At 33.8% G+C, this 72,089-nt stretch overlaps 5 protein-coding genes across 7 annotated transcripts in view; 4 read left to right on the top strand and 1 right to left on the bottom strand.

Moving 5' to 3' along the window:
* Positions 1-767, top strand: part of LOC145589668 (NADP-dependent malic enzyme-like) — an 8,093-nt gene extending 7,326 nt beyond the window's left edge. The window contains exons 19-20 of the mRNA XM_081646332.1: positions 268-396; positions 489-767. Coding sequence (XP_081502458.1) covers positions 268-396; positions 489-577 — 218 coding nt within the window. The 3' untranslated portion in view covers positions 578-767. The remainder of the gene's footprint in view (positions 1-267; positions 397-488) is intronic.
* A 9,354-nt stretch (positions 768-10,121) lies between these two features.
* Positions 10,122-16,338, top strand: LOC145589669 (transcription factor MYBS3-like). Its single transcript, XM_081646333.1, has 3 exons — positions 10,122-10,927; positions 13,590-13,786; positions 15,585-16,338. The coding sequence occupies exons 1-3, from the start codon at positions 10,570-10,572 to the stop codon at positions 16,113-16,115; spliced, it is 1,086 nt and encodes a 361-aa protein (XP_081502459.1). The 5' UTR covers positions 10,122-10,569; the 3' UTR covers positions 16,116-16,338.
* A 16,081-nt stretch (positions 16,339-32,419) lies between these two features.
* Positions 32,420-38,168, top strand: LOC145587941 (histidine-containing phosphotransfer protein 4-like). Of its 3 annotated transcripts, XM_081644584.1 has the most exons (9): positions 32,420-32,532; positions 32,910-32,952; positions 36,192-36,266; positions 36,628-36,689; positions 36,794-36,924; positions 37,052-37,120; positions 37,226-37,297; positions 37,658-37,730; positions 37,877-38,168. In XM_081644584.1, the coding sequence occupies exons 3-9, from the start codon at positions 36,251-36,253 to the stop codon at positions 37,922-37,924; spliced, it is 471 nt and encodes a 156-aa protein (XP_081500710.1). In that variant the 5' UTR covers positions 32,420-32,532; positions 32,910-32,952; positions 36,192-36,250; the 3' UTR covers positions 37,925-38,168. The 3 variants fall into 3 exon arrangements, with proteins under 3 accessions (XP_081500710.1, XP_081500711.1, XP_081500709.1); XM_081644585.1 differs by lacking the exons at positions 32,420-32,532; positions 32,910-32,952 and having other exon boundaries at positions 35,969-36,266; XM_081644583.1 differs by lacking the exons at positions 32,420-32,532; positions 32,910-32,952; positions 36,192-36,266 and having other exon boundaries at positions 36,341-36,689.
* A 4,805-nt stretch (positions 38,169-42,973) lies between these two features.
* LOC145587940 (protein PAF1 homolog) lies at positions 42,974-47,499 on the top strand. Its single transcript, XM_081644582.1, has 13 exons — positions 42,974-43,105; positions 43,371-44,358; positions 44,582-44,650; positions 45,008-45,115; positions 45,222-45,402; positions 45,487-45,563; positions 45,659-45,778; positions 46,006-46,111; positions 46,281-46,367; positions 46,475-46,549; positions 46,643-46,714; positions 46,833-46,976; positions 47,073-47,499. Exons 2-13 carry the CDS (start codon positions 43,394-43,396, stop codon positions 47,220-47,222), a joined length of 2,154 nt encoding a protein of 717 aa, XP_081500708.1. The 5' UTR covers positions 42,974-43,105; positions 43,371-43,393; the 3' UTR covers positions 47,223-47,499.
* A 465-nt stretch (positions 47,500-47,964) lies between these two features.
* Positions 47,965-64,811, bottom strand: LOC145587939 (MMS19 nucleotide excision repair protein homolog). Its single transcript, XM_081644581.1, has 22 exons — positions 64,667-64,811; positions 64,521-64,583; positions 64,352-64,406; positions 61,547-61,644; positions 60,771-60,929; positions 60,533-60,592; positions 59,876-60,064; positions 59,584-59,637; positions 58,419-58,505; positions 57,594-58,323; positions 56,414-56,793; positions 55,967-56,040; positions 55,419-55,524; positions 54,424-55,286; positions 53,962-54,037; positions 53,723-53,834; positions 50,902-50,978; positions 50,487-50,567; positions 50,023-50,102; positions 49,875-49,927; positions 49,346-49,449; positions 47,965-48,308 (listed from the first exon to the last, which is right to left on the bottom strand). The coding sequence occupies exons 1-20, from the start codon at positions 64,736-64,738 to the stop codon at positions 49,912-49,914; spliced, it is 3,432 nt and encodes a 1,143-aa protein (XP_081500707.1). The 5' UTR covers positions 64,739-64,811; the 3' UTR covers positions 47,965-48,308; positions 49,346-49,449; positions 49,875-49,911.
* Between the last annotated feature and the right edge of the window lie 7,278 nt (positions 64,812-72,089).

Genomic DNA, 72,089 nt, shown 5'->3' with positions numbered 1-72,089 from the left:
ATGTTTACAACATGTTCATCGTTGAGGAGTGGACTTCCTAGAATTAGGGAATTTTGGAATATAAGAGATCTAAATTGAAGTTTGGGAGACCAAGGATCATAAGGATTGAGAATTTGAGAGCAATAAAAGAAATCTTTAGGGCCTCATATACATCTGAAATAGTATATATGATTATAATTTTGGACAGAGAGTAGTTACGGAGTATTTTTTAAGCTGAGGTCATTTATTGTTCATGTCCTTGCTTATGATACTTTGTTTGTGATGCAGCGGAAGCTCTTGCAGCCCAGGTAACCGAGGAGCATTTTGCTAAGGGTCTTTTGTACCCTCCATTTAGGGACATCAGAAAAATATCAGCCCATATTGCAGCCAAGGTGGCAACTAAAGCATTTGAGCTGGGTGAGTTTCTCTTTGTGCTGAAAATCTATAATTGTAATGCTTGATTTATGGAGTTGTATAACTTTATATAACCCATCTTTGATAACTTTCAGGTCTCGCAACAAGGCTACCGCAACCAGAGAATTTAGTGAAGTATGCTGAGAGCTGCATGTACAGCCCTGCCTACAGAAGCTATAGGTGATCTTTTCTTGAGCAGTTTATGGAATCCTTTCCCCCTCTTGTTGTTTGTTGAAGTTCATAAATTAGTTTATCGTATGGATTTGTCTGTCACATGTAATGTTTGTATTAGACACTTCAACTTTGAAAAAAAAAGAGGAAAAAAAGAGGAAAAGTATGATAGAGGTGTATGTGTTTACACCTCACTTCTCAAAGACTCTAAAAGTAGATTAGAAGCTAGAATAATTCAGAGAAGTACCGATGATGATGATGATGAAAAGAGCTACAATATATGAAGTCGAACTCTTAACTAGGATATTTGTATGCAGAAAAAGAGGGTGGTTGGGGGGGGGGGGGGGGGGGGGGGGAGGGGGGGAAGGGTGGCGAGTGGGATGCTATCAGAGTAGTACATTCTTTTGTGTAATCAGTTAACTAGTGTTATTCCATGAATTCTTAAGATTAATGTATAACTTTATGGAGTTTAAGTGTGTAGAACCGTACTAGTATCACATTTCTTGATTGATAATGTCGCTGAAACTGGTTCATAAATAGTCTGAATAAACCTCCTAGTTTTTGGTGGGGATAAAAAGGTCGAGGGTAGATATCTCCCTGGTTATTGCCCTTTTCCCTAGCTTCGCTTCATGAGTTCTAATCTATTTTAGCACCTTTGGGTTCAGAATCACCTTTAACAATTTACGAGTACCTACATTTTGCAATCAACACCATCTCGAATCCTTATTAAAGCCACAACTAGGGGCACAATCAAATCTTTTGAAACCCGAGTATCCGAATTACACTTAATATCACTCTGCTAATCAACAAAAACTAGATTATCTCTAGTTTGGAACATAAATACTCAAAATATTTACCAAAATCAGAGATCTAACATTGCATGAAACATTCCCTTACAAACCTAAGTACATTTAGCATTCTGTATTTCTGTTGTATCACAAAATATAATACTAAATTATACGAAGTACTTGTGTATACGATAAAGTCGAGTTGAATCACGCATGATCTTGCGGATTTACGTTACATTCTGTAACTCTAGTTTAAAACCCATTTTATTTCTTTGAAATTATTTTATTAGTTTGTTTTCCTCTTTAATGATTAAAAACAAGTTCATACAGTGAACTAGCTCTCATCTTCGTGTTCAGAAGGCTTCTTATCATCGTTGCGCCCCAATTATCCATTTAATTTATTTTAATTAAGAACATTTTACCTTAATCATCTTACATGGATGGTTCTCCGAAAGTTAGTTTTGTTTAAGCAATTTCTAAGGAAATCGTACTTTTCCTCTTGCCAAATCTACACGCGACTGTATTTATAATAATTATTGAATATATCAGCAACTTCTAATAGTACCTATATAGGCTATAATAGTGACATTAGGATTAAAGTAATGAGATAAAGTTCTTGATTCAAATCCTATCTATAACACTATATTAGGAACATGTTGCCTAGAATAACAATAATGGAATTCTTTTGTGCTCATCCCTTGATCTTGAATGTAAGCCACGTGACTTTATCTATAATAATAGATTAATAATGTAAAACATTCATTTTCAGAATTAATACCAGGAACACTATAAAGTATTCCTCATCTCCCCCGGAATTTATTGACATATTGTCTAAAGTCTTCATAATTAAGGAAGGCATGATTTTACATAATGCTTTTTTTTTTTTTTTTTTAGTGGGTAGAAAATTATATTTGTTTTCATCACCACTTAAATTGATGGTACTCCGAGTTGTAACTTTCTTGTTTTCATGCTTCTCAAACATAAATTTAATCATTAAATATCTTGATATATCAACAAGGGAGATGCATCAAAAAAAAAAAAAAAGCTTATTCTGTTCAACTAAAATTATTTGTAATAAAATTAATTTATTTTTGTCGAACTTAAATTGTAATTAGTGACCCCCACAGTAGTAGTATATACTTGTAACAATTTAAGTTAGATATATCAACAAGTGACAACTATTTCAATATATCCTACATAGTCTATTCGTATACGACAATAATGCATGAACACGTGATTGACTAATGAGTAATTGTCCATATTTGGTCAAGATGATAAAAAAAAATAATAAATAAATAAAATTGAAAAGTAGCCTATTTGTTCTTGTTTGTTGATCATTGCTACATAATTTTTATACTATCCTAAGAGTAATGACAAATGAGTTATAGTATAAATTAATGTGAATGGATGCAAACAAGAAGCAATGAGATTAAAATGACCAAAAATGCGAATCACATGGTTTTTTAGACTTCAATTTAGCTGCCCTCTCCAAAATATAACCGCGTTTGGATTTCACAATTTCTTACTCACAACTTCACAAGTCACATGCATGAGCATGACCATCTGAAATTCAAGGAAATTTGGTTTGATTTTGAAAAGAAAAGGAACGAAGTGTAAAAGAAGTTTATTTTTCCTTAGGAAAACTTAGCTACTCATTATTCTTTATTAGGACCTTTTGATTTTTTAAATAGACCAACATAAAATAGGAGAGATTCATTGTAATTTAAAGTACACATAAGATAAAGTGAACAGGGATGTTAGATAATAAATTTCACTTTTTCAAGTTACTCCTTATTCCCTTATTTTTTTTATTTTTTATTATTCTTTTTTTTTTTTTAATAAAATAACCACCATTTTAGATTTGTTTTAAAAAAATATAAATAAACTATCATCCTATTTAATTACTCATTAAAAAAAATACTCTACGATTTCATAAACTACTCATATTTTTTTTACTGACAAGTTTTATTTTATACATTTTTTTTATCAACAATTTTTATACTTACACCCATTAATATTAATAGAGCCTATTAGATTTCTTATATTGCGAGCACACACATGTTGCTTGTGTTTCTTAGCTTATAGATATAAGATGTGCATTGACAAAATAGTGAAGTATAATGTGAACTTATTTTTAGCTGATACAATATGTTTTATTAAAATGTGATGAATAAAACTCTAACTCTCTAAGAGTATGATTCTTTCTAATTAGGTTAGGACTTAGGAGTACGTAAAAATAGAATTTAACGACATAATTAACACAAAGACAAACCCCAATTTTGAAGGCGGCTAGATAATTTGACTAAAATGCACCAAAAAAAAAAATCTCGTCATATTCTAGTCTCTTTCAAACAAAAGAAAGAAAAGAACTAGAAAAACTCCTTATAATTATTAAGTACTTTAATGTGGTCAGCTTTGCCGTAATTAGCCAATTATAGGCCGTCCAAATAGAGATATCAAATAATAGTCCCAAGTGTGTTGGAGTCCAACTACCTGAAAAAACAAATTTGGTTTTGCTTCATGTTAAATTTTTCTTAGTTTTGTTGTACGTATAAATACATAAAATTCCTTATCTATACAAATTATTGGCATTTATTGTGGTGCAACAAGCTTGTGGATATGACCACTTCCTAGCAATTTTAGCCTTATCGTTTTGATGTTTGTAGCGATTGAGGTCATTTTAAGGAGATTGTGACGATTGTTGCCAATCTATTGCAATGTCACGGCCAAGAGCAATGGGAGGGTTACAAAGGTGCATGTAGACCATGATCTAACACCTTACGACAGCGCAAAATTTGTTTTAAAGCATTAGTATGTGCCATCTTAGCCTCTTAGGTCATGCATAAATAGACAAGTGTTATATAAGTTATATCTGTTTCTTTCTAATTTACTCATTTTGGGCTTGTTTGGTTGCAAGTGATTTCCGGTGGGAATCATAATTCCTAGGAAATGCAACAGTGACTTGCTATTTGGTTAGCTTTAAATGTAAAAAATGGGATATCCTGCGAAATAGAAATTCCCATAACATGGAGGAATTGAGTCACCTGTTATTTCGAATGTTATACTACAAGGGGGGGTGAATTGTAGTAAGTTCCTAGTGCCAATTTTTGCGGAATAAACAGTTAAAGTTGGGAACTTAAAGAGTGCAAAGCGGATTTTACGAGAAAACCTTCCAGGGCCCAACTGGAAGTAAAACCTCGACCCTCCAAGGGATTTTCAACACAAACATTACACTATAATAGGGCAATTCCTAGTTACAACCTATTAGCACAGACCTTTCACACAAGTTCCTCCACGGACACTTGCTACCTGATAGAACCCTATCCTACCCAACCTAAGTCCCACTTAGGTTCACTTAGCACTCCCGGAGTGCCTACACTCGACTTCACAGTATAAGCTCACTCACTGTGCACTCATAGCTACCACAAGAATTTTAGAGACTTTCAAACTCCTACACGAATTTTAGAGAATTCAAACTCATCACACCCCAATACCCAAAATACTCAAACCCTTTTTCCCATTATAAGATTTCATTGAATAACTCTAAATACATATATATTAATAAAGAGATTAAATTAATATGTTGGACACTCGAGATCTGTCTAGAACTCACTGGACGTACTGAAACCAAAACCTGATTAGAACTTTGACCAGGAGGACTGACTTAGCTTCGTGGTGAAGGATAAAACCATTAAGCACGAGCACTATACTACGTCAGCCTCAATTTTGAATGAATACATATGAGCATATTTATAGTACACTCGAATTATTCATTTCATCTTGAAAAAGATAGATTTTATCAAAAGATAGGTTTTATCAAAAGATAAGTTTAAAAGATAATTTCTAAAAAGAAGTTTTCCGAAAATATGTCTTTTTGTTAAGAATAAAGTTTGTCAATAATTATAAAGATATAATTAACATAAAATCAGATTTTATTCAAAACTTATCTTTTTGTTTACAAATACTTTCTAAACAAACTTATCTTTTTCCAAAAGGGATTTATTAGAAAATAAATATCTTAATTTAGTAAAACAAATCCCTAAAAGATATGGACGTATTAGGTAAATATATATCATTAAAACCGACTTTTAAAGACGTGCACACTTAAGTTCCTATTAGGTTTGGAACTCTGATAGTCTCTGAGTTCCTGACAAGTCAATGACTCTAATTTCATTGACTGTCCGGAGTTCACCTTGGTTTTATATAAACTTGTTCTAGACTGACTTTTATGTCCAACATACTTACATGAATCCTAGAGCAATATACTTCTATTTCTTCGTCTTCATGTTGCTTCTCTGAAACTCTTGTTCTGGATTCTTGTAGTCTTGATGTATTCTGGATCTCAGGGCAATGTTCCACTTCTAGAACCGCAGGACAAGTTCCAGCATTACACTAGAACTTGTTGTCACTCTTCTAGCATTACACTAGAATTCGCAGACCAAGTCATTACAACCTGGTGTCTCCAGCATTACACCGAAGCTTGCTCCTATTAGGAGGCTCTTGATGTGTTCCTGTCAGGGAACACTTTGTAGTTCCATCCAGTCTTGTTCGTAGAACTTCTTTCTGGAACTCTTCTTCTGTTTTACTTGTCATCCTTAGTCTTCTAAGGTTCCTCTGTTTCAGTCCTCACTTCAACTCCTAGAGTTTACTTATCCTGCAAACATCAAAACACTAGAAGACTCTTATTAGATAGAAGTTTGCTTAATTATTAACATCATCATCAAAACCTCATCAGGGTCAACATCATTGACTCCATCCCCCCCCCCCCCCCCCCCCGATGAATCAAAATTCCGATACTTATTTGCTCCTAATATCCACCTTAATCATCATCATTTTACCTTAATGTTGATGAATAGACCTCTCAAGTATCACCACATGTAAGTGTCCCACATTGGTTGAAGAAGAGAGAGTTAAACACTTTATAAGGCTAAGGAGCTACTCCTCCTATTGTTATATGGTTTTGGGATGGAACCTCTTTCAAACTTGTAAAGTGAACTCACTCTCTTGGTTTGCAGGTGCGGACCAGACCCGTATTAGAGATAGGCCCACGATATGGGACCTTAAATGGCTAAAGTTCACTAGGCCAAGAGTAGGTCCATGTGAGAGGGAGTGAAGAAGCATTCTAACCCGAAAAATCACATGAGACAAAGTTAAAAAAGGCCCTTATATGTGAGAGGTAGTGTTGAAGAATAGACCTCTCAAGTATCACCACATCTAAGTGTCCCACATTGGTTGAAAAAAAGAGAGAGTTAAATACTTTATAAGGCTAAGGGGCTACTCCTCCTATTACCATATATTTTGAGATGGAACCTCATTTGGACTTGTGAAGTGGACTCTCTCTCTTTATTTGCGGGTGCGGCCCAGACCCGTATTTAGAACCTAATCATCACCATCACCTTCATTATCAACCATCACCATCATCATTGCCATCTACCTTCATCACCACCATCACCATAATGTCTCCATCTTCATCACCTCATCATCATCAATAGCACCCCTCGTTTTCTCCAATACTTCAATAATGAAGTTTACTTCAAATATCATCATAAAAATTAAAACTAAAAAAAAAAAAACCCTAAATTTCCATGGGAATTTATTTCCCATGATGTCAACCAAACAGATATTTCACACTTCCTACGAATTTAGCAAGTGAATTTATTTCCCATGAATCAAAACTTCCTACGGTAATTTAATTCCCACGGTAATCAAACGAGTCCTTTGATTTTTTATTTTGAATGTTTTTTTTAGATGAATTTAGGTTATTGACATTTTTAAAGGTTGGTAGTCTAAAACTATATCTATACTTCTATACTTTTATATATTAAAAAGCGTTTTCAAAATCGTTTATGTGTCACGTCATTCGAGAAAGTACTAATGTAGGTTTGATATGCATTTGCAAATGCATAACAAATACTAAAGTATTATGGGACAGAGGGAGTATCTTCTAACTGATACATTGATTTCTTGTACAAGTATGAAATATTATAATTTTATCGAATATTAAATTCTAATGTAAATTTTTAATCCTAAAAAAACTATCTAAATTTCATGGATCCCCGAAATCGAGAGGGAAGGTCTAACCAATTGAACTGTCCTACCCAAATTTATTTATTAGTGATATGATATGTTAGTGGTAACCCCAAATTTATTTATGTTCTAACTAATACCTTAATTTCACGTCATAAAAATTTGATACATTGATTCATTAATTTTTTTTTCCACTTACCTTTTTTTTTGTTCATAAGGAGATAATGAAATTGCTACCATAATATTCAATAATAATAATAATAATAAAAAGAGTTATATAAGTTCAGCTAAAATAAGTTAAGTTCATTAAAAAAATAAAATAATTTAATTTTTACAAAAAAAAAAAAAAGTAAAAAACAAATACAATATCTAATTGAGAAGGTTTTGCGTAAAACGGACTCACGTGAGACCGGGCTCAGCAACAAAAAGGCGCATGTCAGAGAAACCTGATCAAAGCCCGAGCACCAACATTGTATAAAATCGATAATATTGTCTTATTCCTGATAAAAATTATCTTATTCCTGACTAAAATTGTCTAAATTGTCGATAAAAATTATCTTATTCCCGACTTAAATTATCTTATTCCTGACTAAAATTTTCTAATTCCTGACAAATATTAAACCTATTAATATTAATCTAATACCTGACAATAAACATTTAATACCAAACAATAGCAATCAAATACCAAACAATAAACATCTAATACCTGACATTATTTTCTCCTTCACCATTGACCCTCTTCTTCTTCCATGACTACAATATTTTCTCTCTCCTCAACCCTCGATTTCACATCATCTCTAACAAACTCCTACATTTCATCATCAATTAACAATTCCACAATCAAATTTCCCAAAATCAAATTAATCAAATTCACCCAAAACCACCGCAACAAAGCCGCCTCACCAAAATCCTCCTTATCTCGACCATTATCAATAGAATTCACCCTCCCCAAACTCAACAGAGTAGCAACGCGGATCTGGTCATTCTCCAGATCATCTCGAAACTCCGAATTTGAAGCACTGATCGCCAAAGCAAGTTGCATCTGATCATTCTTTATCGCCGGCAAGTTGAGAGGTGCGGGAGAGGAGGCAGAGAGTGGTGGAGGATCTGGCCGCCATTAATGGGCGGGAGGAGAGAGAAAGGGGAAGAAGGAGAATGAAGATGGTGGACTTACGTGAATCCGTCTCATCCAAAACTTTACCTATCTGATTAGTAAAAATAAGTTTCAATCAGTAAAAACTAGGTTAGAACTTGTGCGATGCACGGTTTATATAAAATCTATTTTTAAAATTTGTATATTTTTTTTTAAAAAAATGGATAAATATATATAAGAATTATGCACCTTGTACAAAAATATTTGTAATTTTATAATTTTAGATTTTCATCAAAATTATGATATAATACCTGTTCAACGTTGCCTTATACGTATTTCAATGTAAGAGTCCATTTATTAGTGTGCTATTTACAACCGTTTTATTTTTTAAAGATAAATTGATAGGTTGTAATTGTAATGTAGAAGCTTTTAATATTTAAATTTTAAAATTGTTAAATATGAGAGCTCCAAAAAAACAGATGACATCATCCTTGCATTTAGGCGGGAAAAAATTTATTATGTGAGTGACATGTGCATAATTATGACGTCATCACTTTTTTTTTTTTTTGGAATAGTTAAATAGATAATTAAAATATAGTAAAGATAAGTTTTAAGTAGTTAAACTTATTGAATTTCTCTAAAATTAATATTTCGTACTACCTCTGTTTTTTTATACTTGCAATACACCTTTTATCACGCTTATCAATGAGGTGATAAAATTAGGTAAACGAATAAATTAAGCTATGAAATTTAAACCGTAGCAACTTATCCCTTTCTTCTTATAGGTGTTAAAATTTTGTAAATTAATTTACCTAGTCTAATATCTTCCTTAACATGCGTGCCAAAAGAGTGTGTTGTAATTAAATAAAAATGGAGGAAGTATATGTTTAGTAAAAATAACTATTTTCAATAAAAATCATTTAAGTTTAACATAAATACTTTCATTTCATTACTCGTATATATAAAGTGAAGAGAACAAGACCTTTGTATTTATTTATTGAAATTTAGAGTATATTAGTCACTTAACTCCTAACAAGAGTAGGATAGTACAGTTGTCTACTCCTTGTCAAGATTATGCTTAGCTTGGTAAATTTATCCATATAATTACTCTGATGAGTGTACAAAAGCTGTACAATTGTATCTAATAATTAAACTTACCTCCAATCTTTGATTTCTTTCCCTCTAATACAAATTATTTATGATCTCTTACCTTATATATAGGATATACTTATTTATTTTTACGCGTTATATTAAATAAATAAAAAACAATAAAAGTTGTAACATTTCCTTTTAAAAAGTCTCCAGCTCTCCGCATTATCCTTACGTTTTTAAAAACTAACTCTGCATTATCTTTGCATTTAACTCACTTACAGCTAATATATTAGAATTATTACACATTTTTCATACTAATCAAAACTAGATCTAAATTTTTTTTTATTTTATTTTTTTTGAAAGAACTAAATTTAAAATATCAATTCAAATTTCTCGTTGATATTAATAATACTCCATCTGTTTCACAATTATATTCCTATAAATAAATATAAATACTCCATAGTCCGTACATGATCGTATGAACACAAAAGAAAAAGGAAAAAGAAAGCAGGCAGGACGTTGGATTCACTCCACACATGACACACACCGCGTTAATTCATTCTCCTCCTTGATCTCTTCTCCTCTCATTTATAATCCTTTTATAACTCCCTTTTTTGGAAACTATTAATCCCTCTTTTTTCTTTCTTTCTTCCTCCTATAAATATATGACAATACCACACAAAAACTTCAATCACCCCCCACAATAAAAAATTAAAAATAAAAAAACACTCACTATCTTTTTACTCTTCTTCTACAATTCATAAAATCAAAATCAAAATTTTCATAATTTCATCTAATCAAAAACCCAATTCAAATTGTATCCAATCCAATCCAATCTCCCCAAATTCACTATTATATATTCATAAATCATATATCAATCTCACCATTTTATTTCATATCATCAACCCAAATTCCAAAAAAAAAAAAAACAATTTTTTTATTTTTTTTATTTTACATGCAAATCCATTTTTTCTAAAAAAGTTGACACACCCATTTTACTCCGCCATGACAAGGCGGTGTTCTCATTGTTCAAACAACGGTCACAACTCTCGAACATGCCCAACTCGCGGCGGCGCCACAGCTAACTCAACCGCCGGCGCCGGTATCTCGTCCGGTTGCGGCGGCGCTAGCGGCGGCGGAGGTGGTGGTGGGGTGAGGTTGTTTGGGGTGAGATTGACAGATGGGTCATTCATGAAGAAGAGTGCAAGTATGGGAAATCTGTCTTTGTATCACTCAAATTCATCAGCTGCTGCTTCACCAAATAATAATAATGCTAATTCTGCTTCTGATGATCATGGGTATCTTTCTGATGATCCTAATCATGCTTCTTGTTCATCTAATCGTCGTTCTGAGAGGAAAAAAGGTGGGCCCTTTTTTTAGATTTTTAAAATTTTGATTATTTGGATCATTTATATATTTTTTAGCCTTTTTGGGTATTTTTTCCTTTTTTTTTAATGTTATTTTCGGTTGCGTAATGAGTAAATATTTGTGGATTTTTATGGGTGTTTTTTATGTGTTTATTTTAAGCATTTAAGTATGATTTTGAGAATTGAGGATAAAGCCAATATATGTGATGTGGGATTTGAGCAAGTGGATATAAGTTGGTATAATTATTGATTTTTTTTATTTTTATTTTTAGTTTTCAATTTTATGATGAAGTTGGTGGATTGGTGATAAATGATGATGGATACAGTTGGTTCTGGTTTTGTACCTGGTATGTTAATAACTTGATAATTCCAATTATACTAATGTAATAAACAAATTGAAAGGATATTGCTATAGTAGCAAATAACCCTGTTAGTGTTGGGGCGTTGTGAGCCTTGTGACTCTTGTGAGTGAATAGAGTACGAGCCCGGAATTATACGATATTACATAATCTCCTTGTCCAGGACCATATGATAGTAGTTGAGGGGCGTGATCGTGTGAGCGGGTTGTGAGTGAAGGATGTACTAGTCTGGGACCATACAATAGTACGTAATCCAGGACCATAGTATAGTAGTTGGGAGGTGGGGGTGAAGCCTGAAGGGGATAGAAGTAAAATGTTACCACCCGTGTATAGAAACCAAATTTTGGGATTGTGGTGTTGGAAAGAAATGATGGATGGTATATTGGCGGAATGGCTATCAGGCCATTTTGGGATTTTGAGGGGTGTATAGATGTTCCACGTATTGGTTTGTTATTGGAATTTTTTGATAGGACGATGTTGGTTGTTGTGCTGTTGAATAGCATGTTTGATTTTCAAGGGGATTAGACATTCATGCTTTTTTGATAATCTTAAACATTTGTGGTCCTGGTATTAGAATTTATGGATAGCCCCTTATCCTAGTAGGAGATTAGTTTAGTAGTATGTGTGTTCAAGGTATACTGCTGCATGCGACAGTACACACTGAGATGATTCGCTGTATCGAGTCATGTTGTGGGGATCCATGTCTCTAGTATTGTTCCATTGATTACTCAGATTCTTGGGAGGAGTTTTGCAGGTTCTTGGACTAATCGAAGCTTTTTGATCGTAATTGATTGTGTGTGAATGTCTCTTATATGTGGTAATTGTTAATGATACTGGTCATAAGGACGTGCTAATGCAATGTAGAAGGACAGTGTGTTTTGAGTCACGTAAAAGTTATAGATTGTCTGAATGCAGTAGTTACAACTCTTACAAGGTGTGCTGATCTTGGGGCTCTGTATATTTGATCAATGTGATGGTGGGTGTGTTTAATTTCATTAATTTGTATCAGTGTATGTTTCAAGAAGTTGCTGACTGCTGGGTTGTTGCAATGAGCATGGATAATGGTGGCATTACCAACTGCGTGATAGTAACTTTACATTTCCTTTTTTTTTTTTTTTATTCTGCAACCACTACACATGAATGGCCTATGACGAAGACTGAGATGTTTACTGGGTGTCAACTTAGGATTCCTGAACTTTTCCATGTGAATGGCCTTGGAGTTGCAGGTGGATTAGAAGGGAGCAGTAGGATTGGTGTGTCCTGACTTGGTGTAATTAGTGAAAATGCAAGAAACACTATTGATGAGCAAGATTAGACGTATTTTAGGGTGAGGGAGTAGCTGCTCTATCTCACCTTGTCCTATTTTCACTGTGGAGGGGAGAGGGAGGTTGGTTTGGGTGGGGATAGATATGAGGGAAGGGTTTTAGGGGCTGGTTGCCTTTGGGTTTGGGCCCATTAGCTGAGATAGGTAGGACAGGCAGTGGCTGGCGTACCATGTGAAAAAGCGGGGCCTGATTTGTCTCATGTTGTTCCAACATCATGAATCAATAATGTTTTGAGAATACTTGTGAGGTAATTGGTAGTTTGGTAAGGTTGACTAGCACTACCCTTTTTTCTCCACAGCTTTAAATGGCCTCACATGCTTTCGTGGACTGGAATTGTTTTCGGAAACCTTGTTGATGTTGTTTTGTTGCTTTTAGGTCTTGATGGTTTTGCTTTTGTCTTCTGAACTCTACCGAATTCCTATGCCCTTTTACTATGGACTTGAGGGATGTGTCCATGTCAGGATGTCAACTATATTGAGTCTACCTAATCTTTGGAAGATTTTTTAATCAGCTGACAAAGCTTTGATCGCCTTTGTTTGTTCCCCCTCCCTCCCCCGGTGATCTTTGCTTTAGTTACCTTGTATGCGGAGACAAACCATAGATATATGTAAGCTTTTCTGCAAAGATTTTGGTTTTCCTGATTTTGAGAATTTCAGTTTTCCTAGATGCTAAATTTGTTTGCCTATAGTCTTATTGAACTAATGGTTTATCCCTGCCCACATCCTAACTCCATCTATATAGACTTTCATTTCTTGTGAGGAACTGAAATCTGCAGATGTGAACAAATTTCATCATTCCTGTAGATATGAATGAGTTTCATCTCATAATATAGTTTGGCCTGACATCTAGCTTGCTATTTTCTTCTTTTCTTTGTATGATACTGAAACTGCAAATGTGAATAATTTTTGTCTTATCATATAATTTGGCCTGATATAAAGATTGCTATTATAACACTGTTGTAATACTGTTTTCAGGTAAACCATGGACAGAGGAGGAGCATCGTTTATTCTTAATTGGTCTGCAGAAGTTGGGTAAAGGAGATTGGAGAGGGATTGCACGCAGCTATGTGGTGTCGAGGACTCCTACCCAGGTGGCAAGTCATGCTCAGAAATACTATATTCGACAGAAGAATGCCAGTCATAGAAAGAGGAGATCTAGCCTTTTTGACATGGTTAGTTTTTTGGAAAAATTGTCAAAGATAATACAAACTTTGAGCAATCCGTCAAAAACAAGTCACACTTTTAAGTATTTTTGAATAATACAAACTTTGAGGGGCATCTGCTTTAAACAAGTTAAAATCGATTAGTTACCTCATGATCAGGTAATACGGGACACGTGACATTGTATTATTTTTTTAAAACTATTAAACAACTTTATAAGATAAATAAAAAAATTAACCGGCTAAATAAGTAGTAGGTAAAATAACTTGTTTAAAGCGGATATCCCTCAAAGTTTGTATTATTTAGTATTAATTATAAGATTGACTTGTTTATAGCAGACCGTTCAAAGTTTGTATTATTTTTGACAATTTTTCCTTGTTTTGTTAACCCTGATTTAATGCTGCACTAATGGTAATGACATGTATATGACGCCATTTTTTATTTACCTTTCCTTTTTTTTTTTTTCTTCCCATACTGTGAAGAGAGAGTTAAGCTTCATGGATAACATAAATTTTACATGAACAAGCGGCTATGTATAGTCTGGTATCTCAGTATTAAGTCATGACATTTTTTGCAGCACAGAACAGATGACAAGGATGTAGAACCTGATTTTTTTTTCTTTTTTAAAGAAAAAAATTACGGACTAATATGTTTAAGATGTCTCTTACATACAAGGAAGTTGCTAAATTTGTAAAAGATAAAATGGTCTCATTGGGATTTGCTTGTCATATCTGGTTATCCATTCACCATTTATTAAATGATAAACATGGGGACATCCGGACATGTAGGATGTGGAGAGATATTTAGGATAGTCAACAGTCAGTCTCTTCTTTGAATGTATATTGTTCATATATGTGTCATTGCCAAATATATGTTCTGAGCCTGCTTACCTTTGACTCTTTAAGAACGGCCATACTCTTTTTTGTTTGTTCTCGTTTCAAAATGTATTTAGTGGTGATTCCAAGGTCCACTTTCTATATTTCCCGGCTTTTTCCATCATTGCCCTTTGTATCTCCTTATAAATCCATCAATACTATCCTGTGGACACAACTCTATATTGTATCTGTGTTCTGTTGGTCTTTGAGTGTTGGACACAGAACATGCAGCCTTCTAGAAGTGTCTTTACTACCTAGAAACCCACATGTATGAATTAATTATGCTTAGGTTTTCAAACAACAGTGGGGAATGGGGCCCTATGCTTCGCTTTCAGCTAGTTCACTAGTTGACAATTTGCTGGCTGACACCATAGATCCACCATAGTATCTGTCTAATTACATACTAAGATTGCACTTATGAGGCAGTAATAGCCTATTGGTCAGATTTATAACATGCTGTGTGGTATCTTGAAGGTATTCCCATGTCTGAAAGAGAACAAATCCCCTACTTGCTAAATCGCTCGCGGTTTTGCCTCTCTATCTAATGACTTATTGCACTAAGGGCTGAGGCCTGTTATACACTAGTCTTTATGTTTAGAAGTCTTTAGAATTTATTTTTCAATACTCAATAGTGCCTTGTGTTTAAGGCATATTAGTTTTTTTGAGTTGGATTTGTTTGGGTAGGGTTCATGAGTAAGAACACCCAGTAGTAGAGTTTGCCAATGATAGTACTATATGTGCATAGTTTTGAAATGTTCTTCCACTAACCTTGTTTTAGGCCTTGATTTCCTGGCCACTTATTATTCTAGAAATAATTAGTTTTTTCCAAATTGCATCTGGATGTACATGCTCATACTCGGAAAATTGTTTTTACAAGAACTTATTGAACAATTTTGGTCAATTCATCCATATTGTTATGTTTCTTATGTTTCAGGTAACTGAAGAGCCTGAGACTGTGCCTGAAGAACAATTACTCCCCCCTCCGCCTGAACCAAGAGAAACTGATAACGCAACCTCACTGCCATCATTAGATCTCTCTCTTAGTACAGAGCCTGAGCCCATGGAAGCCACTTCCACAGAAGAAGTTAAAGCAAATAATGAAACTCAGTCACTCCCGAACAACTTGACACCTTCTGTTCCTGCTTTCTATGTACCCATTCCATATCCACCCTTCTGGACACAACCCGCAATCCACCCCGAAGAGGATAAAAATGGTGAAAACTCACAGCAGCATCAGGTCCTAAAGCCCACCCCAGTTCTTCGGAAAGAACCTGTGAATGTTGATGAACTTGTGGGACTGTCTCAACTCAATCTCAGTGAGACTGAAAAGTCCCATGTAGTTCCTCCCCAGCTCTCTCTTAATCTTCTAAGTGCTCCATCTCGACAATCAGCATTTCATGCAAGTGTTCCTGTTAGCAGCTTAGACCTCACTGAAGGAAAGAACAGCGTGATTCAAGCAGTCTAACGGATTTGAAGAGGAGAATCTTTTATCCATCTGTTGGATGTCTTCTGTTCTGTATGATGTAAACTATCTTTATTGTAGCTGGTAATAGGGTGCTGATAGCAGTTCTTAGCTTTCTGTCTTTGGCTTATGAACCTTTTAGATTAAATTTTATTAGTTGATTTACATTCTTTCTCCCTGTAAGGAAACTAGAATATTTCAATAATTGAGAAAAAAAAAAAGAGAAGGGAAACAAAATGGCTATCTTGTACATCATCTTTGAAGAATCGAGTTTCTCTTGTCGGTTATTTGATATGGCCTCCTTTCTTCCATTGCTGTAATGAATTTTAAGTTATAACCAAATAGTTAGATGTTATCAGGACTAATCACACCATAAAATTGCTGCAGATTGTATCATGCATGTCTTCTCATTTTATTTGTTGAAGTCAACTAACAGTTTTGTGGTAAAGAAGGCATGTTAGTAAAGGATGGATATCATGATGTGCCCTTGAGCAAATGGGCAAATACAAGTTTATCTGCCAAATAAACGAATTTTTGTTTATCTGGTGGCATTTTTGTAAATATATTGAAAAAACGTGGTCATTAATTTAGTACTTTTGGCGAGGTGTCCAAATACTGTTTGGCTGTTTGCAACTTGCTTTTTGGAAATTACAAATGTAATCCTCAACTAGTATATAAAAAGATGCATATACCCCTCTACTGATACTTAAAAAGATAATTATATTCCCAGATAAACAAAATCTGGGGAATTAATTGGGCACAGCTCTGAGCAAATATGATTGCTAAAACTGAAAAAAGGTGTCAAGGAATACATGCACGGGTTCTAACTTAGTTATTTTTATTAAAAACAAACATCAATCAATAACTAAATATTAAAGACAAAGTTCCCTCAAAAGAGAGAGAGAGAAAAAAAAAAAAAAAAAAAGGCAAAACCAAGGATGATATCATCCTCCGGTTATTTTTTTTTTAATTTTTTTTTTCTCTTTTTTTTTCCCACTTTTTTTTTTTTTCTTTTTATTTTTTTTGTCAAATCTTATGAAAACTAATTTATTTCCTACAATACTTAATTTCTAATTTGGCAATTTTGAATGAATTATATTCTATATGCATTCAATGATAATATTTGAACAAATATTTTATATATTTTATATTAGGTAGTATTTTTATAAAAAACAAATATATACTTTACACTACGTACTAAGTAATATGTTAAAAATTTAAAATAACGTACTATCATTCTAAATCATATTATTTTTCTTTGAAAGTTTGTTTGCTACAGCTAGGATAGCTTTTAGCGTATACTAGATTAGTACCCACCGTTGCACAGTGGTTGATTAGTAATTTTTCCATATTTCTTTTTTATCTTTTGTTGTTGATAACTTTCTAAAATAATTTAGCTCACTAAAAGTTTGTTATATAAATTTTTTTAAACAAAATGTACATAGTCCTTTTTTTTTTTTTAAAAAAAATGGTTATTATTTAATGTTGCATCATATTGTAATATTTATGTTATTAAAGATGTACTAAAATGATGGTTAGATTAAATATATTTAATTCTGTATAATTCATTAAGCTTATACGTTTAAAGTGGAAGCTAAATAAATGTGTATTTACTATTTTAAAAAAATAAAAATAAAAAATAAATGTGTATTTAATCCAAAAAAAAAAAAAGCGTATAATTAGCTACCAATATCTATTTCTATTTAATATTGTTTATTATGAATATTCAAAAGTAGTATGGAGTATACAACAATATTGATGTCAAATTCAAGTTTCACACCTACTTGGTCCTAGTTTCTAGCTAAAAAGAGCAAAAAAATAAATGATGACATCATATGTAAAATTTGGAGGGAAAATTTTTAATGAGAGTTTGACACGTAAGCACTTTAAGAAATTGATGATATCAGCCATGTTTTGTTTTAGTAATAGTTAATAGATTTGTTGATTTATCTCTCTTTCCAACCATTTTACGTGTTGTAGAATTTCTCTCCAATTACCAAATGGTAATCCTTTTCATCCTTTTCCCCACACTTAGCTTCACTACCACCACTGCAGATGAAAAATCCGCCATGAATGACTTGTTGAAATCTTTCGTATCATCTCCTCCTTCTGGGTGGGATTCTTCCGCATATTTATGCAAATGGAAGGGTGTAAACTGAGATAATAGCAATAGGGTTACCTCCATTACTAATCTTGCTTCTCAATCTCTGAAAACTACACTTCCTTCTTCTATTAATACTCTCACTCAACTCATGACTCTTTCTCTTTAAAACAATGAAATCATTGGCCCTTTACCTTCTTTAGCTAATGTCTCTTTAATTCAAACCGCTTTTCTTGATAACAAAAATTTCACTTTAATCCCATCAGATGCTTTTTTCTGGGTTGAGTTCACTTCGAACTCTCTTCCTCTCTCCTTTAATGATGACCTTGCGTCATGGCAATATCCCTACGAGCTCACTAATTCTTTAAGTTTGGTCAGTTTTTATGTTAATGATGTAAACGGTGACGGATCTTAGACTAGCTATAAGGTATAGGGGCCAACTTTTGAAATTTAATAGCTTCTAATAAAATTATAGATATCTAACTTTTAACAAAAAACAGTAATTTGACGGAAGTCAAGTTTAAAGCAATGAAATCCATTAACCCCACTTAACTCTTATAAAAGCTTGTAACCTACAATGAAAATATAATGATTAAATAATTAATCAGTATAAAGATACAATATGTGAGTTTGATCTATAAATTTAAATTACACAAACTTATATGGGCTAATAGATGCAAACAACATCTTACGTACAATATTTGTATAAAAATAATATAATTTAAAACTATGTACCATTTTGGATTTGTAGTTGATAAACTGTGAGTTATAAACTAAATTTGTAATGTCATGATTTGATCGTAAAAGTTTAATTAAATGTATCTGTCACTTGAAATGGTTTCAAAAAAAAAAAAAAAAAAAAAAAAAACTGTCACTTGAAATAATATTTTTATCATGTACGTCTAATAACGAACTCGGTAAAGACCCATTAAAATTGTTGAAATTAAATTCTGCAACCCGGAAAACGACCCGAATACATCAGGAATCGGGCCTACCATGCATTTTCACATCCAGGGAAGGATCTTCATTGGGGCTCATAAGGGTCTGACCCCTATAATAGATGGAATCCTAAGAACAGAGTCAAGTTTCTCATAGTTAGCTCCTTATATTCCTATGAAATTTAGTTGTGAAAGCTTGATGTGCAACCAACAATTTTAATGTTAAGAAGAAACTTGAGTACGTAATAGCTCATTAGATAAATGGATTTTTAGTGCAAATTCAAGAGACATCCTTACCTGGGATGATAAGAGCCAAGAAAGATCATCCTTCATATTGCAAAGGGCTGGCTTATTGCATGAGGAGTGTCAAAAGAGAATAGCTCATCTTGATGTAAAACCCCAAAATGTGCTTTTAGATGACGTTCTTAATGCCAAATATCCGACTTTGGTCTTGCAAAGCTTTTTGACAAGGATGAAAGTTTTATGTAATGACTCAAATGAGGGTACGTTGCCTATTAGAAGTCGGTTGGTTTGTATTAATATTGTATATTTGTCATGTTTATCTTTTAGAAGTTTTAGGTAAGTTAGGTCTTATTTGTATTGTACTATATATATTGTCGTAATTATCAATACAAGGCCAAGCCGTTTTCTCCAATCTCTCAAGTTTAACATGGTTCACAGCTTGTCTAATTTCTAGAGTTTTTTTTTTTTTTTTTTTTTTTTTTTTTTTTTTTTTTTTTAATTTTTTTACAAAATAATATAATAAAATAACGTACTATCATTCTGAATCATATTATTTTTCTTTGAAAGTTTGTTTGATACAACTAGGATTGGCACTTAGCTTTTAGTATATATATTTGTTCTTTTCAATAACTATATATACAAAAAAATGTGTTTATTAACTATTACAAAAAATAAGTCAATTAAATTTGTTTAAAACATTATGTCATTCAAAGTATGCCAACAAAATAGGAATGGATTGGGTATATAAGTACATTGCACGGGTAAAAATTAACATAAATTTCATTTTTAAATAAAAACTCATATTCACTAAGTTTCTTGTATATTAAATGCTCAATGATCAATAACTTTTGACATAAAAATATACATAATAAATTCAAGTTAATTTTTTTATTGAAAAGAAATTTTAGTATTTATTTTACTTAAAATATAGATTTTTTTTTTTTTTTGAAAATTATTGTTAAATTAATTTAGGTAAAGTAAAAAAACGTGCACTACACGGGACTTAACCTAGTTTATATATAAAAATAGATTATAAATATAATTATGAAAACAAGATTCAAACAATTAATCGCACATTGCTAATTTTGTGATATAGTGTCCAACATCTATACTTTTCCTATACTTCTCATATTGTGCAGTTTCTTTCTTGCAATTCTCACACATGATCAAATTCTTTTCATTTTAGATACTATTTTAACTTTAGAAACTTTTAGAGAAGATAAGGTGAGATAATCCGATATGAATTTTTCTAACATCAAAATTCCAAAATGGTAATTTTCCAAAAATTAACCCCCATTAACCCTCTTTTATTCCCTTATTAACCATACCCATCACACTTTCAGTAGGAAGTCTTTGGCATTATCAATTGTGGTCTTTTATGACTATGAAAGAATAAGAGTAATTTGGTGGTTGAAAGAAAAAATCAAATAAGGGAAGAAAGGAGATGGAGAGAAAAAGGAAAAGAGAGGGCCCATAAGGCCATAATATCACACGTTTCATGCTAAGAGAGATAGTAATCTACCATCATGTGGTTCAATTCAACCAATTGCTGAATCAATAGGTAGATTAATCTTATTTTTTTGTATCAACCTTGCTACCAATTCAATAGTTCTTTGTTGGTACCATTTATTAGTATTGTACTCCGCTTCTTTTTATTTAGGAAATTTTGTGTAAAACGACCCTCAAGATAGACTATTTTGTAAACAACTATCCGTTTTCAAAAATATTGTTTAGAACTACCTGTAAGATCGCAAAAGTTTGTCTAACACTACCCACTAACGGTTTCTGTCCAATTGAGCCGTTTGTGGGGCACACTTCTACGGATTCCCACCCAAACAATTTCCCTCCTCAACTATCTCTCTCTTCCTATACTTTCCCTCCATTTTCACTCCTCTTCTTTTACCTTCCACCATTCACCATCTTACTAACCTAAGTAAATCTCTAAAAATTCATCCCCTTTTTGGAAAATTAACAAGGCCTATAATCCTTTAATTTCCTTTGTTGTCTCTCTCTTTCCTCTTCATCTTCTTACTGCTTTGGGTAATTATATGTCAGAGGGTGAAACCATCAATGGTTAAAGGAAAAGGCAAAGTAAATGCTGAAATTATTGTGAAATTCGGAGCCTTTAAATTATAAATTGTTGAACATGTGAAAAACCCTAATTTTTTATTGCTCAAATTAGAACCCGAAATTTTTAATTGATGAAATAAGCAAAACCCCTAATTCAATTCAAGCCATAAACCCTAGAAATTAAAATCTCCAAACTGAATTGAAGCCCTAAACCCTAAATTGAATCCCTAATTATCTTAATTGAAGTAAATTAAGAACCCTAAACCAATTAAATATACCAAGAATTGAAACAATAGCATAAAAGATTTCCATATTTAGTGATAAATTGTGTTGAATTTAAATTTTTGGATGAGTTTAGAGGGAAAGTAATGAAGGAGGAGAGAATTGAGTGGGAAACCGTACGAGTAGGCCCCACAAACGGCTCAATTGGACGGAAACCGTTTATGGGTAGTGCTTGACAAACATTTGTCATCTTATGGGTAGTTCTAAACAATATTTTTTTAAAACGGGTAGTTGTTCACAAATCAGCCTATCTTTAGGGTAGTTTTACACAAAATTTCCTTTTATTTATATGAGTCGACACCAAAACATTGTTGGTAGACATTGGGTAGCTTGGAATTGCGATCGTTGGTGGCTAATTTTTGGTGGGGGCAAAAGAAGGGTGAGCGTAAGATACATTGGGTAGCTTGGAATAAACTTTGTGAGCCGAAGGCAAAAGGTGGCTTGGGTTTTAGAGATTTTAAATTGTTCAATGTGATATGTCTATTTTATATAGCGTTTTACCCCCGTCCCTTGGTCGTAATTGGTAGTGTTTTTGGCTCTTTAGACCCACTTTTATTACTAATTGGTGTTTTCGTAGTTTTGGTTGAGTTTTGTAGGGAATTGCACATTTGGAGCATTTTTTCCAAGATTTTATGAAGCGACTACGAGCATTGGAGAAGCATGACCGATATAACGAGGCAATAGGACCGAGTAGTCAAGCCCCAAGGAGGAAACCCGGATTGGGCCGAAAGATTGGAGCCCAATCGAAGTCCAAGGCTTGCCCAAGATGGCCTTTCCCGACCGAGATGGTCTCGACCGAAGGCGCGCCCGGCCGGGCAGGGCGGAAGAATTCAAGATGCCCGATTTCGCGCCAGACCGGGCGCGAGAAAAGACTTGATGAAGAAAAAGGCGTGCCCGACCGGGCGGTGTGGCGCCCGACCGGACGCGTGTTTTTGGAAGATAATTAAGCTCGATTTAAGTTCGTTTAAGTTTAGGATTTTCGAGTTTAATATATATACGTTTTTGTTAAGTAAATTTAGGACCTTCTTCTCTTAGCTTTCTCTCTCTACTTAGTTTTCAGATTAGTTTTCTCTTATTGTTTTTCTCTCTACAACTCTACAACCTTGTTCTTAATACAATTCATTATTTCCGTTAATTGTGGTAACGATTTCTTTTCTATTATTTTCAATAATTTAATTTCTTTATTTCATCATATCTTGTTTAATTGCTTTGATTAGTTTAGATTTAATTATGCGTGAGTAGTTTTGTTTCTAAGGTTTATGGGGATCCATAAATAATATGAAGGGGTAATTTATTATTGTTGAATGTCAATGTTTGATTAATTTCCGATTGATTTAATGCTATGCAATTAGATTTGGCCAGATTTAATTTGTATGACTTAAGCAATATTGATTCGAGATTCGAGAGATGAGAATTGATGTTTAGGCTTAGTTTCAATAGGCAGACTAATTTATAAATGGTTAAGTCGAGATTCGAGAGATGAGATTTAATACCGGTAAATTAACTCTGTGATTTTAATATGTAGCGAAAGCCCTTTATGATCAGATTAATTGATGCATTAATGATTGATTATTATGTTTTACCCTAGAATATTATTTATTGGTGAACATATGCCCTAGGCTTTTATTAATTGATTTCTCCCTATTTTTATCTCCCTTAGTTTAATTCCTTACATCTATAATTTAATTACTTTATAATTTAGATTATTTTAACTAATTAGGAATAGGAAGACTTGTTTCCTAGTAGATCGACCCTTCTTCCCTATCTGCATAGTTAGAGGAACTTAGGAATTATTTTTGACTAGGTGATACGACTTTATCTTGTCACAATGCGACCCTCTTGTGTAAACAAGCGTGGAGGCTATTGCAATATCCAGATAGCTTAGTGGCAAGAATGCTGAAAGCTCGCTATTTTCCTAATGGTACGTTCCTTGATTCGGATTTAGGAAGTGTTCCTAGTTATACGTGGAGGGGGATTTGGGGAGCTAAATGGGTGGTTAAGCGTGGCTTAAGGTGGCGAGTTGGAGATGGTCTTAATATTTCGGTGTGGAATAGTCCTTGGATACCGGGGACTCAATCTCGTATGATTCTATCTCCTAGGGGGAATTGCTTGGAAGATATGCGTGTGTGTGATTTAATACACCTTGCCTCGGCTTCTTGGAATGCTCCGCTCATCAAGTCGATCTTCCTTCCTTTTGAATGTGAGCGTATTCTTAGCATCCCTATTACCTTTCGGCTTCCGGAGGATACGGTGTGCTGGGATCTTCATAAGAGCGGGGAGTACACGGTTAAATCTGCATATTGGGCTATTTTTGGAGATAGTGGGGAGGAGAATGCAGATTCTACATCTTCTCCCTCGAATTTCTGGAATAAAATATGGCATGTCAACACTCTTCCTAGGATCAAATTGTTCTTTTGGAGGGCTTGTTGTGGGGCTCTTCCTACATTAAAGGGCTTGAGTAAGAGGCTGCCTGATAAAAGCCCTGTATGTACTCTGTAATGCTGATGAAGAATCAGAATTACACTGTTTGAGGGATTGTGTCATTGCGAGATTGATATGGGATGAGAGTGGCTTAAAATGTGATGATGGAGGTCCGTTTCTTATTAGCTTTGGGGACATGGCATTGTTTTATTTAGAGAAGATGCCAAGTAAGGATCATGGGATGTTCATGGCTCTTTGCTGGTCAATCTGGACAGCAAGGAATAAATGGCTATTTGAGGGAGTTACTTGTGACCCCAAGGCTTCGTTGGAGTATGTCACTAAGCTAGTGCGTGAGCTGCAACCGGAAGATAAAGGGATGACTATCAGGAGCAGAAATCGTGTTAAATGGAAGCCACCAAGGAGTGATCTTGTCAGGCTTAATGTTGATGCTGGGTCTGCTGAGGGTAGGGGTGCGTCTGTTGGGGCTGTGGTTCGTGACAGTAATGGGATTGCGAAACTTGTTGTTGCGTGGAGACTGGAGGATAGATGGCTACCTGATGTAGCTAAAGCCATGGCCTTGCTACTAGGACTCAAAGCTGCTGCTGAGTTTGGGTTCAGACGTGTGTTGGTGGAGAGTGACTGTCAGAGCTTGATTAAATATTTTATGAAATTAATAAAACATAATTTATGTTGGGTGCACTAGGTGAGAGAAATAAATTAAATATTAAAGCTTTCCAAAAAAGAAATAAAACAAGTATTTAAAAATGGCCGAAAAAGAAAAGTGGAGCAAGTATTTAAAAATGGAGGGAGTATATGACATATTTCATATAGTTATTTTTTTTTGAAACAAATTTTTTAGTTATATTTTATGAAACAAATTTTTTAGTTATTTCAAATCTCAATAATCAATGTACTATAAAATTCATGATGGAGGATTGGATTCGAACCTATGACGTCTCTTATACAAGGCCTAAACCTTTGTCCCTACGCACTTTGGGTCTTTGGTAGGCCATTAGTCCTAGACTCCTACATTTCTATTGGGGTTTTTATTTTTTAAGCTTCATTTAAACTAATGTTGCAGACGTCATAGCTATGTTTTCGCGCCATTTTTGAAGTGATTGTAGTGTTCAACTGTCTGTTCCCTTTGTTAATCATTTGCAATTCTCCGGCATTTGTATCATTTTTAAATGTAAGTGAATTTATGATTTCTTCTTGATTTTTGAATTTATTGATTTGTTACCCGACAATTAGGGTTTTTAATTTGGAATTTCTGCCCCTTTTCAAATTTATTCATATTTGCTGTTCAATACTTCAATTTAATTGTTAAAGGGTTGAATCAAGCCAATTCTTCCTTTATCCTGCTTCAATTGCTTGCTTATATCGTATTTATGTGATAATTATAATCTTGTTTATGGAATATTGTGTAATTAATCAATTCTATTGTTGTATCCATTCAATTTAATTTATGTTCATCATGAGATTCTTCTTCAGACAGATTTTCTATATAATTCGAAGTATGGAACAGATTATGATTAGAGAGGATGGAAACTAACTATTACTCTCTCCGTTCCTTTTTGCTTTTTACATTTGTAAACTTTTTGCGAGAGAAAAATGGTCAAAGCGTAAAAAAAAAAAAACAAAAACAAAATTAAACAGAAGTAGTATAAAGGGCTATATTGAAATTACGAGTCCTAATTTTAATTTGAGCTTTGTTACTAGTGGTGACAATTATGGAGGAGAATATTGTCCCCTTTTTAATTAGGCTGCACGAAGCAAAGACATAGAGGAGCTAGCGCGCAGAGCAATAGTAAGCTACTTCACTTAAGAAGAACAAAGGGTTTTAGTGAAATTGTGACAAGTTCTAAATTATGGTGGGTTTGAGTAATGTGACAATTATTGCCGATGAAAGTCTAAAAGGGATATTTAACATGAGTAGGTTAAACAAAAGGCTATTATGTATATTACATAGAGAAACAATGGGGTGCAGGCATGTGGGGATAAAAGTTATTTATTCTGTTTGATTGGCATTGGAAAAAAGGGATTGATAAGATTCTCATGCATTGTACTGTATTACTCCCTTTGTGTATTAAAGATTGCTCCATATGACTTTTCATGGTCTCTAAGACACATGTTAAATCATTATATCCCCATTTCTGTACTTGTTAAATCTTTAAAAAGTTGATGCTTAAAAAATATACATTGAAATGAATTCAATAAGATCCAACATGATTGTCCCTATCGGTTGCTTTCAGTCTCAAATGAAGCAATAGTACAAGAACTACCTTTGCTAATTGCACCATGATATGAGGTGTTACGAAAATGTAGTATGTAAATGTGCTTTAAAAAGGCATCTAGTATATTAATACCATTGGACAAAGTATATTATCGACCATTGGTTTCCTTTCTAATTCTTCTATTAGTGCCTCTAGGGTATTTGATTTGTTAATAATGTCTATGGTTTAGTCCTAGTCATTTTCTTAGAGTTCTGTTTGGTCATGGTGGTGCATCTTCCAAGTTAGGTTGTATGGGCTCCTAGTTATAAATAAGTGTTGAGCATCCACCTGGTGAATTTCAGCATTATTATTTGTTTGGGTATCTAAATCAATCCTCCTCTATGTTGGGAAAGATATGGAACATCTTGTTTTGTGTAAGAATTATGGAGATTCTATTCTGAGGTTGCTTTTAGTTTCTTTTGATGAAGCTGTACGAAGTGAGTTGTTCAGGGTAATTACTGATCGCTGATAATCTGACATAAGCACTTAGCTGATTAAGTTAGTTCTTATTGTATAAGCAGACATGAATTTAAAAAGGGCTCATTGATCTTACATTTTGACCATATTTCTGATTTGCTGAAGTCTGGGTTTTCATTTATTTATGTCTACCTTGGTCCTCCAATCCTTGCTAGTCTTCAATCTTGGTTTGTTGGTGACGAAGGATCATCATACTTGATATCATATCAATGTGGAAAGCATGGTGTGCTTGTTTAGGACATGATATTGAGGTGGGGTCTGTGAGGATGAGGGAATAAACTGAACAGAAGAGAAATAACTTTGTCTGTAGTGTCAGTTATATGTATTATTCTCTATTAAGTGGAATTTAGAAACTCAGAAGCAGCGTTTAATATCGCCAGTTTTAATCTAGGAGCTGTCGTCATATGGAGTTACAGACTGGCTCATAGAACGTCTTATGTGTTACAACTTCCTTTACTAGTTGCGGGTTTTATCTTTTGTTTCATATTGAATGAAGCCAATCACTCTTCAGCTTTTGATTATAATGGATATAAGAAAATAGCACAATTATTGTTTGTACTTCTTATTTGTTGTGAAGTAGCAGAAAGTTATTGCAATTTGGATTTAGGGTCTAATAGAAAGAGACTCTTTGTGACATAGGGGTAACTGAGTAAAGATGCCTATGACCATCTCTTGTCATGTTTCGGGAAGGAACCTCTTTAGAAGTTTTACTTCATATCAGGTTAATGTCGATCTCAATGTTTTGGTGTAATTGTGCAGTGTTATCTGATCATACAGTATCTGAAAAGCTCTAGAGGTTCTATTAATTTTTGCTGCATCAGTAGATTTTTGTCTCTAGATCTTGGTTATCTCTATTGTTATTTTGTGGCTGTAAATAGAATGCAATTTAAAATTTTAATCTAGTCCTTTATCTCTATTGTTCTTTTGTGGCTGTAAATAGAAAGCGATTGAAAATATTAATACAGTCCTAATTACAGTGACCACTGTGCATAAACAGCGTAGAAGCTTATACATGTGTAATTTGCCTGCTTGTTTTTCTCTCCTGGTCCCTGCTTCACAGTTATGATTACATTTGTAAATAGAATGGCTAACTAGTAATGCAGATACATTATTATTTGTTGCTTATGTTGGTTACACCTTTCTAATTTACTGTTGTTGCTTGCACACTATAGGTCCTGATAATAACCTTTTGGAAATTGATGCCTATTTCTGCTTGCGTTTTGGTACTTTTAATAGTCATTTTCATGGAATATGACATTTTACTGGCTGACTTACCTGCTGTTTGGGAATATCTTTTCTGGCTACAATAGTATGCCACTACTTTGGTCATCTTAAGCACCATCGTTTTCTCAAATTTTTACCGTTCGCATCTCTTACACCACCATCACCATCCCATCTTCTGTTTCTAGTTGGTTCCGCTGTCTAATGTTTCTAATACATATAATCTCTTAATTTTTGTGATATAGTATGCTCAGATTTGCCTGCCAGATCCTAGAGAGTGGGGGACAGGGGAGGACAAGGGAAATCCTCACCCGGAAAACTCTTTAGGGTGTGATTCTAAATCATCAACTTAAATTAAGATTATGTTTCTTGAATGACCCTTATATTGCCTTAATTATAGCCTCTTTAGAAGGATTAATTATATTTTACTGTATTCTGTTTCATATAAAGTGCTTTTTCATCAATTGCTAAATTTTGTTAATACCAATAGCAAAGAACTAGTGAAGATTCATTATAAAGTTATGTAATCCCTTTATCTAGAAAGAAGAAGAGGTGCTGCTGCCTGCTAGCTTACCTTTACACCCCACGGCCTCCAACATAAAGAAATTGTTACCTAATTTTTCTAGCATGAGAATAATCTGTATTAAAATTAACATTAGTGTCTTTTCAATTCCTAACTATTTTGAAGATACTCTTGAAAAGCCCTTTATCTTGGGGATTTATTTGACAAGCTTTTACTTTTTAATTATAATATTTTCTAATTTTCTTTGTAAACATCAATGCTTAACTTCTGTTACATGTATACAAGTGCAGATTTCTTTAAACTGAATGAATGAATTGTAGAAAGGTGCATGGATTATTATATACCCCAGATCTGATAAAATTTTGGACTGTGTACTAAATTTTCAAAATTTTGCAAATATTTGCGACACTTACAGTAAGTTACCTTGAATTTGATTGCTTAAAAGAAGATTATAAGAAAAAAGTTGACTTGATTATTTACGCTTACTCTTAATAGATGCTACTACACCTTGTTAGTTTGTTTTGATCCCGGGTTTAATGCTGGAACTTGGTTGCTTCCTCCCCCCCCCCCCCCCTTCCTTAAAATTCATTGTTTCAGTTTCTTCTCCTAATATTGATTGTGCATTCTTTCGTGTGTTTTTTAATAACTTAATTTAATTTGGTGCTGGCAGGTTGGAATTGTCATGATATGATGCTCACAAGACTCTTGGTTGTCTTTGGTCAAGGTATATTGTTTTCCCAGCCTTTGAAACTTTTACTCTTTCAATTCTACATTTTTTAATTTTTATCTCCCATCATATATGTAGCAGAGAAGGATTAGAGGTCGATCTACTATTAATTGAGCATTAGATTTGTGTAATGGTACACATACTGATATACAAGAATTATTTTATGCATGATTTACCGCTTAATCAGTCACTATTAACATCTACACATTTTTATGGAATGTCTACATCTCTTATATACATTTCTTGTGCATAAAGCACACATGAGTACATGACTTAATCAAAATCTTCAACAAAGTTTGAATGACTTTTGATTAGATTTAGTTTGAACATGAAAAGTTTTTTTCATAGTCCCTCGGATCTGAATAAGTATTTTGCTAACAAAATCTTGATGTTGATGAAAAAAAGGTAGATTTTAAATACAGATTTAAGTATTGTATACACATGATTTTAGAAGAACTGTTTTTGAATTAAGAGGGAGTAAAACATGTCATATCATGGAGATAGTGAAACATAGTATTTGTGATCTTTTCATGTTTTCTCTTCTCACTTTCCTTTACTTCCACTCAAAAGTACTAGTGATAAAGCTTATGTTAAGAAGGGTATTTTTCAACTAAATTTGTTAATTTTCTCGATTAAAGGGCTTTTATATATTATGTCGTATAACCTTGATGACCTAACAAGTAACTGCACTGTTTTGTGCCATGATTACAACTAGGATATTGTGACTCAAAATTATGTTTATTAGTTACAAGTAATTTAAACTAAAAGTTTCTACTTTTCCTATTATTTTCCTAAAATTTCTACAGTGTTGCTATTATTTTTAGACAAATTAACATACTTATGCACTTATTACGATATATAGATCCAAAACATTTTGTACAAATAATTGATCATTTTCAAAAGCGAAGGCTACATGACTATATCTTGATGATGATGTCCTTTTATGTTTTATTTTATTTGTATTTTTGTAATGGTCCTTGATCAATTCTTTTTCTCTTGTTATTTTACAACTTTATCCCAAGTTCTTTTCTTAGTTCAAAGTATCTGATGGTCAAATGATACATTGTTTGGCACGTCCTATATGTATCAAATATGCGGGTGTGTGTTGATTCATGATATACAAGTTGGATATGGGATACATCATCTGCATAGAGTGTATTTGCAACTTGTACAAATCCTCTTGTTTTTTCTAGGTTTTATTTATTTCTTTATTCCATTTGTATGAAACCTATGGTCATTCATAGTTAGAAAGGAAAGATATAGTTGGCCTTTAAATAATCTTTCATTTATTCTGCACATATATTTTAACAATCATAGATAATCATATATGAAAGAAAATGAGTTCACTCTTTACATTTTTAATAGTGGCATATATTAACACCATTCTGAATTAAGTTGTGTATACACATGAAGGGAATATGAGTACATACTACAAGAAATTGGAAAAAGTAGGGAGAATTCTGTTTATAGCAAATTCTCTAACTAAATTGGAAACTATCTTGAAATGGAAATTACATAATAAATCTTAAGCTGCATTTACAATCTCGGGATGATGAGGATGAAGAGATGATAGTAGTCTAGTCGATGAACAGATCTGAGAAGTTTGATAATTAATTTTTCATAATATCTGAGTCTGACACTTAACATTACCCGTGTTGAGTGTTGACACACATGCACAAGTCCGTGTAACACAAAATAAAGTCACAAATTGATTGTACAACTTTTGCTTAGATTGTGCAGACAAATGCTAGTAGGGATACTAAAGGCTTTTTTTTTTTTTTTTTTTTTTTATTGTAGATGCTACTATGCTTAATGATGTCTATTCAAGCTTGGGATACTTGTGATGATGAGAAGAATTTATGCTGCAATCAGAATATCTGCAAAAAGGTCCGTATGAAAGTTGCCATGAAGCAAACATCTATATGATTGCTATCGTATGCATAAGTTTCTTAAATTATTCTTGTGAGCGCATTTTTGAAGGACTATAGAGAATACTATTTTATAATTATTATTATTATTATTATTTTTTTATAAAAAAAGCCCTTGAAAGGCAGCTAATTCCTTGACATGGCAGCCCTTATGTGTCTCAAGAGTCCTTTCTATTGAGGCTTCATATTCACTAAATAAATTATATACTTCGTGGAGCACTAATTTGTGCAAGTAAAATTCTATATTTATGGTACCAATACCCTTATTATATCTTGAAGATTCAACAGTATCCTATCATCTCGCCATGATTCGGAGCAGCTTATCTTTTGCAAGATATGGTTATCTTTGCTTGATAAAGTTCAAGTTTTATAATTAATTACAACCAAGAACCAACCCTCAAATGCAATTGTATGTATCTGGTATGGTTTCCATTCACAAAGTACTGTAGTAAATTGGTATTTAAGAGTTTCTGGAAGCCCTTTCTCCTTTTCCTCTTTATTTAAATTATATCCTAGAAAAGGATATATACAGTACTGACTGGTAGTTCCCAATTGTTGCTGAAAGTGACAGAAACCATCAGGAAAAGAAAAAGAGGAGTAACAAACATCATGAAGCCTTTGGCATACATAAAACACTAAAGGTGATGTACGAAATGGTCCTTTTATGTTGAAGTCCATCTTTGATGTAAATAATTTCACAATGTAACAACTAGCGTGTTTACACTTGTTTAATACAAAGTACATAATTTCTGGAATTCATCTTTTTGTTTTGAAAGAAGATTAAGGTATGTTAAAGCATGCAACATTTCATAAAAGACTATACATATAAAGTATTTGGATATTCCATTATAATTGTACATTTGTTATTAGTAAGTTTTTCCGCTGATATCTTTATATAATCGAGCCCCACACCCACCCACTTCTTTTTTCACTCCTCTTAGAAGACAAGATATACTTTTATAATGAGACGGAGGGAGTAACTATATTAAGCTTAGTCAAAATTCTCTCTCTTCCTCTCCCTCTCCCTCTTTTGTGTTGCCTAAGTGATCATTACTGTTCTTTTTATGTATGCATACTTTCTTTTTTTTCTCCACTGAGAATGTATTAATGGAATTGCAATGCAACGTTTCGATTTTGTGGCTAGGATAAGGGAATTTCCTGCTTTTGTCTATCCTTGTCTTAGTATGATGCTGCAAACATGAAGTGATTTAAAGCAGTAAGTGTTGGCTGCGTGCTTAAATTTCATCCAAGCTACTAGTATTAATGTTGTCCAGGTCGGGATTCTTATCAACATAAGAGACAGTGATTGAAGAAAAGAACCACTACATATGCCTGAAGGAAACATGAGATCATATTCTGATCCCCCTCCACCCACACACCTATCTTTTACTCCTAATTCTTTAACAAAGGAGTAGATGTGACCACGCATTTGCATAAAGGAAACATTGTAGAGGTTGCATGTGTAGGAAGAGGAGTCTGATTTTCACTTCCCCCAACTCTCACTTCACTTGGCCTCTGGAATCAGAATAAAGGGAGAATCTCTTCTTTTCTCTGGACTTTCTTTACCAATTAACAATCTTTTTTTTTCTGCAGTAAGGTGAACAAGGAGGACATGACAATGACTGATGATTGAAAGGTAAATATTTTACATCTATCATTATTGTGACCTCTTTTATTTTTTTCCATTGTTACCTTTTCCTTTTCTGGTTATCAGTGATTCTCTTATCGTTGTTGTCTGCTATTTTGGGTATTCTTAGCCCGAAGAATCGAACTTAGTGTTCTTGAGCAATGAGAAATATCCTGGGATTGGCTGTTTAATCAGAATTTTAACTTCATATTAATTGATAGCATTAGATGAAAATTAAATTGCGGTCTTTGGATACCTCAAAATTAGACTTATGGTTATCAGGTCTTGTTGATTTTTCATCCAAAAATAGAAAAACCTATCACCAAGTCTTTTATTCCCTCCGTTCTAGAATACATGAGACGGTGGACTTTTTTCACTATTCATGCATTAGCTTTGACTATATTTTTTTTTACTAACATAATAAAAACATATTTTATCATAGAATATGTTGTTAGATAGGTATTAATATGAAGTTTTATAATATAATTTTTAAAATAATTTTCATTAATATTTAATTATATAAAAGCAAAGTCAAACAAGTGCATTGACATGTGTGCAATGTTGACTATGTCATGTATTCTGTACAGAGGGAGTATTAATTTTTGGTTTGTAGCAATACTGCTAGTAGCTTACGATATCTTAAGCAGAATCTTTATTTCTCAAAAGAGGTGAATATATGTTGGCGTATTTAAATCAAGTCATTTCCTGAAGTGTATTACTATAATATTGTATGAACAGAATAAATTTAGTGTGTTTACATATTTAATTTAGACAAGCATCACAACTGTGTTGAAGCCAAGTTGCTGCTAGATAGCACAAATAAGAGTAAATTTATTTATTTATTATTATTATTTTTTTTTCTCACTGAATTGAACAAGGAAATATAGTCAAAATCTTATGATTCTGCTTTTTGGAGGAGGATAGTAGGTTTAGTGTTACCTATATTTATCCCAACATGGAAGAGTTAGGCCCTTAATTGCGATCCTTCATCTTCCAAAGATACTGTTTTACTTGACACTCTTTAAGCTCTTAGAGGTAGGACTAGCCTTTTAGAAGATATGTTCTTGCCAATTAAACTAAACTTAATTATTCCAAAAGAGGTTATTAAGGATAATGAATTATTACAAAAGTTGGCACCTAGAATTTGAAATCCAATTTTTTCATTCTAAGCTACAAATAAGTAGGATTCGTTGTTTGTTAACTAGTTGTTTATAAATTGTTTTTGTTGAGTGCCTGTCATTTCTTGCATAACTTATATTCCTTTTGTGATTGATACATCTGCAATCTCTTAATATAATGAGAATCTTCATAACATGTTGTTAAATCAAGCACCTGTTTCGTCCAAAATAAGGAAAAGAGGAAATCAATTCTTAGCTTTGGCTCTTTTAAGATAGATTCTTCTGTCTTATGCTACAAATATTATAGTACTCGAGAATATGATATCTAATCCTAAAAATGATGTTTATGGTTAGAAAAGTAGGGCAATCACAACTAAATGTGGTATATGCCAAGCAATTGTTTTTGCTAAGTGAATCATATGTTTTATGATTGTTTAAAGTGCCTTTTTACCATGAACTGCCTACAATTATAGGCTTGTAGCATACTCAATACTAAATCATGGGCCTGGTCACAACTTAAAAAAATGTTCCCAGGTCACTGAGCTGGAAAACTGCAGCTCAACCCCTATCAAACCGACCTGGTTGAGCAGTCCCATGACTAATACAGTTTGAACTTGATTAGTAGGGCCGGAAAAAACTGCTGCCCAAGCCTGTCTGAATCAGGTCAGGATTAGCTGTACTTTGCCACAACTTTAGGTTTTTTGTTGTCACTGGAAAGGGATGAATGTATTTCAACCTTATTTTAACACTAATATTATTTCCTGCACAATGCATGGTATCTTTTTTTTTTTAAAATAAAAAATAAATTAATTAATATTACAAACAATAACTGAAAGGGGTTTCAAAAGAGGTTGAAGGGGTCAAATTAGGTGTATGAATAACAATTAACCCAGTTCTTTAATTCCTTTTCTTAGTATTGATAGAGACTTACGTTAGAAATACTCACTTCATCAATTGGGTTATGGGTTGAAGATTGGCAACTCCATTTGAGTTTTTTTTTAAAAAAAATGGATTATGTAGGTAGCAAATAAGGTTATGGTTTTATACTTAACCATAAATATCAATATAAATAAAAGAGCCCTTAGATTTAGTTTGCTTTATTACAGTATATTGGGGGATTGACGAGATTTGATCAAGATGTATGTAGCCTAAGTGCCTATTTTGTAACTAAAATTAACTAGTAGATGTTCAGTGACAATCTGAGTTATTAAGGTAAAAAGGCTTGAGGATAGAAGTCTGATTTCTTCTGATTTATGTTTCTTAGATGACGAAGTAGATAATTGTGGTTAATTGGCATAATGTTGTTTTAATTACTTAGTTTTGCAAGCTACACAACACAGTGGGTAAATATTTGAACATCTTTCGTTCAAAAGCTGTGTAAGCTCTCAATTTACACTGTTTGATGAAGTATAAGTTCATATAGACAAGGATGAGTTAGAAAATATCAATGCATTACAATGTTTTGTACAGGTTTGTTAAGTGTTACCAAACTGTCAAATTTCTGCCGCAAGGGCCAATTTTCTATTTTAATCTAATTTGGGGTTTTGTTATATGCTCTGTTTTTTAGGAACAGAGAATATTCTCTCTCAAGAAATCATAATTGTCTGGTATGGTGAAGTTTCCCCATACTTCTTGCCCATCCAGAGTCCCCATTCATGTGAAAAGAATTGACAAAAAGGGGCTTTATAATTGCTTTCTGGTCATTAATGTACTTAAGGGCGGAGTTTCTACTTGTATCTTTGCTAGTTGGCATATCAGACTATTCTCTATTCTTTTTGGTTGATTCAGTTTCTAGGTGGTACACTTATTGAATATGAGCATGCTAGCTAGACTCACCAAATGAAAAATAATTCACCATGCACCCAAGTGTACAGAGTTTCATGCAACCACTGGCTTGTGCACTAAATCGGCGGTGTGTGTGGCTGGCTCGTGCATTACATATTTACATGTGCCAATCGTGAACATTTCACGTGTCAGTGCATGTGGTGCATGCTCATCTACATCAGGGTGTACCGTATAAGCAGTGTGGTGAAGATATTTACACGCTGTATAAAAGATGAGAAAAGTTAAATCAAAACCTTGTACTTTACAGTATCAAATAAGAATTGAGTGTATTAAAAGCTATTGCAGATCACTGGAGAATACAGAAAAATTGGAATCTGCAGGAGTTAATTTTCACGGCCAATAAAATGACAAACAAGCCAGGTTTGTCCGTCTGATATTTATTTTTATAAGCTCCTTACTGCAGAACTAAAGGCAAAATGCTATTCCTATTTCACAGTGCATCCATTATCTGTTGCTTTTATGCTCCATACCATATCGTTCATCTCACAATCATTTAATTGTGGCCCCCGATATCCCTACTTAAGAACATTCTTACTTCTCTCTTTTTCTCTTTCCTCTCCTGGAATCCTGCTATATAAACACCATTTGGCGTGTCCTTATGATATCAATCAACACTCAAGCCTCACTTTGAGTTTTAAAACACACCGACACTATTCCGTACTCCGTACTCTGTACACTTCACAACCAAATTCATTTCCTTACACTTGTACCACTATCACAGTAATGGAGCGTAACCAATTGCATCGTCAAGTTGCTCAGATGAGACAATCTTTCTTTGATCAGGTTTCCTTTGTTCCCCTTCTAACCTACTTGGTTCTTGGATTTAGGATATGTAATTTGTTAAGTTGCTTTATTCTCTCCTTGCTTAATAATGGATCATTTTGCAGGGATTTTTGGATGAGCAATTTGTTCAGCTAGAAGAATTGCAGGATGACACCAACCCGAATTTCGTAGAGGAAGTTGCAACTCTTTTCTATAGAGATTCAGGAAGGTTGCTAACCAATCTAGAGCAAGCAATGTAAGCCATTTTCTTCATCTTTCTTTTCAAAGAAATTCTCAAGTTATTATGTAACCAGTTAGCAAGCCTGATACTTAAACAGCTAATAACATTGACAATTGTAACCAAGTTTTTCCGCTGTTTACAGGGAAAGGAGTTCACTAGACTTTGTTAGGTTGGACAACATCATGCAACAGTTCAAAGGAAGTTGCTCAAGGTATATATGAAAAATCGAACAGCTACATATCTGATAAAACTTAATTAGTTATGAGTAGCAGTCTTGGGTTTTAAAATCTAACCTCATAGTTTTCTGTTGGTGCAGCATCGGAGCCAAGAGGGTGAGAAATGAATGTAATCAGTTCAAAGAATATTGCAGGGCAGGAAACAGTGATGGGTAATTCTCTTGGTCCCGGAATCTTTGTTTTATCAGTCTAACTTACATAGTCTTTGTCAGCTTGAGAAAAGGGTATTACATGTCTTGAAGACACTCTAGTTTCTTGCTATTAACTTAAGATCATTTTTGAGATTCTGTAAAAACCTAAGGCGGCTGCTTATTTAATAACTTGAGATATCAATTAAAGTTACTCATGGATTGTTACATACCATATTAGACATCTACACACTTGACATAATAAACTTTAATGAACAAATCTTACCACCCAACTGCTGGCCAGTGTAGGAAGTAGGAACTATATTTTGTTTTTCTTTCGGCTCCTTAAATTTATTGCCTTGTGCTTTTGCATGGTGTGAGCAGCTGCATGAGGACTTTCCAGCAATTGAAGAGAGAATATGCGACTCTTAAAAGGAAACTTGAATCCTACTTTCAGGTTTTTATATTCATATTATTTTGGCTATTCCAGTTATTCCTTTATTTTGATTTGAAAGAAAATATCAGTACTTTTTAATTATTCCTGTCGCCATTAATGTTACTACGTATTCTTTGTGTTGCTAACTACTTGTTAATGATTTTCAGTTGGTTAGACAAGTTGGGCCCAGGGAAATGGCTACTCGCCCACGCTAGATAGATGGTGTTGTAGGAGAAGTGGCTCAGAAACATGATTGGTGAACTTCATACCAGTTTATGGTCTAGAAATTTTAGCTGCTGGAGCTTTTAGGCCCTGTTTCTTCATCTTTACCAGATGAAAATGGGAGAGTTTAGCATGTTTTACTTTGCTTCAACTCCCGTATGTTAGAAATATATGTTGTACGAGTCTTATGTTGGATGTAAGGAATGTTAATGATAATTACCTGCTGCAGTTGATTAATGGTCTACTTATCTTTTGGAACTTAAAATTTTCATTCACTGACCGAGAATTAGCAGGAAACAGTAATGCTCTTGGAGAGCATGAAACCTGCTCATTTTGACTGTAATAATAGAAAAACTCAATGTAATTAACATTAAAAATGCAATGTGATTGGACTGAAAATGAAGAAATTTATTGAAACACCTTGGACTTCTACACTTGCTGTTGATGTTCTCGTGTGACTATAGCTGGTGTTGATGAGGTTCTCGCTATCTTAGTGTTTTTATTAAGGTTATGCTTAGGAGCACCGAGCAAGTAAGAATACTCCGCAATGTCAAAGTTATGTTGGGGTTTTTGGTGGTGATTGGTGAAACTGCATGTCTTATTGGCAAGCCTGCTTGTTTTGGTTGCTGTTAGTTCTACTTTAATAGATAAGAGAAACCACAAGTATCTTTCTTACAGACTTCATAGGCTATGATGCAGTTCATGTACATATATTGGTATAATGAGAAAATAAATCAAGAATCTAGTAAATCACTTTCTTATTTCTGAATAATAGACCACATTTTTATATTAAGATATTCAAAATTAATGACACTCTGTAAATTTTACTTATCACCCTTAACAATAGCCTTAGATTAGACAAAAGTTCAAAAGGGGGGGGGGGTGTTTTGGTGGCTAAATGGAGATACAAAAATTTTTAATATTGAAAGATAATTATGGTATTTAAACTCAATTTCTTAATTGACACTAAGATCGTTTGTAGTGTATTAGTTAGATTGAGTGGTACTACTTAAATTTCGACACGTATAGTGCGAAATTCTTGCCAACATGGTAATTGTTATAGTGTCTGACATGTTGGCTATACAAAGAAAGGTAAAACAATCATAAGTTGCACATATACTATTCTAGAATTTTTTATTCTAGAAACTTAGTTACTTAAAGATGGTCCATTTCAGCAAAACCAACAATGTCAATGTGGACATGTTAGAACTTCAAAACATGTTATTTGTGAATTGTGACAGATTCTTCGTTGTGGGACAATTCAAGTTATAAAAGGTATGAAGAAGCATCCAATTCTAACTTAAAATTTATACTCTTTGATAGAGAAAGTAGGTGTTTGGATGCATTGGACCTAATCCTTGATACAACTATTGAGGATATTTTTAGGAAAGTGTACAAAAACCTTAATCAGAGAATTATAAAGTAATAAACAAAGTTATCATTGGTTTTTAGAAAAGATGATCACTACTCGTAATGTTCAATTGTTAAATCTCGATTAAAAAACAAGGGGGACTCACTTGACAGAGGAAGTAAGGGAAATCCACGGGGATTTAAGGAGGGGAGTGATGTCACTACCTTACCAGTTAGTTACCACCACAGTCTTAATTGTTAATTTACTTGTGCATCTATCAAGACTAAGAATAATATTGGTAGTATAGTCATGATTATCTTGAAAGTGTCTTGTTTAAAGATATAACAAATAAAATTTTTACATGGTACACACTTTTGAGTAACACTTTGTATGATTTGAAGTATTATTTTGGCCATTTGGATTGTTTGTTTAATTATATTGTGTAAGGAGAATTGTATTCGTCTCGTATGTTACGATCCAAAGTTGTTTAACAAAGTAAGTAAAATCTTTATATGTAATCTTAGAGAAAAAAGAAAAAGACACAAAATTTGAAAACTACAAAATTAAATTATTACTTGAATTGCCTCATAATCACTATATAGTGGAAAAAAAAAAAAAAAAAAAAACCTAACCTTTTTTTTTTTTTTTAATGGAACTTTTTTTTTTTTTTTTTTTTTTTTTGGGGTAAAGGATCTTAATTAAAACTTATCTTAATCGTTGTTGAGTGAAAAAATACAAAGCATAGAAAGTTAATGGTAAGACAAAATATTTGTTGGTCTCAAGTTCAAGCGTTTATATCGATCGAGGTATGTCTTGTCTTTTATATCGAGCAATGTCTTATTTTCATTTTTGCAACGGGTATATGTTTTTTCAAATATATATTCAACATTTAAGTATTGGATAACATTTACTCGAATATCGCAATCCCTCATATCTCCAAATTAGCTAGATAAAAAGGGACATATGGAGTATGTCCTGAGTAGTATTCATAATTTAATTAAAAAGTATACATGGAGTACTATACAGTATTGCTTACTAACACTACTAGTACTACAATATTACTATAATACGAGTACAAATGTACAATAGTTTGAAATGCTCGTATTTTATTTCAAGACATGTAGTTATTTCCATGACAAAGGTGAAAAAATAATAATAATTAATTGCAGAAGCTATAATATAAGATATGATATGATATCATATTAGATTTTGGGAGATCTTCTCAGCAGGTTGGAGTGTATGTGTCGGACTATAATGTGTATGCCAAATTATTATATATAGGAGGGTTTTAAGATTACTAATCATAAGTACGTAGGTTAAGAAACTCATTAATACAAAGAAATACTATACATAGAATATATTCTAAATTTATGACAAAGAATATCTGATCTTTTTAAAATCTCTATTAGTTATTTTCCATACTATGGTACACGACTACACGGGGATTAATAACTACGAAGGAGAAAACAATAGCGAATAGACCCGACCCCATCATCAAGCAATCAATCTGATCAAACTACATCTCTTTGGTAGTTGGTTAGTGCTTGTCTTAGCATCTAGGCTTAGTAACCTAAATTAGAATAGTCTTAGGGCCTGTTCTCATTTATTGAATTGAGCTGAATTGAACTGAACTGAATATTTTATGAGAGAAGAAAATTAGGAACTGAACTGAACTGAATATTTTATAAGAGAAGGAAATTAGGAACTGAACTGAACTGAGCTAAAAATAAGCTGAAGATAACAGACCCTTAGTTTAACTTCTAATGCAATGAGATCTATGATCTTCTCCAATTGTAATGACAATGTTAGAGGTAATCTTTTTTCTATCATGACGTTCAACAATTTTGCTTGTTTGCATTCGCCACTTTGAGTTGAATACTTTTACTCCGTATTAAATAACTTTTGCTTGCTTCATTTATCATGCTTGTTCGAATTATGAAATTAGTTTTGTTGGTATCATACTTTGAAATGACTCATACATTAACGAGTCTTTTCTAATAGATACAATAACCTTTAAAGGTGTACCCTCAAGACACTTAAGACCTCAAATAACAAGGTTTTATTTACTTATTAAATTAACTACATATTAAAAATTTCTTATCCTAACCGAAAACATGACCTGAAAACTATTAAAGTTAATTATTAAAGACAATGACATTAATAATTGTATAAGTCCATAATTTAACCTAATTTAACTTGATATGCACTTTTTATTTTGATCGTTTAAGGATCATTATTACCGCCTTCATCTTAATTACTTGTCTCACAGGCTATAGCCATTTGCTCTAGGTCGAGCAAATAAAAAAAAAAAAAAAATAGGAAAGTGAATTAGGATGGAGGCAGTAACAATAAATCTTTAAACGAAGTGAATTAAAAATAAGAAATTAAAATAATTATACATCTTAATAAATAATTAATCAAGTGAATTAAAAAGACAAATAAACCTTCCCTCAATTGGAGCATTTTTACGGAACGATTTGCCCAATTGGTGTTAAAAAGTAAATAAATTACTAAAATAGTGTTCACTTAAAAATATTTCTCAAAGTAGTGTCCATATAAGTTCGGAAATTACAAAGCTATGAATTAAAAATTAATGGCTAATACAATCCAAATATATGCGTATACCATCAAATTCTTTATTTTTAACGCTTACGGTATCTTGACTAGAGTATGGATTATGAATACAAAGTAATATAAATGTTTAAAATTTTCTAGCATTTTTGTTATGGATATAACCTTGTCAAAAAACGTATATATAACATGATGCATTATTTAATTGGATTTAAATCATCAAGGCACTCAATCACCATTCTTGAAAATAACTGCTACTCCCTCCGTATTTAAATACTTGCTCCATTTCTATTTTTGCACTTTTTTTTGACCTGCTTTGACTAATGTTTGTAATTTATACATAAGAAAAAATATAGTCTTGTGGGTATTTGTTGGAATCGTTTCGATGAATAGATTATTAATTTTCAATTGTTAGAATTTATACTTACTAATAATTAAAAATATTATTAATCAAAGGTTAGCATTGGCATGCGTGCCCAAGAAAAATGGAGCAAGCTAAGTATTTAAAAATAGAGGGAGTAGTTCTACAATGCAATATCAATTTGGAGATAGTATTACTTTATTACAAAATAACTCAAAACATGTCATACTAGCTAAATAAAAAAACACAATATAGTATCATTTTTTATCACCCTCAATTCCTCATTAGAATAATATATATCATTTTTTTATCACACAATATATTCAATTGCAAAGTCTAATTCACCTACCTTAAGTCGAATAATTTTTCATAATTAGGTTAAATTTAACCAATTTACATTATTCCGTTAAACTTTAATCTACTTTTTATGTAAGCTCACATAAATTTCAGTTGAATTTTAATTAGAAAAGAAGAAAAACACACCTGATTATAATGATGTCAAAGATTGACTATGCTTCCTTCCCGATAGCATCTACCATCAACGTCTATAACAATAGTAAATTTTAACCTAAGAGAACTAGTTTTGCCCGTCAAAGAAAAAAAGAGAACTAGTTTAGAGACTCTAATTTTTAATTATATTTAGACTTTTAAAACGAAGCAATATTAACTCCTAGCTTTGTAATTTCCAAACCTACATGAACACTAGTTTGAGAAATATTTTTAAGTGAACACTATTTTAATAATTTATTTATTTATTAACACCAATTTGGTAAATCGTTCATTTTTACGAGCTTCACCCCTTCTTCTCTCTCTCCTCCATTGAAGCGTAATCTGAATTCTTTGTTGAAGCGGCTTCTGAGCTTTTTCTCCTCCATTGAAGCAGCTTCTGAGGTAAGATGTTCTTTCTTTGTAATAATCGTATGTCAATTTCACAATCTAATTTTAATCGTTAATTTGATTGTCAGTATACTCAATTAGGGTTCTTCTTGGGTGATTTGAATTGAACTATTGGGTATTAATTCTATTACTGAAAGAATAAGTAGCGATTTCGTTTGTTGAATTTTGATGTTCATATTATTAAGCGAAAAGAATTTAACTTTGAAGTTTGAACTTTGATTTGATGATTGAGTCAAATTTGGCTGTTAATGTGTTGCAGGATTTTGTATATATAACCCTTTAATGTTAGGAAGAAACTATGAAAAAGGAATTTTTGTTCCTGGACCGAGGGCGGTTGCCCCGGCTCCGCCACAACAACCGTCATTTGCACCTCCACCCCCTACACAAAACCCGCTTCCGCCACCGCCATCACGGCCCCAATCTCAGTATACTCAGAATTGGGGTTCGGCTCCTCCGCCTTACCCTCAAAACTATACACAAGTGACTGCCAATCAAAATTTCCAGCATTCAGGGTATAATTCAGGTAGTCAGCAATATCAACCACCCCCACCTCCACCACAACCCCAGCAGCAACCACAGCAATACCCTTTTCAGCCACCGCCACCTCCACCTGATTCATCGTATGCTCCTCCCCCGCCTCCCCCTCCTTCTAGTGGTCAAAACTCGGGCAATGTACATCAACAGTATTACCCTACTTCACAATACTCTCAATTTAGTCAACAGCAGCCTCCTTTACAGCCATTGCAACCGCCCCCTCCACCACCTCCTCCACCGTCTTCCCCGCCTCCTAGTTCATCTGTTCCTCCACCACCACCCCCTCCATCATCTCCCCCTCCACCACCTCAAAATAAAGAGAGTGGGGGAGAGAGAGGGAGGCATGAGAGAGATAGAAGGTCTTCGAAAGAGGGGAATCACCACGTATCTTCTAGGCAGCACAAGCCTCCAGTACCTCCCGGTCTTGTGAAAAAAGCTAATGGAACTTCGGGGAGGGTTGAGACAGAGGAAGAAAGGAGATTGAGGAAGAAGAGGGAAATGGAGAAGCAAAAACATGAAGAGAGACATAAGCAACACTTGAAAGAGGCGCAAAATCGGCAGAAGCCACCCCAGACTTTGCCTTCTGTAGTGAAACCTGGTAATATGTCAATTTCAGGGTCTAGAATTGGTGAGAAAAGGAGTGCACCAGTTCTAGGAGGTGACAGGGATGAAAACCCGATGAAGAGACAGACAGCATTCATGTGCAGGATGAAGTAAGTAGTTTTCTCATCTATTAACATTCATGTTGCTATTTATTTATTACATTGGTCTGAAAGTTGCCTTATGGACTACTTTGTAATTTTGCTTGTTCTTTTCCACATTTATATGGTGCCTGTACTTTCTATCATGCTCTCCGCTGCTTTCATGAAGCTGTAGGATGATTTCTATGTTGTTTTTTCTGCTACTATGCATACACTGACATATTATCTATGATAGGTTCCGGAATGAACTGCCTGATCCATCTGCCCAGCCAAAGCTTATGTCTTTAAAAAGAGATAAGGACAGGTATGTGGTTGTAACCTTGTACCTGATATGGGTATTCTGTTCTGCTGCATGTGTTTACCTTGCTTATTACTCCACTTCTTCAAATATTGAGCAGTTGTTAGTTGGGGCTCGTGAATTGTGATGTGTTGGGTTGATGGTTCCTATGCACAGTATATAGACTAATGCTAATATAAAGCATCATGGTTGAAATTTAGTTTTCTATCCCACTGTCATCAAGAACGTAATTGAACAATTGCTAGTCATTTCAAGTTTGAAGAAAGTTCTCTTGATTTAATGCGCAAGAATTTTCACTTGTCTTTGACTAGATATGATAGATGATTACTAGATGTGACGCAAAGCTCATGTCTTTGTTTGCAGATTTACTCGGTATACTATCACATCACTGGAGAAAATGCATAAACCAAAGCTATATGTGGAGCCTGATCTTGGCATTCCACTTGACCTCCTTGATCTTAGTGTCTACAAGTATGTATTATCTTTTGCTGTTCGTTGAACTATTTTCTTGTACTTGCTTTTCTATATAGCAATCAACTCATATAAATTTTATTTTGTATTTTCTATCAACTTCTAGCCCTCCCAAAGAGAGGTATCCTCTTGCTCCGGAAGATGAGGAATTGCTACGTGATGATGAGCAAGTGACTCCATTAAAGAGAGATGGAATTAAGAGAAAAGAACGCCCCAGTGATCAAGGTGTCTCTTGGCTTGTTAAGACGCAATATATTTCTGCTCTCAGCAATGATGGGACCAAACAGGTTATTTCTTATGATTTAATTGTCTTCCGATGCCTAAGCAACATAGTTTGATATTTACTGACTGATATATATGTGTATTTGCAGTCCTTAACTGAAAAACAAGCAAAAGAATTGCGTGAAATGAGAGAAGGCCGTAGCTATTTGCAAAATCTTAACAATAGGTTTGGTTCATTGTATTTTTTGTTTGAAAATTTGTGGGACTTATTTCAATCTTCATTAGTAACTCTTTGCTCAACCCTCTGTTTCTTCTTTTCAGGGAAAGACAAATTCAGGAAATCCAAGCTTCATTTGAGGCTTGCAAAGTACGCCCTGTACATGCTACCAATAAAAACTTGAAACCTGTGGAGGTTCTACCATTGCTGCCTTATTTTGATCGGTATGATATTCCATCTTTTATGCTCACCAATCATGTTAGTTTCTTTTATTATATTATTTTTTTATTTGTTCTTTATTGTTATTCCGTACTCTGTATTATTTTGTCATTGGAGTATTTTTTCACATAGTATTACCTATACTGTTACATTACTACGTTGGACAATAGCTGTTTTCTTTGCATGCAAGTTTGAGGTATCTTGCTGATTCATGCATCATATGATGCTACAGTTATGATGACCAGTTTGTTGTTGCCAACTTTGATGGAGAACCTACAGCTGACTCGGAGTTGTTCAGCAAAATGCACAAATCCGTTCGCAAAGACATTGAATCAAAGGTAATTTTCTAGACTACTTGATCAGCAGCTCAACTGATACTTATTCTTATTACTTTCATATATTGAAATTTAGCCTGCAACACAATTGCTTCTTTCACTTATTTTTAGCTCTTATCTCAAGCCATTCTGTATTGCAATTTTAACTGGTCTGCTTTGTCCTTTGCTACAGGCTGTAATGAAAAGTTTTACTGCAACGGGATCTGATCCTGATAAACCTGAACGGTTTTTGGGATACATGGTCCCGTCAACGGATGAGGTTAGATATCACGTGATTAGCTATATTTATAAATTGACAGTACTGTTTGCACTTGCACTGGTTTACAGCTAGCAAACTTTACTGACAAGCTTTGTTGATTATGACAGCTATCAAAGGACATCTTCGATGAAGATGAAGATGAAGATGTCTCATATTCTTGGGTCCGAGAATATAATTGGGATGTATGTACTATGATTTGTTTTCTTGCAGCATTTTAAAGTCTTGTGTTCATCCATTTGGGATTAGTACTGAAGATTTTTATTTGGTCAATACAGGTCAAAGGAGAAGACCCAGATGAACTCTCAACATATTTGGTGTCATTTGATGAAGATGCTGCTCGCTACTTGGTATTTTGAACTTTCTTTTTCCAACCCTACCCCTTTATAAAAGACAGACCGTCCACTGTTGTGAGCTTTGTACTCATATCGGTCTTTTAAAATTGCAAAATTATTGTTGTCATTGCAGCCTCTTCCTACAAAGCTTGCACTGAGAAAAAGGAGGTCAAAAGAGGGAAGGTCCCAGGAAGATGGAGAACAGTTTATTCAACCGGGCAAGCTTACTGTCAGGAGAAGGGAGACTACCTCTGTCATTGAAAGGAAAGAATCAGCGGTATGATGTTAAACACAAATCTTGTGTAGTGAATTAGTGATATTAGGGACCAGGGAAGTTAAATTACTGATGAATTTTTGGCTGTGATGTTTTCAGAATGATTCTTACTATAGATCAGGTCCTTCAAGATCTAGTAGACCGGAATCTGATATTGAAGAAGAGGATCAAGAACGTATGGATGTCGGGGATGCTGGGGACGATCAAATGGGGCATTACAGTGGAGGGGATGACTATTTGTCTGAGTGACACGAATGACATGTAAACACAAATGTTGAATCAGGGTAGTATGTCTGTCATCCAAGAACAAATTTTTCTACTAGCTAATTTGAAAGATTTTTGGTAGTTATTTATCCTTTGATTTTTTGGTAGTCCATTCCTTTTTACTTTCTCATTAGATTAGATCATCACAGTAGCTTCAACAAGATGGGAGTTGGAGCACTGCTGAAAGCAGAGTAGATTGTAGAGAAAATATATGTATTTAACTTTTTATAGTATAATTGGAATGATTCAAATATTTCAGTTTTGTACTGTTCTACTTGCCTACAAGCTGTAGAATTACGCGATCTAATAATACACCTTATTAACTAATTTCTCAACTTTAAACTTTAGCTGCATTTGTTTTGCATTTTCAATTGAAACCCCTATCCCAATAACAAAATAAAAGTCCCAAGTTCGTAATGATCTCAAGTGGCTACAACATACATCCCAACTACATTCTCAGACCTGGGTGTGTGAACATATATTCTTCAGGATGTCTTGTAATCCCAGTGTAGATGAGGATATCTTGTACTCCAGGGTCCAAGCATATAATTGTAATCATATTTCAAATATCTGACACCCTTTTAAATTCTGATTACCAAAAATCATATTTCAAATATTTGACACCCTTTTAAATTCTGAGTACCAAAATTCTGAAACAGAACCAGAATATGTGCAAGATAGAAGATAAATTAATGTCTTAAGGATTACACTAATACTTTCTGCCTTTCTTCATATAGTAATACAAACACACCTTTAAAAATCTTCCCAATTCCTCATTGCCATTACACCCAAGTGAAAAGAAGTGTAGGTGGTACATACATCCGGAAGAAAACTGAAGCTAACTCTAAAATTAGTCGCGACAAGAAGAATATGATGAATATTCAGATTGATCTTGCAGCTACAAGTCATAGTAACTTCACATTAATCATCAGTGCCAAAGCGTAATGGACTTGTTTCACACTATATACTGATAGGTAACAAGAAGACAATGAAACATTTACACAGTTTCAAATTTACACAACCTCGCCCATTGATCAGTTGATGTGAGTTGAGCTGATGTTTCCAGAAGACCTGCAGAGACATGTTTCAGAAGTCAATATTTCTTTTTTCATAACAAAATTGGAAAAATACAGCAATCCAAAAGCAACAAAAAAAGCTAGCATATTCCCTCATGATTAAGTATAAAAGGAAAGCAAGAGAGAATAAGGAATATGCCACACTAGACATAAAGACAAGAAAACTAGGCATTTCGAACCCATTAAGATCATTAATCATAGAGAAGAAAAATTACTTCCATGAGCCTTACGCTTCATTGGGTATAATATTAGTAAAGGAAAGCGATAAAAGGGAATGGGACATAAAGGAAGAGAAGGTAAAGGGAAAGGAAATAAATTTTACTTTCATTGTATGGTGGTTTAGTGGGAGTGTGAAAAGAAGAGAAAGTAATTATGATTGATGGCTTTTAATTCTCTTCTCTCAAATTTCTCCAATTTTGGGAAGGAAAGTGAAAATTTTATCAAGGGGCTTCCCAATCACTTCACTTCCTTTCCTATCATATCACGTTTCACACCAAAGATGAGAACATGATATAAGCCATTTTGTCAACTGAAAAGTGATGAGAACAAAATACAAAACCCTTGACAAGTGGGCAAACTGGACAAGAGAGTGAAGCCCTCAACAGAATTATATTAGCCCAAAAGATATACAAAGTTTCAGATACTCTGGGTCTACTTTAGTGTCTGGGCTGGAAATGGGGGTTGTATAACGTACTGATTACGAAATAAGATTGATTAACTCAGCAGAAATTAACTAGGTGAAAAAACCACTAATGAATTCATTAGCCTCAATAAATTAGTCCCCTAAACTATTTCAAAACGAAATAAATGCAACGAGGACCTTGTACATAAGCCAGCAATGTCACCATTGTTAGCTATGGGGTCATGGGAGCATCTAAGGGAGGAAATTAATACTTATACTGTTATACAGTTGTACCTAGCTAGTCAAGAGTCTCAAGACTAGCAAAAACTAATTAGGCTGTTCCACATGCACCATAGAGAAAATTAATTGTAGGAGAGAGTAATTGACAATAAAAAAGAAACCAATTATACCTCTAAATTCGTTCAGCTTTTCTCGCTGGTTTCTCATCATCTCATGATACAGCCTCCACCCGTGATAAATCACTATCCCACTCTAGGCGGAAATAACAAAAGATCTACACAAAAAAGCATAACACATTAGTGTACAATCTGTACATAGAACTGTGAATTCCTCTCTTGTGTCTGCACCTGAACCCAATTAGGATATCCCCCTTTCTTTCAGTCTAGGAAGCTATGCAATGTGCAATTCCTCCCCACCTTTTCCCTTCATGTGTATACTCTATTAGCCCATAGTTGTTGCCTTCATTGAAGTTTTTACGACTCATTAATACAACTCCTCTGTCACTTTTATGCTTATAGACTGTACCTTTTATTGCTCAACATTATCCTCTAGTCCCTACTCTCCAAAAACAATTATCTCCAAACTTTGAGAATAGACTCAGCACCACTCTATATTAATCAGGATAGCACTGCAAAAATCTAATTCACTCCATTAGTGAGTTCTATAGTAAGGTTATCGTAGAAGAGTTACAAAGCTCACCGCATAACTCCTATTGGTCTTAATAACAACAAATTCTTCATGCGAATGAAGACCTATTAAACAAAAATACAATTCATTAAGTGAGCAAAAAGTATTTATGAAGGATTAACTATGATGTAGATGTAAGAGCAACATAAATAATACAGACCATGCTTGCCGGCATCTGACAGCTTCTTGGCGAACACTCCTCTTTGGATCATCAAGAACCTTGGACAAAGCTCTTAGCACCTATATTATCAAACATGAAATCCAACAATAATCAATTCCATCTCTTTGGCATTACATTGACTCAAAGGAAGGGTATTTCAGATAGTCTCAATTTACAACTAATTTCAATTCACCATTCATCAGAACATTTTCTTACAGCTCAGTGATAGACAATACAGTCAGGAACTCAGGATTACACACCGAGGGCATGATGATTATTGCTCAGGACAACCAAGCATACATTGTCATTTTGATACCTCCTTGCACATAATTTTTTTTTATTACTTTTACCAACAATCAAGGCAAAATTAACAACCAAATTAAGGTTCTACCCAAAATAAAATTGTTTTGACCATTATAGGGAGGATGGTAAAGATGTTTTTCAGTATAGAAAGTTATATTGACCTGTAACCGCATTGGATAAATTCTTGTATGGGGCATCCCTGACACAGCAACAAGACACTGTATTGCAGTTTCTCGTACAAGCTGCATAAATTCAGAAGGAACAAGTAAATTACTTCATCACAATTAAGTTGAATTCCATACGAGAAAACTAGAAACATCAGCCCTTCAGAATCACAGGTCAAGCAGAGAGAAGAAAAAAACAAGTTGCACTTGTATATAGATATCTGTAAATTAAGTTACTTCACGGGTACTTAATGAGTATATGAAACACTGGGAATGTACTGTGAATTCTTAAAGTATAAAGGTACCCAGTGAGAATACCCAATTTTAAAACAAAGGCATGCAGAGTTAGGTATGCCAAACAATGCAAAAATAAAAAGATGTAAAATGAAAGCTACTAAGTGACACATATTACCATCTTATGGGGATAAGAGACAAGTCCAGTCAAGCAGTTTATTATAACATGGACATTCTCCACAGCAGTTTCTTGTCCTGCAAAAGATAGAAGCATAATGCATATAATCATTTGGTATCCAGAATATAGTAGTAATAATTTTCAGAAAAATTTAATATTTTATTGAAAATAGACTTTCAAAGAAAATATAGCAAGCTCAGAAAAATGTCTTGCAATCATTTTCTTCCAGATAAAAATAAATGAGTGCGATCAATGAACGTACATAAAGTACTGATTTTGTATGACATTTTTATTTTCAAAAGAGGAAACTAAATCAATGTGCAACCTGAGATAATTAGTTTGGTTCAAGCATCACAAAAGCAGATTTAAGCAGAAATTTGCTAACAGGTAGTGCTCTCACAGTCTCACCACTCAACTGCAAAGTGTTCTTGCATCCACAGTGATGGAGATGCTAAAGACATCAAAATATACCGAAAGTAGAATTGTCTCTTCAGGGGCCTTTTCTTACAAGAATTCTTTGGAAATACGGTTTTGGTCATGATTGTGGGAACAATCATGGTGTAATGGAAACGGAATTGATGCATTGATCGTGGATCGTATCTTGGTTGTCACAATACAAATTTGATTTCAAAGCCTTTTTAGGATTTTATATCAACTGTATGCTATTACAGTAGTTATAGTAGACTATTAGAGGCTTAAAGCCATTATTAGGGGAGATATGGAAAATTTTATTGCTATATCATTGAATAATAAGTAATATTCAACTCGGATTTGAATGCTTGATTCAAACAATATAGTGGGATTTTGAAAAAAAAAAACACCACTTACTGAAAAACAATTTCAGCACCATCAATTGAAAACCCTTGACAAAACGACTTGATTGAAATGAAGCGGTCATATATATGTATTATGCTTGGATGTGCGGGAATACTCTAGAGATAGAATCAGAAATGGGGTTATTCGGGGTGACAGGCATTGCAAACAAACTAAGGGAAAATCGTCTGCGTTGGTTTGGACATGTAAGACGGAGACCTGAGGGTGCACCGGCACGATGAGTGGAAGAGTGGGACCATGGAGGGGTTAAACGAGGGAGAAGGACATGAAGTATATGGATTTGCATGAGGATGAGGATGAGGCATTGGATCGTAAGGGATAAAGGAGGAAGATTTTTGTCGATGACTACACGGAATAATCACTTTTGGTTCATGTAGCCGACCCCACTTATGGGATTAAGGATTTGATTGATTGATTGATATATACGTACCATGCTTACAACTACAAGTCTTTCAATGCTGCTGAACGAGATCCTCTAGGTATGAGCTTCTCCAATTGCAAACTTCGTCTGGAAGGCAAAGGTTCCTCTAAACATGATAAATCTTCAAGTGGAGAATGGGGAGGATTGATACTAAGATAGGCTCCAAGTTAAAGTGGGCTATTACCCGATATCTACTGCTTTCTGATTTAACAGGGAATCTTGTTGCCATTTGATTAATAGTGTGAAGTTGCTTTCTATCTTTAGAAGATGTTTGCATAGCAAGTCTAGGGTTTGCCCTCTGAACAATAAATATTGGCTGCAGATTTTCTTTACGGGATATGGCGATGGACAGGTAAAACAGAAAAAGTTGACATGGTTCAAAGCTGTTACAATGATTATCTGGTGAATGATCATTTGTAGGATCAAAAATCATTTCCAGCGTAGTCATGGGCTAAGGCAGCTGAGGCTATTAGGAGTTATTTGATTGTACTATTGGAGAGATTTACAGGAACTGGGTGGAAGTGTCATACCACCTCCGTTTGTTTTAATTGACACGTATTCCTTTTTGGAAAATTTCTTTTTAGTTGACACGTGTCTATTTTAGGTAAGTTTTATATGCCAAAATGTCATTTTTACCCTCACCAATTTCTCCAACTCATCTTCTATCTCCTCCCTCAAGCAAAGAATCTGATTTCTTACTCCTCCATTATCTTCCCCACCCCACCTCTATCATCAAAATCATCACCATCACCATCACCATCACCATCACAGAAACCACCACCACGGGCACCGCCACTTCTTCTCTCCCCTCTTCCTTGTAACATACCTATTTCCCAAAGAAAACACCATTAAAAGCCCCCAGAGCTTCTCCTTACTTCCTGTAACTTTGCCCAACCACCACCGCGACACTGCTTGCCCAACCATCACAACCTCGCCGACTCATGCTTGACAACGCCTCTCCTCTCAGACACAACCCCATTTCCCTCTCTCACTAACCCTCTCTTTCCCCCTCGCGTTCTCCTTTTTCCTCCGCAAACACCTTCGCCCAAAACCACCTACGCCGTAGAGGATTAAACCTTCAATCATATATATCATAGATATAAATATGATATTTTCAATTAGCTATAGAAGGTGAAAATACTATAGAAGATGAGATGATCAAGAATGGAGGTGCAGACCGTGCAGTTGAGCAGGAGAGAGAACGATGGCGAATGGTGATGATGAGAGAGAAAGGTACTTGTAGGTGGTAACTGGTAAGGGTGGGTAGGTATAAAGGTATTTTTGTCTTCAACCTTTCTTTCCCACTTCTCCTTAATTTGTGTGCCAAATAGAAATGTGCAACTAATAAAAAGCGGAAGAAGTGTTCTTTGGCCATTAATAGATGAAAAGTACAAAAATAAAATAAGATAAAATAAAATAAAAATGCATAATGTGATCTTTTTATAACTTTGGTCAACAATCATTCAATTATAGACTTATTAAGGCTGTAAGCTGCATCTAATTTATCTACAAAGTGAATCATGATTCAGATTTCTTCTGTGAATTCTGTGAAGTAGAATAACATACCAAATTTATCCATTAGAAGGCCAGAAAGAACCAGCAAGAGATTGTAGATCATATCTTTATTGAGTATGTCCTCACTAAGTACAGAGATAACATCCAAGAGTAGAGGAAGCAGCTGCAAAAAATGTCAAAAATAAAAAATCATTTACAGCCTGAGGCAACAATTACTATGGAAAAATAAAAGGAAAAAAAGATTAAAATAAAAAATAAAAAGATCAGCTTGTAAAATCAGCGATCAAAACCTTCTTAGTTTCTGACAAGATAGCTGCTAGAGGTGTATTAGTGATAACATGTCCAATTGCCCGGTAAAGCATAGATCTGAAATTCCAAAGAGTAGTATGGATCTTATAAGATTATAACACGAATTATTTTACATCAAACTTGACACTAGCAAAGCATTTAAAGCATCTAGAAGTTGGCCTAGCTGCAATGACAACATCACTTATGCATATGTTCTGCTAAGTGCTAACCTAAATTGATGGCAGACAAATCCAAATACAGATACACGATAATTCTCAGAATCTCAGCTGTAAAATAGAATCATAAGAAACAATCCCAATGGACAAAACAGCTTGAACATGCATGAAAATAGCCCATTCGTAGAATAGATAGACAGTATAGAATCAACGGTCAGAAATGCATATTAAGAGATGAACTTCATAGTTGATGATACTGTAAGAATCATGAATTCAAGAGCTTGGTACCTCACTGTATGGGAATGGGTCTTTTTTGCAGCAGACAGCAGAATTGGCATCACAGTAGAGAAAAACCGTTGCTTGTATAGAGGCCTTATAGTAGCGTGAAACGTTTTATTCAAACAATCCTCAGAATCACTCATAAGAACATGAAATGCATCTGCTGCAGACCTTGCCAACGATTGCTGCACCCCCTCTCTCTCTAACCCACCTATATTTACAGCTAAGGCTTCTAATACACTGCTAAAAACTAAACACCTTAAAAAAATCATAGTTATGTCTTTTAATTTTTCGTGCCCCCTCATTAGCAGCCCTTTCCCTATCCATGCAAGACCAGAAATACAATGGGCTTGAGGCAGTACACAATCAGCTGCTAATTTTGAACGAAGCTCATCAGAATCACACATCTCAGAGCTACTTGAAAGAAAAAAATCACTACAACTTCCTAAGCTCCTTTCTAAAATCAATGTCAGAACATCATCCAGGTTAAAGTAGCTAGAGTCCTGCATGTCTTCTTTTGTTAGAGACATTTTATTGACAATTGAACCCAATGCTTGAGCTGATGTCACATGACCATTTATGAAAGCCGTCAGCAATGACTCAATAACAGCTCTAATGTTAGTAATTTGTGTCTTAGGGCGAAGTGCAATAATTACAGATGCAAACAATGTAGTAAGCCACTCATCTCTACATGAGAAACCATCTGAATCTTCTGATATTTGCAACTCTTTAAGCTTGGAAGGCACAAAGTTGGGTGAGAAAGATAAGTGGAATGAAATCACTTTAACAGCTTTCTCGATGATTCGCCATTGATTTTCCTCTGACAACGTAGCAACAGCTAGCTTTAGTGCCATCTTTGTTGCATCAAGAAGCTGCTAAGCCATTAGAAATTTTAGTTCTCATATCATTGAGAATATAGAATTTATTTACAAAAAATAGCTGGAGCCTATATGCGGAGAGTTAAGACCACAATAAAAGGCTTTAAAATGAACATATTCACTTACCTTTCCTTTAACAAAAAAACTGCTTCCCATGGCTGCTTCAATTTGATCCCAAACATCAATAGCTAAGCGGAATGGAACAATTTCAGAGCCCTCACACAATTGAAACCTAAGCCCACATAGAAAATAATTAAAGTCAATAATTTCTACTTATTAGGCTATTGTCCTCACTCCTCAGTGATACGACCAGCATCAATGAGTGATAGCAAGATCATAGGTAAACAAGAATGAATGGGGATCAAATAGAAGAATATATGGAATGATGGGCAACTAGATTATCTTCATAGTAGAAAAAAAAATAAAAAATTAACTGTGATTTGTCCCTTTGGAAGTGTTACAGTTGATCTTATCAAAATATTCAAGATAATTGCTGAACTGGTTTTAGCTAATACCCAGTTATTCAGTTACCTACCCAGTTAGTCAGTTACCATAGTGATACAAAGAAAGTGAATCAAATGAGTATCCTTTATATTACTGAGAGAGTTTAAAGCTAAATAGATACAATGACCCTTTGGTGGGATGGATGGAGTATTTTTCTAGTTAGTAAATACCATGGAAGCAAGTTCTCAGAGTAGCAATCCAAAAGCTGGACCAGTTCTGCACCCACTTTGACATCGCCATCAACCTATTAAAGAAAAAGCCAACGTAATATTATCACTTCTGTATATGCATGATAGGGGCAAAGGATATGTGCAATTGCTAGGATACACAGAAAAGATACAGATGTACTCCCTCTGTCCCAATCCCTTTGCCAAATGCTTTTTAGGAGTCCAAGTTTAGCAGCAACATGACCTTTTTAGTAACCCTTCTATCACCACAATTTTTTTCGTCAAAGTTGGGTACTACACCTACCAACTGAATTTCTCCTCTCTACTATTCATGTCCATTAAATTGGTGCCAAAAGTGTTCGTGGTAACCACAATGGAGCACAGGGAGGAAGTCCATAATATAAAGTGATGCAGTAAGTAGAACAGATAACAAAAGGTATAAAAACATACATAGACTTTAGCAAACTTGGCATACATAGCTTCTTGCCATTCTTGAACAATTCTCAACAGAAATGTATACCCAGTAGCACTAATTTTAGACAGTGCTTCTAAAAGTAGAGAATAAGGCATTGTGGAATCATCCAGCGAGATCAACACAATCATCCTCTCAACAGCAGTAGACATGAAGCTCAGCAACTTCTCAGAACAATGGTAATCATTCAGAAATGTACCAATTTCTGTTAGTGCATTTATTGATGCTTTCCATAGTGCAGTCACATCAAAATTATTAGTGACAATTGATACCAATGTAACCACAATATTCTCAAACAATGATTTTGACACTGGAGCAGAATCTCCAGGGAATGTAGCCAGAATCTGAAGACCTTTCACTGCAACACATAATAACAAGTATAAATAAATATGGATAAGAACAAAATGGCCTCAGATTCCACATCCCTAGTCCATGCAATAATTAACTTTTAGCCTTATTACGACAAAATTTGAAACAAAAGTGCAAACAAGTTATCAGAACTCATAAATAAAATATACTTCCTCCGCCCACAATTATGTGCAACAAAGATAAATTTTATATCTCACAAATAATACCCCTTTTGTTGCACATAATTGTGGATGGAGGATGTATTAAAGATTGTTATCTCAAAAGTTGGCACAAAACAGTTACAGATAGCGTTTGGCAAGGTTACAGCAAATATCAAGTTTTCTGTCGACAGAGAACAGGCCCTGTAAGTAGATTATCCAGAGAAAATTCAACAATGAATTTAGAATGGACATTTCATTTTATATAGTGTCTGATGAGGAATCTCTTCAGAAGAGAACATGAAAATACTGCACACAAAATTTTAAATCAGCGGAACTTAATCCAAAACTACACACAAATTATTAATCAGTAGAACTTAATCTGAAAACTTTCTTCATATTCGACTTTTGCTATAAAATAAAAATCCCTTTCAAGTTCCTTTATCATAATACTCAAACCCTCCTGAAGGAAAGAAAAAGGATATATGAAGAAGGGACAAATGAATGGTGTCCAGCAGTTATGGGGGAGTATAGGTATGAATATTATAAACGTAGAACATACAGCCACTTTTTGTTTTCACATATATACTCTCGAAAAATTAAATAGTCATTCCATGATATTAAAGAAGCATCATGAAGCCAAAGCACTAACCTTTAATAGAAATATATGCTTCATGATAGATCTCGTTTGTACTTGGTATCAAATCAGAGATCATTGCCTTCATTAATGAACTAGAACATCCAATAAGCTTCTGGCACCATGCATCATTGACAAAATTTGAACTTGAACTGACTTGAACAGAAGCAACAGCCAATTCTCTACATGCACCAAGGATTTCGACACAAAGATAAAGGGCACTGAAATTCAATTTCTGGTAAGGAGAATCAGAATCTATAGCTAGCACATTTTTTTGATCAGTATCAGACGGAACCCTGAGATTGTCCAGTAAACGGAGGAAGAGAGTATCAAACACCGCATTGCATGAAGATGTTGATGCTTTTGCCAAAATAGAGAAAATACGACCAACAAAACAAAGTTCCTGCTCATTCTGTGGTGGAATAGAATCGGAACTTCCAGAAGCAGTAAATGAGTTGATAAGGTTGTTTATGTCCCTATCTTTAAGAACTAAGTTCAGGAAGCCACCATTCTGTTGTGAGGCAACCTTTTGCAGAAGATTTAGCGCTTCTTTTGTAATTTCATTCTCTTCAAAGCTCATACCATTTGATAAATCTGAAGCAAAGGATGAAACATCTTCGCTTGGGCCTCTAGGCAAATTACATATTGCAGCTTTCAACGAGTTCCATATAGCTTCAGCGTGCTTTGCTATTCTATCAGGCCCGTACTTTACAGTGCAGTCGCTTAGATACTTTAGTGAATCAATCTGTTGACATTAAATCTAGCTCAGGAAAAGCAATAAAGTATCAATTCTTAAAGTAGCTGCACCGAGGCACATATGGAACTGTATTCATTACCAACCTTTGCGAGAGGCAGATTAGAAGAAAGTTTCTCCAGAAGCAAGGGAATGGCAAATGGCTCAAAAAAGGGTGAAGCAGAAAATGCCATCTGTATATTTAAAAAATTATTAGGATAAAAATTTGAAATTGAAATACAAAGATAACAAAAGATTCAAAAGCAGCAGAAGACAAAATTATCGTAATATTATGGATCTTGAAGCCCATGCAAGTTTGTGTTAATTTCCAAAACACACAATAATAGTATAGTCAAAACCCTTAAGTACCAAACCCCTTGCAACCAGTCAGATGGACCAGTGGACCCTCATATAATTAGGTTGGCCAAAATGGCAAACCCTTGGCACCAACATTCCAAGCACCAATTGCATCCTTACAGAACACCACACCTTATTCTTTGAGAATTGAGAATAGTTATAGAACAGACTGTATAGCATTATAGTTAGAGTATACACAACTCTCCTACTGTTCACTCCCTTTAATTGTGGATCCAACTAGACTTTACAGCTAATATATTTATATACACACACATAATCAGGTTGCACCAGAGATCAGATCAAGCAAAACTGGAAAATAGGGCCTTTACGGAACCTCAGGTGGGCACCATTAGCAATAAGAACATACAGAACAAAGAATGCATGCTAACAAGACCAACTCCCTTCCTACGTTAGGGAAGACATCCAGGTTCAACTGGTAACTAAAGACACTATCGTGTTGGAGGTAGAAACCTCTTTGTAACTTAGATTTGCTCTGGTAACAACTCTCACATCTGGATGTTTGTTCAGGGAACTGGATAGACAAGGATTTTTGAAAAGTAGACTCAGTGAAACAGAGGCCTAAAACATAATTTTGAATCATTAGTTAACAGATATATCTTAGTTTATAAAGATGTACAGGCAATTTGTAACACAAGACATTCTTTTTTACACATTGTTGTAAAAGTTCAATCTCCATTATTTGTAAGGAAACAACCCAACCTCTCCACAATGCAGACTCAGAATACTTCAGACAACAATTAGTTAGAATTATGAGGCTCTAAAATTAATAAAGTCCAGTTCATTGACTCCAAGCATTCATAAAACTATAATCGCAACCAGAAAAGAATGAGCTTGATACAGAAATACTGCTCATGAACATATTCAATTGAACAAAGCACACAAGAAATTGCATACCATCAAAGCCCTTGAAAGGTCCTCTCTGCTGATATCAACATCTTCACTCTTTGGCTGGATGAGAATGCACCCAAAACAATATAAAGTAGGGAAATTAATATGAGAACTTCAAACCATAGAGAAGATGTAAAAGCTCTGTCTCAGACAAAAAGATAAACAAGTGTATTGGCCTCACAGCAGCAAAGGAAACAGATCGCTAAGTGAAGAAAGTAGGCCCATCTAGAGGGAGCAATAATTAGATAGACGGAATATTTAAGAACAGTGAAAAGATTTACCAAGTTATCAAACTTACATGTGTGTAGTGGATAGGAAAATAACGGCCAATAATATCAAAGAAGTCCTCAGCAAAATTAGCTACAGGTCCAGAAGGATCGGGAAAAACTCGTGCCAGACCTTCCACGATATGGAAAACATGCATCAAGCACTGAGGATCTTTTTCTCCTTCGATGGCTTCACAGACACCATAAACAACGTGGTCACCCTAAAGTATAAGTGAAGCTCATTAAGGATGGTTTTTAAGCTCTAAAAGTTGAGAAACATTGCAGATGAAATCAGCATGCATAATCAAAACCTTATACATGCAAATCAATGAGAGCCAAAAGTATAAATTCAGAGATACTTGTGAAAACTATATAACATAAGTGCGTAATATCAAAACCACGACAGTGAGGTGGACAGTAGGTATTATAACAGCATGAAATATAGAGATAACAGTGATAGTACTATAGTAGAGCAAGATTGGAGGATTCCATCAACACAAAGTGCACATAAGAGACATAAGTGCATAACAGCCACAATGCCACATAAATTTTTTTCCAAAAAGCAACTAACAAGATTTCAGAGCAAAGCATAAGTAATAGTAGATGATGCTAGCTAATCAATAATTACTGATAGAACTTATTTGAGAAAGACCTGAAATGGGATTTGTACAATGGATTAAACAACATACCAGTGCGGAAATCGATTCTGGGTAACGATTAAGAAGGCCTTCTAGAAGTTCAAAGCACAGCTGCAGCAATAACATCAAAGATAAGCTAGAGCTATGTGTCCAATGCTTCGACGAGAACAAACAAAATGAACATGAATCACGGCCGCAAGGCGCAAACAAGAAATTTTTTTTCCAACATTGTTACTACTTAGTACTTACTAATAACATTATTCACATAAGGTATCTTGTCACATCATACCTTCCTGTCATGCTGTCCCAAAGATTGCACCTGTAAGTTTTCCAAAAAGGACTGGGCCAAAATCTTAGCATCAGTTCCAGTGACCACACCTGCATTAATTTTTCTTCTCACAAGGGCCAGACAACCAACAAGTGCTCCACGTAATGCTCTCCAATCTGCCTAATGAAAATTAGTATCATACATCACATTACAAAAACAGAATAGATATTTTACTAACTTCATCCCAATATTATAGAACAATTTTATTTGATGGTCAAAACTCATTGACCTAGACCGTAGATTAATTTTTAAAAAAAAATGTCGAGTAACGATAGAAAAAATATATTATAGTTGCATAATATATATTTAGCAAGGTTTGACCACAAATTTTCAGATTTCTCTATTCAATTAGGACTGAAGGGAGTATTCTGTTTTACAAGAGCCCACAAGTCAAAACCACTGTTAATCATTTACCTGCCAATAGACTATGTATTAGAAGAAGCAAAGACCATTGTTGATTTGAGAGATGATAATGTCAAAATAAATTGATGTATGAAATTTAACATGCCAAGCTTTGATTTAAAGCATTTATAAGAAAAATATTAGCAAAAAAGTAAAAACAAAGAAAGAGGAAGCCAAGTTTTAGATTACATTTAATAGAAAACTTACTTTGCTCTCAAAATATACTCAAAAAATAAAAGGGAATGCATAAGAAACTTCATCAGTAGATGACAACAGCAATCAGACAAAATTATCTCCCCCAAATAAATAAAATTCATAAAGAGTTGCAGCCTCACCAGTCTCTCACTGAAGAATCCTACTAAGGTGTGTATAGTAGTTCTATCTAGCGGCTTTGTTTGAAGATGCCCAAGCACTTCTGCAAGGAGAAGTATACCTAAGAAGAAACAAGAATTATCACACATGAATCAAACAGTTCAATGAGAGCAGCAGAAACAAAACATATAGTAGTACTACAGAATCATTGACTTTGCAAAACCATCTGCTATTCAGGTGATAATTTACCATGACATAAACCTATTATACCCCCACCACAAAAAAAGAAAAAAAAAAAAAAAAAAAAAAAAAAAAAAATATATATATATATATATATATATATAAGTCCTTGTTTGGTTCATGTCGTCACCTGCCAAAGAACTATGTACAACTCTTATAATTGGTAGCTCAGCTACAAATAGAGCTGACAAAAGCTAACCCGACCCAAACCCAACCCGAAATAAATGGGTTTTGAGCGAAGTTTTCAACCCGTTTATGTAATTGGGTCGACCTGAACCCAACCCGAAACTAAATGGGTCAGGTTCAGGTTGAAAATCCCGACCCGAAAATAACCCGCCTAAACCCGTTTAACTAATTGGGTTGGTTTCAGGTCAGCTCAACCCGAACCCAACCCGTATAACCCTATATTAGTAAAATGATATAAGGCCTTAGTATTTTTATTTGGACAAAGCCCAACCTATATCAAAGCCTATAGAGTAAAAAAAAAAACCAAAAAGTGAAAACCCTATTTTTTTCTAGTCATTTTCCCACTTGTTCAGCCGTTTTCAATTTTTCATCTCCAATCTCCATCTTATTCTCTCACCTCTCTCTTCTTTCTCTATCTAGCTTATTTACCAAAATTGCAACTTTAAACTTGTTTATCTTCAAATTTTTCACTTACTACGGTAATGTAGTCATACATTTCATTCTATTTACAATTATCTGTTTTAGTGTTGATAAGAAATGTTGATTGAGACTTTTTAATTTGGTGAATAATATGAAAAATAAAGAAGTTTCGGCTGGTTTTTTTTTTTTTCCGATTTATGATGCTTTGTTTTGGATAAATCGGTGAATAATCTGATTATGTTGCTATTTTTCTTCATTTATATTTCTATGCATGCATTTGTTACTTTGTTTTTTCATTTTTATGAGATTATTTTTGCATTTTACAAGTTGATCAGGATTTTGTGTTATGCTCTTTGTTTATAATGAAGGTGAATGATGAAGCCAAGACACCAAGCCCATTTGAGAACGCACCTCAAAGTCAGTAGCAAGACTAGCAACCATAGCCACTAGTCAAACCTGATGAAGTTTTACAAGATTAAATTTTTATTTTGTTGGGAATATTGTCCTCCTTTAGACATTGATTTTGATTTTGGACTGTACTGTAAACTTATTATGTGTAAACTATGGTTAGTTTTACTTGAATGCATTTTTATTATGCTTAAATTGATAGGTTTATACAGCAACGTTTTATTCAAAATAGCAAGTCAAATATACGATTTTTTTATTATTATACTGTAAAAATAATCGGGTTTTTATTAAAGAAAAAAAAAAGGTCAAACAGGTTAAAATCAGGTCAACTCGTTTAAATCAGGTCGGGTTTAGGTTCGCCATTCTGACCTGTTTAAGTAAAGAGGTCGGTTTCAGGTTGGGGGTCCTGACCTAACAGGTCGACCTGAACCCGACCCAACCTGACCTATTTGCCAGCCCTAGCTACAAAAGCATGCAATAGAAAATGTAGTTGAGAATGTCCAATGCTGCCTGTTCAACTTCACCACAATGGATGTTTGTTTCTTTTTTATGTTATTTGGGTTAAATACCAGTAAATACACTTGTCACAGTTGCATGAAAGCATTGTGTTCAAGGAAAACGTAGTAGGAAACTAGGAATTAAGCCATCTAGTTCTCCTATTAATTAGTGAACAGAAGAGTAGTTCAAGAATCAACTCAAAATTGGCTTTCTCGATGCTCGTTTAAATTCAACATGATATCACAATGGGCAAATAGGATAATGTTAAATCAATTATACATGAGAATATGAGATCATCTTATTGAATTTGGATAATCAGCTTGTTATGCCTGTGATTGATTGTCAAATACAAGCAAAATCAAGCTGATCTTCATGCAGAGCTAATCTCTTTTTTTTTTTAAATGACTATCTAGCATAACTTTCACAGCTTCTCATCTATGTTGTATCTTCAGCCCCTTGACAACTTCTACCGATTTTGTCAGAAACATGATTCAGTGTATCGATGCATTATAGTTATGCATTATATTGGGCATCAATAACACAGGTACGGAGGTACCCCTTAATAGCTCGAACGTGCTAATTCCTTTGCCTAACCAAACATGATTTCCAATTGCTGAACAAAAATTACAAAAGCATAACCCCCTAAACTACAAAAAATACCCTCAACTAATAAAACCTTCACTGGTATCCTCGCCTTGCAACTACCAATGTGCCGCTCCACCCCCCAATAACACCCACCAACAACACATTTGCACTACTATCATCTAATAGCACCTATACAACTACCTCATTTACTTGGTTTTCCTAGACATTTATGCTACCAAGAATCTCAATGGTGCACAAAAATAAATCTCGAGGGAGTACAAAACATCGACTCGAGTTCCCCTTATAAGCAATAACCTAATTAAAATTCCCTCAGGATATAAAGCAATAAAATGTAACACCAATATTTCTTAATCACTAATCACTAGAAAGACAAACATCAGCAACAAATAAACAAAAGGCAATAACTAATTTTATTATAAATGGATGTAACACATTTTATTAAAATCAAAGTTTAAGAACAAAAATAGTACCTCTTGCACGAAGAATATGGTCAGTGGTGGTCAAATACAGCTCCATTTCCTTTACCTAATATTACCCAAATTAGAAACACTGAGAATGCAATGAATTTAATATAAAATCGGAACTTTGTTAAAAATTAACGAAGAAAAAATTATGTAATTAAAAAAAAAAAAAAAAAACCAAAAACTCCATTGTAATTGAGTCATTCTTCAACAGAGAAGCAATTGAATTAACACTTGCAATCTGCAAAGAAAGTTGTAAAATTGAAGTTCAAATTTTGGTTAACTAAAAATGAAATAATAAAGCTAAAATTGAAGGAATTGAACCTGTTGAGCAGGAGTGGCTGAAGAATCAACAAAGGATTCGATTTGTTTTATCAATGATTTATGTCGCTCCATATATTTCTTGGGAATTATACAGAGAAGGGAAAAGAGTGATACTTGTAAATTTGTAATTGATAAGTGAACGAAGGAGAAGATTTGGAACTTAGAAATTGACAAGAATCACTTTCGATTTTCTGGGTTTAAGGGTTTAACGGGTTACAGTATTATTATACAAGTACTTTGTATGTACGGAGTAGCAAGACAAGAAAGTACTCCGTATTCCTTAACTTTTTACTCTAAGAAAGTATTGATTGACTGACGTCCTATTCACCTCATCTTATTTTCATTGAACTGAAATTATTTTTACTGAAATAAAATTATTTTGTTAAAGTGAAATTATTTTTTTTACTGATTCTCTATTATATATTTCTTCTTTAAATTTACTAATTTTAACTTAACTGAAATTATTTTTACTAAACAAAACTTATGTTAACTTAACTGGAATTATTTTTGCTGAACTGAAAATACATTTATTGAATTAAAATTATTTTACTGAATATTATTTTCTTAAGATGAAGTAAACAGGACCTTAAAGGTGTTAAAATCACACCCACCTGACCTGATCCAAAACCGACTCAAAAATATTCGATTTGGATTTTGACTTACGTGAACACAATAATTTAGCATGATTCAACTTTAAAATTGATCTGATCTGACCCGACCTCACCCATCCGAATGCCCGAATGGACACCTTTACATAGTCCCTTTGGCAAGGTGTCGTATCACTCACATGCCTTGTTTGGTAAAGAGTTTTTAGCTTATTAAGTCTTATCAGAGGTTTAATCATTTTTTAAAGCTAATTTGAATGTTTAGTGAAAAACTTTATTGAAAGAGTTGTTTTGGCTTAAAAGCTCTTTTAAAATAGCTCATCAAAGTATAAGAGCTTTATTGAAATTTGCTCATTCAACGATTAACTTTTTAGCTAAATTAAATAATTAATAATTAATAGGTATTTACCACACTTTTACGTGTATAATCAACTATTTACAACCAACTAATCTAATAAGCTTGTTAAATCGGTTAATACAAACAGTTATATCTATTAGCTACCAGCTAACTACCAAACGAGGCCATAATTTAGAGCTTTTGTCCATAAGTTAGATATATTACAAATCGTAGACTTGCGTTTGAAGGCTGAATGAATACAAAATGTTCCAAGATAGAGTTATTGCTCCTTAGACTACAAGTAGCAGGTATTAGATCCAACATGGCTTGCCTAGCTTAATTACCACCACTACATCTGCTTCCTTGACTTAGTTGACTACCTCCTGGAGCCCTCGCATAGTTTTGCATTTGTTATCCCCCTTAGCAAGTACTTGCAATGCAAAAAGTAGTTTTCCATATCATCGGGTATGGTTACTTGACTTTAAGAATGAGGGAGCCCTAGTTGATCTATTAGATCAACAAATTTTGTCAATCTATGCTTAGTTACTATTTAGTCATGCTTAGTCATCAAAGTAGACATTAATATTCCATTGAAACTTCAAGCTTCCTTCCACTGACACTTCCCACTTCCTTCCACGGACACCAACCACTTCCACCATGCCGACACCATCTGCATCACCACCTCCTTCCACCGACACCATCTGCGTCGTCTCCACCTTTCACCAAATTAAAACTATCAGCTTCTACCGACGACATCATGGCGGCTTTGCCACCAAATTAAACGAAATCCGTTAAAAAGGTGAAATTAAGGGCATGATTAACCCCAAATGAAAGGGGTGCAATGCTATCCTCCTCCATTAACGCTACCCTTGGAGCTTCAATTTCTGTCGGAAAATTTCGAAAATCGCCATCCTTTTATAAAATAGAATAAATAATTAAAAAAAAAAGATGTCGTACCGTGCTCACCACCAATGCCTTCTTGTTGGTGGTTGCCGACAACAGGGGTGTCATAGTGGTGGTGATTGTGGTCGTTGCGTTAGGGCATGAGGCATGGTGTTTATGGTGGTAAGTTTGTCGTTTCATTGGAAAATGGCAATGGTGATTTGGCAATATTGCCTAATCATGCTTATGCTTTTACCAAAGTGTCCTATACTAAATGAAGGAAAAACCTAAAATTCCCTTATGATTGACAATTTTTGTTGATCGAGTAGATCAACTTGCATTGTATTTCCTATTTAAGAATTACTCATTTACTCCTAATATTATCGTACTGAGAATTTCAATTTGTGAAATTACTCATTACGACAGAATCTTGATCTCTAAAATGACTCAACAAGGAGCCAAAAAAAATAAATCGATAATGAAGCAATAATATAGCTTGTATAGTACTCCGTATAAACTTAGACCTTGCTCTTTTGAGTTGTACTTCTCTGCTCTACTGTGCTTAATATATTAATGATTATTAATTATTAAATAATAATTTTTAGAAATTAGTAATTAATATAATCTATAATTAAAGCATATAGGCATATGAGATACGACTTTTTGAACTTAAACAAGATTAAACAAATCATGAATTTTTTCACACACTTCATTTAATCATGCGAACAAGGAACAGCAAATTAAAGATTATTGAAGAAATACATTATTAAAAGTTTGTAGTGGCCTATAATAACATGACTACATAAAACATACACCGTAGATCGATTCTGGTTTGATCTCATTGGCATATACCATCAAACCATCCGCTGCAGGAGTATTCATGGCAACATGAACCAGCATGACAAGGGATCTTTTATCAAATACCAAAACTAGCTAAATTATTGACTTGGAAGTAAATTAGCTATTTCTTTTCTTTTATTTTTTTTTTTTTTTTTAATTTGCACCGGTTTTGTTCAAGGTTCACTTTATTGGTTTTTTTTTTTTAATAGTTTTTGGTATTATTTTAATTTTGATTTTAGGATTTTTTTTTTTTAAAGTTGGAAAATTTAACGATATACAAAGTACAAATATACTAATTTTTTTTTCTAGATTGTATCATTTAAATTTGGAATTTCAAGTAGTATTGTTCTATCAACACTACCGTAAATTTATACAACGATAAGGGTTTTTAAGGTATTGTTCATCTTTTTCATGCCTATTAATTGTATACTCTCTGTTAATGTTAGCTAATTTGAATATTTTTGAGTTTAATGTGTATAATAAATCAAATTTACACGTAGTTATGTGATATATAATGGTAGACAATGAATATGTTCTCAGTTGTTTTTTTTTTATTTTTTTTTAAATTTTTGTTAAAGGGAAATTTGGAATAGTTTTTTGAGGGTTTTTTTTTTGTCTAATTTTTTTTAAAATGCTGATGCTTGCACCTCTGAACAAAGTAGAGTCTCCAGAGAATTGTTGCAAATATATTATGTTGAATGTTATTTTTCAAATTAATGGGATCTCTTTTTTTTGGTGCAAAACAGGGGAGAATCACTAACAAAAGAAAAACACACTAATAGAAATTAAAACAAAGAAAATAAAACAAACAAAAAAACAAAAGCACACCCTACGAAAAACAAGCTAGCTACCCTGTCATCATTGGATATCCTAAACTATGGCATTAGAATCCTCCCCCCCCCCCCCCCCACAAAAAAAAAAAAAAAAAAAATTAAAAAAAACTATTTTTTTTTTCTTTAAAAAAAACCCATAAAGTGAACCAAATTAGTTCAAAGGAAAATAAGAAATAAATAATTTCCTTCCAAGTTAATAAGTTACTACCTCCGTTTCATAATGTTACTCTGGAATCAATCACATAAAATAAGAAAAGAAATATATTTGAAATCTAACATTAAAGTACAACATAATTCATAATTAGTTTACCTTATTTAACTTTTTAAATTTTTTTATTAGGAAAACACAAGTTATAATTGCATAATTTAAGGTAAAGATTTCCTTTCTTAGAGTAATGTCATCAATCCACAACTTATTAGAGAAAGATTACCGCAGTCTCATCTTAAGACTTTAATCCATTGTCACATCAGCTTTTTAGATTAAGTTTATTTTTTTTTCTAATTTATAATTATGTTAAGACTCCTTAAGACTCGATAAAATTTATCTCTTCAATCGCTTAGACTCATTTTTTTACATGTAAATTAAATTATTAAAGTTTTTTTTTTAAAAAAAAAATTAATTGAGTGTTAAATTGAGTCTGAAGTTGAGTCTTGAGTTTTCAAGACTCCATTTCAGATTTTGTTAAGACTTAGCTTCTTAAATGCATTAAAAAAACAAAGTCTTGTCTTAAGATCACAAAATCAAAAAATGATGATGTCATCCTGAGTCTTAAGACTCAGGGCTAATCTTGCTCTTAATTCCGAAAAAAATCAAGTTATAAATGAAATATATTTAATATGGGTATATCTTATTGAAATGCCCAAAATAATATATGGGACTAACATTATGAAATGGAGGGAGTAGATAGTTTTGGAATTAATATTGATAAGTAGCCGTTTTGGTAAATAGTTTTGTAAAAGTAGCCATTTTGGTAAAAGATTCCTTATTTTACAACACGTTATTAGCACCAAAGTTCTAAGCGACCGATCAATTAAGATTAAAATTTAATCAAAATCAAAGGTAATTTTACCAACAATTTAGAAGGAAAATAGTATTATATACTATACTACAGTTCCTTCAATTATGCCGATTTGGAGTAGAAAGAATATTTCAAATGTATCTGTTTCGATGTTTTGCTAAGTGTCGAAACACAAAAATTATATTTTTATGGATTTGGGGACCTCCAATGAATGTTATTATGCAAATCGGCAAGTCCTCTATAATACCCACCTAGTGGGTTAGGTTTTATTATGCAAATAACAATTGTGGGAGGCTGATTTTGTCTTGATGTATTTCTATTTCTAAGTCCCACATGATGAAGTAATTTAAAGGGAATAATAGGATGCGTGTTCTTGTTATTGACTTGAACTATTTTCCCTCATGATCATTTGGTACGAAGATTATTCTTTCATTCTTCAAAAGGGGACCCTACAATTGCCATTGTTAATGGGTGTGAACAAAGAGAAGTAGATTGGGGCATTCTCTTGGCTTATCTGATAAAAGGTGTGAGCAATGGAACAAAGGAAGTCTTCATATGAGGAAAACATTACCTATTGATGGAGGGCTCTATAGGAGTAATCAAGTTCATGCAATTTTCCTTTAAATTTAATTTATATCATTGCTAAACATTTATTTTACATATTTACATAATACGTTTATCGAATTTATAGTGTGCCCCTAGTTAATATAATTGTGCTTTATTATTAATTTTGATGTTTTGTTAAGTAATGTGGGGTTGAGTTGAGTTAGTAGTTGTTGAGATTAACTAGTATGTTAGTTTGGCTCCACCTTGTTGAGTGTTTTGAGATGGGAGACTTTCATGAGTTGCACTAGAATATGCATATGCTAGTCCAATAATTAATTAGTAATGTTCTATCTGAAACTTTGAATTAATATGTATTATACTCAGTTTGACCATTGCTTGAGAACAGGGTTATAGTAATTTGTGAATAGGTCTGCTAGTCAAACCCTCATAAATTTTGTTGAAGCTAGCTTACCGGTAATTGATATGTTTATGACCATTTCTATATTGATTTTACTTAAAATCTCACCGATTATAGTAATTTGTGAATATGTACTCTAAATGTATTCTCATTTTGTTACTGTTTACAGCTGCATATCATATAGCATGAATATGTTTAGACTAATATGACTGAGAATGTTCAGTCTCAAGACTCGATTTTTTTTTTGGTGTTCCACCCGCTTCACCCTTTGGGCTAATTCGGATTCGGGGATCAATTTTGGGTGGTTAGTTTCTAGTCCCCTCCCAATTATTGTTGCGGGGGATCGAACACAGGTCCTCCCTACCAAGTGTAGTCCCAATCACCACTACACTAACATCCAATTGGTTCGAGACTCGATTATTATTGATACAAAAGTTTCTTAAACTTATGTTTTCCTTTACATGGCTTTAGAACTTAAATTTGTCACGAGAGAATATTTCAAATGAATAGGTTTTTTTTAGTTCTGTTTTTTTTTTTTTTTGTTTTTTTCTCTCCACCTACAATTACATTCTATACTTGTATTTTTTTTCCCATCATGACTTCATGAGAAAACAATGCCTAGCTTTAACCTACTTACTTCTGCCATTTTATTGTTCCATTGATAAATTGTGTTTTATTATAGAATTTGTTATATGTACTATCCTTCATAGCATGTTTATTTAGCGTTTCTCTGACCTTTGGAGTATGAGCTAAGTTTTATTTTGTGTATTTCCACATTAGTTTGACTCTATAAAGGAGTTTAGAGTTATTACTTTTAATTCTAGTGAACTTAGCCTTTTATTGAACTTGAAATGTATATAATAGCTAGAGGTGTAGCATTTAAGCTTTTGATTGCTGGTCTAGATGAGACTGATATTTTCTCTATGCTTGCAGAAGTGAAAGATAGGCTTAGAAATGGAGCAATAACGTTATACAAAGTCAAATGTGAGTGTACTCCACATGCGGTAAGAATGAGATTTTAGATTTCATGTCTTAAATGTTTTGTTGTTTATGTGGATAATATGCTCACCCAAGTTGTTAGAATGAGTCGTCATATTTATTCCCCTGTAGTATATATATGATGTGGGGGTTTTAACTATGAAAAAAATTAATTTTCTATAAGTGTATCATGTAAGGCATAAAGGCATGTAGAGCTATGGGTGATGTATTTGATGAATTACTACCAAGTTTTACTTGCATGACCTTGATTAGTTGAATCATGTGAAGTATTGTAAGAATGATTTTCTGCTAACATGACTTGTAAGTAACCTTATAAGTAGGTTATATGATAAAATGTGCTGACATGATTTCAATGTTGGAATATTGATTGATGTATGACTTAAATAAATTATATTTGATATTAGTTATCTACATAAAGTTGGTTTATAAGAATGGTGAGTAAATTAAACATGAAATACTCATACATATGGACTAGAAGTTCTTTAATTTTATAAAGGGCTAGAAACCTTCAAAAAATAATATGACGATACATATTAAGATACATACATGACAATTTTTATTAGTTTTTAAGATATGTTGCTTCAATAGTCTACCATTCACAATACTAATGTTATTTTATAAGCACTATATGGCATGAAAAAGAGAGTATACAAAAGATTTTGAATAGTGCAAGTAAGAGTTTTAAGAATAATTTTACTTTGCTTGATACATTACATTGCCATAAGAATTACTGGCTTAAAATGTGCAAAGGGATTTTAAAGATTGTTGGATTTCTTCCTTACCCCCCATATGTAAGGATTAGGGGGAGATAGTATTATATCATTATTATATGTAATCCTTGCACATGAATAATAAAATACATTGATGATGGTCTGTTTGATACATACATTAGCTTTAATATCAATGATTAATGTAATAGATGCGCCACTTAATTATTAAATATA

This window comes from Chenopodium album, chromosome 17, assembly GCF_948465745.1.
Source record: "Chenopodium album chromosome 17, dcCheAlbu1.1, whole genome shotgun sequence".
Lineage (NCBI taxonomy): Eukaryota > Viridiplantae > Streptophyta > Magnoliopsida > Caryophyllales > Amaranthaceae > Chenopodium > Chenopodium album.
The sequence above is the reverse complement of the archived record's forward strand: the minus strand, read 5'-3'. Positions and strand labels throughout refer to the sequence as shown.

Bases quoted from the DNA above. Each gene is read 5' to 3' on its own strand.
- LOC145589669 (XM_081646333.1), top strand. From the start codon at position 10,570: ATGACAAGGCGGTGTTCTCATTGTTCAAACAACGGTCACAACTCTCGA. The intron at 10,928-13,589 runs GTGGGCCCTTTT...TACTGTTTTCAG, and splicing joins TCGTTCTGAGAGGAAAAAAG to GTAAACCATGGACAGAGGAG. The intron at 13,787-15,584 runs GTTAGTTTTTTG...CTTATGTTTCAG, and splicing joins GATCTAGCCTTTTTGACATG to GTAACTGAAGAGCCTGAGAC.
- LOC145587941 (XM_081644583.1), top strand. From the start codon at position 36,366: ATGCTCCATACCATATCGTTCATCTCACAATCATTTAATTGTGGCCCC. The intron at 36,925-37,051 runs GTAAGCCATTTT...CGCTGTTTACAG, and splicing joins ACCAATCTAGAGCAAGCAAT to GGAAAGGAGTTCACTAGACT. The intron at 37,298-37,657 runs GTAATTCTCTTG...TGGTGTGAGCAG, and splicing joins AGGGCAGGAAACAGTGATGG to CTGCATGAGGACTTTCCAGC.
- LOC145587940 (XM_081644582.1), top strand. From the start codon at position 43,394: ATGTTAGGAAGAAACTATGAAAAAGGAATTTTTGTTCCTGGACCGAGG. The intron at 45,116-45,221 runs GTATGTATTATC...ATCAACTTCTAG, and splicing joins CTTGATCTTAGTGTCTACAA to CCCTCCCAAAGAGAGGTATC. The intron at 46,977-47,072 runs GTATGATGTTAA...TGATGTTTTCAG, and splicing joins TTGAAAGGAAAGAATCAGCG to AATGATTCTTACTATAGATC.
- LOC145587939 (XM_081644581.1), bottom strand. From the start codon at position 64,738: ATGGAGCGACATAAATCATTGATAAAACAAATCGAATCCTTTGTTGAT. The intron at 59,638-59,875 runs GTAAGTTTGATA...ATTCTCATCCAG, and splicing joins TTCCTATCCACTACACACAT to CCAAAGAGTGAAGATGTTGA. The intron at 56,794-57,593 runs GTTAGTGCTTTG...TATGTGTTGCAG, and splicing joins AGCATATATTTCTATTAAAG to TGAAAGGTCTTCAGATTCTG.